We start from the raw sequence: 72,089 nt of genomic DNA on the forward strand, positions 1-72,089 counted from the left end.
ATGAAATTGGTGCTATTAATGCTTATTATAATGGTGTATTTTACTTTGAAGCATTACCTTGCAATGGTATATATGAAACTGAAAGAACCCAACTTTCGTATTTCTGAAAGACCCCAACTTTCATACTATTCCAACATTATTCTTAAGTTACTTCCTCAAAACATGCTACATGCATATTTATAAAACAATATTTTATATTGATAAAGTGATTACAAAAGATTGGATACAAACCGACTAAGTTTTATTACATTACATATCTACCCAGGAATCTACTATTCATATACATACATGAACATTAAAATACAAAGAAATAGTATTAACTATTCTAAATCTTTCAGCAGTATAAAGCTATATTGGATACTCATCACCTGCAATTGTTAAACATTGAGAGGGATAAGCGATAACGCTTAGTGAATTCAATAAATAGATACAATATAATCTTATGCCTTATATATACCAATATGACAGAAGCAAAAGGGAACAAGAACAACAACAACATATGCGTATCATATGTCAGGCTTTCAATATCAACTCAAGTTTGATTCAAAGATTTATGATTAATGAGACATAACGATTTCTATACTTGATATGCATCAATAAAGCTTTGGCCCAAATGGCACAGAAGACATATAATTTATGATTAACAGTTTGGTAGATTTCAGGCTTATAGCCCTATCTAACCATTTGCCAATACCATAGAATAGAGGTCATTCTCCTACGGAGTCATGCTCTACATGGTCAGAGGCTACATACCAATCTTATCTAACATTCTGCCAATGCCATAGAATAGAAGTCATTCTCTTACGAGACATGTTCTACATGGCCAGAGGCTACATACCAGTACCACCGTGAATCTAAGTTCTTTCACTGATCACATGGTCAAAGGTATAACTTTGCTATTAAAAATAGCGAATAAAATAACACGGGAAAATAACTCAAAATAATAACACTGAAAAGCACATAGCACATATAACACATAACATATAATTGTTTCTATATATTGAACTCAACATAAAATAATCGGGGGTTAAAATAGTAATTTGAGTAGCAATTCTGCTCGATAAATAGCTTTCGTCGTTGAAAACCGGGAAATATTTTGAAAAATAGGCCTTGCGAGAGTAGAACTTCAAACCGAAAAGAATAATTTCTCGGGCTATCCGGGCACTTCGGGACGTATTCCGGGTTTTAAAAATAATACCGGGGCTTCAGGGGAAGTAGAAATAATTAAAATATGGAAAGAGAGGCCAAAAATGGCAATTTCGTGAAAATATCCGGGCTGGTTCGCATCCTTCTATATATAACATGCGAAGGTCAGACGAGAGGAAGTGAGTCAGCAGCAAAGCAGCTTGGTGGCAACAGCAGCGAAGGATACGTGCGAGGCCGTCATATGAGGCGTCTTAGACGTCGCCTAGGACGCCAAAAGGCTCGTCGGATGCGCAGAGGACCTCGCTTCGGACCAATCAGAGACGGACACGAGTGGACACGGGTCGAATTCGCGAGAAGAGTGGTGTGGCTAGTACTATTCATGCGAGTTTATCCGAAATTCTCGAATTTTGAGCCAAAATCTTCCGAAATTCATAACATCCGCATATGAACTCCATTTTTGACGTTCTTTATATGCACGCGTAGCTAAATTTATGCTCTACAACTTTTGTTTAGACTTCGTCGGCTAACTTTTACTTTAATTTTAATATTATTATTTTTAACAGACCGGGACAGGAAAATCCGTTAAAAATCCATAACTTCTTCACCCGACATCCGTTTTCGTCAGACTTCTTACCGTTGTACTACAAATGATGAGACCTTCAATTCTCATTTAGGTTTTTTTGGCTAAAAATCACTCGATCTAAAATTCGAGTTTTCAGTTGTCTACTGCTAAGCTGAAACTTAGAAAAATCATAATTTCCTCATTCGAAGTCAAATTTTGGCGTTCTTTTTATCGAACTTCTCGGTTTAACGACTACTACGACTTTCACTTAGATCACTAAGGCTAAAATGTAGTTTATCAAAAACTCACTATTTACGTCATTCGGCGTCGTGCCGGTTTTGTCGCGGATCTTCGATTGGTCATAACTTCTTCGTTATAACTCGGATTTTGTCGAGGTTTTTGCCTACAAGTTTCTAACCAAATTATCTACAAATTTATATAATAAAATTTTACTTTATTTATAGTAAAAACTATCTGTTAGAACTCAACACTCAATTTTATTCACTTTTAATAATAACATAACACTATTTCAGAATGTGTATGTTACAGAAAATGTGATGGTTGTAAATAACCTAGGAAAAAATATGTTGAATATTGATTTGTCTAATGATTTGGATAAGGCATGCTTGTGGCATTGTCGTCTTGTACATGTCAACAAGAAGTGCATAGCCCAACTCCAAAAGGATGGAGTCTTGCAGTCATTCGACTTGAAGTCAGATGACACTTGCGAATCTTGTTTACTTGGAAAGATGACCAAGTCACCCTTCACTGGTACTTGTGAAAGGGGTAAAGGTCTGTTGGATCTCATATACACTGATGTGTGTGGACCATTCAGAACCGCCACAAGCGATGCTAACCGCTTCTATGTGACTTTCACTCATGATTACAACAGATATGGATATATCTACTTAACCAAGCATAGGTTAGAAACCTTTGAAAAGTTCAAAGAGTTTAAGCGAGAAGTGGAGAATCAATTAGGCAGAAAAATAAAGACGTTGCAATCCTATCGAGGAGGAGAGTATCTTAGTATCGAGTTCCTAGAGACTGTCGCCCATACCCTTAATATAGTCCCTACCAAAAGGTTTCCAAAACACCTCACGAGATGTGGACAGGGAAGGAACCCTCATTAGACCACATCAAAGTTTGAGGTTGCAAGGCTTTCGTGAGATGCGAGACTCACAACAAGCTTCAACCTCAGAGTGAGCGATGTATTTTCATCAGCTATCCACAGAAGTCCTTTGGATATCTCTTCTATAGGCCAACTGACATTGTTGTCTTCGTCGTGAGGAGAGGAGTCTTTCATGAGAGAGAACTCATATGCCAAGGGGACAGTGGGAGGAAAATTGACCTTGAAGAGCTTCAAGAGTCAAGCAGTGAAGGAATATCAAACACTTGCAATCAACTTGAGGAGGAAACTCTGGCTAAACCAGTTGACGAGTCTGTACCTCTGAGGCGTTCCTGTAGAGTTAGTGTTCCACCTGTGTTATATGGTTTTCATATAACAGCTGAAGGTGATACATTTATCAGTGATAGCACACTGGTAAATCTGGATGAACCTAACAACTACAAGGAAGCGATGGCAGGCCCCGAGTCTGCAAAGTGGAAAGAGGCTATAGACAAAGAGATTTAGTCCATGTATGACAATCAAGTTTGGAACTTAGTTAACCAATTAATTAAATTAATCAAATCTTTTAAGAATTAAATAATTATCTTTAATTAGACTATTAATTAGTTAATCGATTTGATAATTATCCTTCCTAATTTTCAAAAATTAGGATTTTGGTTTTCTAGTTTTAGTTATTTAAATTTTAAGGAAATAAAAATAACAAATAAGGAATCTAGGAAACCCTAGTAATGTTCGAAAAAGGCTATTGGTAAGGGGATTTTTGATAACTCTAGAGGGCTAGGAATTTTTGATTTTCTAAGTGTTTTTAAAGGTTTCACAAATGTGTAAATTATAGAACAAGCCTAAAGCTCTGATACAACTGATGGGTTTTCTAGATTACTTCTATGTACTAGAGGGATTTCACATAACATTTATGGGCACATGCTATTGGATTTGGTGTCTAAGCCCATAACAATAACCGGGATGTACTTGAGCAGATTGTAGCATGGTCCTTTTGTGTTGCCTTCATCAGTGCAATTTGATAGGATGGACTTTTGAGAATAATGTTATTTATGATTTATTAATATATTATAAGTATAATATATTAATTGAGAAATCATATTATTTAATTAGTATTGGTCAATAATTAAGCTGGAATTAATTTTGTGGTCAAATTACACACATATAAGGCGCGACTGGTTGAAAAGGGCTTTACTCAAACTCATGGAGTTGACTATGATGATACCTTCTCACCAGTAGCGAAGATTAAATCTATAAGGCTTATGCTAGCTATAGATGCATTTCATGACTATGAAATATGACAAATGGATGTCAAAACTGCTTTCCTTAATGGGAAGTTGGTTGAAGATGTTTACATGAATCAACAAGAGGGTTTTGTCAATGCAAAGTACCCTAATAGAGTGTGTAAGCTTGAGAAATCCATTTATGGATTAAAAAAAGCATCTCTTAGATGGAATCTTTGTTTCGATGAGAAAATAAAAGAGTTTGTTTTTTGAGAAGCGAGGATGATTCATGTGTATATGTCAAAGCGAGTGGGAGTATAGTAAGCTTTCTAGTATTGTATGTAGATGACATACTACTCATAGGAAACGACATCCCAACCTTACAGGAGGTTAAGTCCTGGCTTGGGAAGTGTTTCGCTGTGAAGGACCTTGAGGAAGCTGCTTACATCCTAGGGATAAGGATATTGAGTGACATGAGTAAAAGACTAATAGTACTTAGTCAAAGTACCTACATGGACAAGATGTTGAAGCGTTTCAGCATGGAGAACTCCAAGAAAGGAGACTTACCTATCTAAGGCAATGTCAAACTGAGTAAGGCTCAGAGTCCGAGTACAGAGGCTGAGATAGCAGAGATGCGTCGAATACCATATGCTTCTGCAGTTGGCTCGATCATGTATGTTATGACTTGTACTTGCCCTGATATGGCCTTTGCTTTGAGCATGGTCAACAGATATCAAGGGAATCCTGGTAAAGCTCATTGGGCTGCGGTTAAGAACATTCTTAAGTACCCGCGGAGAACTAAGGATTGGATCCTTACCCTCGGTGGGAGTGATGAATTGAGAGTGACAGGGTATAGTGATGCTAGATTTCAAACCGATAGAGATAATTTCCGCTCTCAGTCGGGTTGGGTGTCTACCTTGAATGGAGGAGCAGTAACATGGAAAAGTTCCAAGCAGGAGATTGTAGCTGATTCAATGTGCGAATCATAGTACATTACATCAAGCAAAGCATCGAAGGAGGCGATATGGTTGAAAAACTTCATCGGAGACCTTGGAGTCATACCATCCATAAAGGAGCCTGTGGAGATTTTCTGCGATAATGCAGGGGCGGTTACCTTAACCAAGAATCGAGAGATCATGGTAGATCCAGGCATATCGACAGAATGTACCACTTCAAAAGACATCAAGTAGAAGAAGGACACCTCGTGGTAAAGGGGATATCGTCACAAGACAACCTAGCAGATCCCCTTACGAAGGGACTGAGTAGGGTTAAGCACTTGCAGCATGCAAGGGGCATTGGGCTAACGGACAATATTTGTTTTAGTGGTTAGATAAATAGAAACTTGTAATAGCTAAATTGTAATTGAATTTTGATGAATAAATAAAAGGAGTTTTTGATAAGTTATAAACTAACTTGAAGATCGATTAGATCTTTATAACAGGTAAAAAGATGAATGCGAAAACTGTAAATAACACAAGTATGGATCAAAGTGTGTCGAATGATTGAATCAACAATCCTCAGCAGAGCTCGACTAAGAACTTCCGCTGTAGAGGATTTAGGGTTACAAGAACGATAATAAAACTTCTGAAATAATGCTCTGATTAATCTGTTCTATCATTAACCTAAGATGCGTGCAAGCACCTATATTTATAATAAACCCTACTATACTCACGGTTGGACAGGCACATACCAGAGATACAAAATTGGACTAACTAGCGAGCCCAATAGACGCAACACTTCATAAAACACGACCCAACAGTTTTATTTATAAGTAAAGTTATTGTATTGTGTCAATTATTTACTATTGTTTCACTTTAAACGTTTTGACTTCTAGAATAATAAGATTATTCAAACCATCCACATTCTATCATACTTTGGAAGTAGGTAATTAGGTTAGACTGTCATGAGTTGTCTTGTATATTGTCTAAGGCGTTACACATAGCAAAAATATGCTACACCATTCATGAGTGCTCCTAAAATAAGATTTGAGTATTGGAATCAACCCGCACTCACCTGAATTACTTCATGGAATTTATCATGAGTAATTGTGAGACGATAATATCATATAGTCTTCAAGCGAAGATATATGAGTGGTTGACTACGAGTAGGTTGTGCATTGATGTCATGAAAACGCATCAGTAACTTCATGTCAAAGTTTATATGTTCCATTTATCCTAAGAGGATTAAAAGCGATATCTTAGTCCCCTCGATGATTTTGTTTTGACTATGTGTCGGGCCCGATCAGAACTAAATTGATGTGTTCAGTTTTGTTCTATGTTAGACAAATCTGAAATTAGGAAACAAATTGCAGGAAAATAAGTATGACTATGTTCCGTGTATTTGCCCGCATAGATATCTTGAGAACAGATGAATATATGATCCCTTATCTGAAGGACGCAACATTGACTGGGTTAGAGTAGACAGTGGCTTTTGAAAGCTACGATTGCTAAGACAGATCCTAAAGTAGCATTGGCAGCTATAGTTATTAGACTTATCCAAGTGGGAGACTGTTGGATTTGGTTTCTAAGCCCATAACTATAATTGGGATGTACTTGACCCGATTGTAGCATGGTCCTTTTGGGTGGCCTTCATCAGTGCAATTTGATAGGATGGACTTCTGAGAATAAGGTTATTTATGATTTATTAATATTTTATAAGTATAATATGTTAATTGAGAAATCATATTATTTAATTAGTATTGGTCAATAATTAATTTGGAATTAATTTTATGATCAAAAGAGACTAATTAAATATATGGTGATTGATTATGTAAATCAATGATTCTTGTAGTGTGGGCTAATGATCCATGGTATTTAGGACGGGCTAAACCAATGAGATAGTCCATGGATGTTTTAACCCATGGAGCCTAAGTAATATGAAAGGTCATTTGGATTTACAAGGTGTAACCCTAGCATTTGCTACACTATAAAATCACACCCCTAGAACCAAAATCGATTATACCATCATTCTAAGAAGTTTGAAATTGTTTTGTGCTAAGTAACTTTTTCTCTCAAGCCTCCTGTTGCATATTCGTGTTTGTAAACCATTAGAGGCATCACACTTGAGGAGATCAAGCTTTCAAAGGTCAAGAACTACAAGTCCTTCTAAGAGGTAAGTCATCTAACTAGTTGTATTGCTCAATTTTCAATTTGTATGCTAGTTAGGATGTATGATTTGGAATATTGAAAAATATGTAAGTATAATTAAAGGAAAACATAGATCCAAAGCATCTAGGGTTGCATGTGCACCATAGGAGTGTTATACTACTCAAAATCCAACACATGCAAGCAATAAAATTTATGGCTTTTCTCATAGTAGCAACATACTTTGAAAAACTAAATAACCTTAGCTAAAATCGAAATTCATAAAATTTGGTTACATGCCTTATTGTTCTTATCGAAAATAGCAATTTACTTTAAATAACCCTTCTTGGAATGCTATCCCTAATAGTGTGGAAGCCTCTAATGTGTCACACCCAAAACCTAGGAAACCCTAGGGTCGAAACTAGAAAGAGGGAGAGGGATTTTGAAAATTCCTTATGTTGTGTTGGGTTCTTAAGCATTCTAGATGTCTTCATTCATAATGTTAGGAAATCTTGATTTGAATTCAAAATAATAATACTATATTGCAATTCAAATTACTTTCCATAAACAAAAAGAGGCTTCCAGAAACCCAAAAAAAGGGGTTCCCAAAATCGTCCTTACTATTGAGGTTCTAGAATGTCTCCTTGTTCAACTTTTGAACTATTGCATTCTATACTTATACCCATTAATTAATTCTAATTAATCCATAACCATCACTTAAATTAATTATGATTTATTCTCAATTAATTATTTTTATTTCTAATTAATATATTATTCATATAATATACTAAAAATAACTATTTCTAATTATTTTAATATCAATTCAAGCTATTTCACGGTTATAGGGGCAACCCAATATACCAATTTAGTTAAGACAATAGACATCCTAATCCAACATATACCACTAATCTTCTTAGTCTCTCCTTCTAGTATTCCTCTAGCATTCACTCTCATACCACTAGAAGTCTCTGCTAATTGTTGGGTAATCAGGATATTTTGGCCACAAAGGCTCAAACACAGTGGAAGCAATATCAAATAAAATTCAGTGACTCGTAGTCCATGAGATGGATCTCTTGTATAGCATATCCATGCAATAAAATACAATCAAAGATAAAATAAAGAGAGTCATATATATTCATAGTCTTGATTTCTTCTTTCTCACCCGATAAACGAATGGAATAGAATCCAAAGGAGGATTCCTATTTTGTAATTTCACCCAAGAAGCAATTCAACAAAACTAGAAACCACCAAGTGAAACCCTAGACGATTAAGGTTTCTATGCTTGAGGTGTGACGCAAGGATACTGAGCGGCACGACGTGTCTTGCGAGAACTTCGAGGGTTTTCAAAAAATCAGAGGGTATATGAATTTCTGAGGGTTTTTCTCTCTTGAGTGATAAGGTAAATCCATTTTTAGGGTCATTTTTTATGGAGGAGGGGGGGGGGATTTAAACCCTAAGGGTAATTACGTGGTCACCAGGTAATTATCCATGACTTTGGTAATTATCTAATTTTAATATTCTTACACTTAAGCCCTTCTAGATCTACAAGTTTCATTTAGTTAATTATAGACTTAATTAATTAACAAAGAATATCCATATAATTCTTTTCTTAATAAATGTTGCTCACATTTTTCCTTGCGTGTAACACAAAAGGAAATTGCTATTAATAGTAATATTAACAACTTACTATGATTGTAGGAACTATATTCCAACACTAATGCCAATAATCGCCTCATGAATGCATGGTAAACCTAATCAAGGATTAGATAGATGGTCTAATAAGTGATTCTACCCTAAGTCCACAACCAAACAAGGGATATGAAGTAAGGCTAAATCAAGCTTTCTAAGGGTATACAATTCTAATTATGTACAACTCTAAATCATTCACTTAACAACTAATTAACATTATCATGAACTTCAAATAACACATAGAAAAAATATTCTCAAGCAACAATGCATCTTAAATATCAGGAAATTCTAACATACATCTTCGGGAAAGATCCTTAGCCTACATACTAGCATGCATTTTAAACTGTTCACATATCAACAAAGTGATTACTGGCTTGAAGCGCAGCGAAGTTCTCTATGTGTCCGATAGGTCGCTTGTTCGAATTGCATAGGGGTAGATGAAAGCAGGAGCAAAGGGGATTGAATGAGGGATGAATCTTCTAAACTGCTTGAGAGTTGGAAGATTGGGATATCCCGACTTCCCATTCTTATACCCGCTTTGAAAGGTAAGATATCGACCTTTGATGGGGGGGCTCTCACAGAAGGAAAGAGCAATAGGCCGGACCAGCCTACAAAAACGAAACGGTCCCTCCGTAACCAGTCATCCATAATATCAAACAAATCATTTTCGTCTTTGGTAACTTTACCAAGGGCTATAGTCATCGTAATCCTCCTATTCAACTACTTGGAATGATGTATAAGGAGGATCATATGTTATTTAACTTCCTTGAAAGCCAACCATGAGGTCGCTCACCTTACTTTGAGGAACCGGATCATGTGGCAAGCCTTTTTTGGCCTTGTGTAAATCAATTATTTTGCGCTTAATCCTGCCACGATCATGCTTAAACCTTGTTTTGAAGAGCCATGCATCATTCCATCTAGTAAACTTCTTTAATTGGTACTTGATATCATGTAACACTTTCATTTTTTATTTTTGGGAGCATGTGTCATCATGATTCTTGTTCTGTAACCTTCTTTTCAAGTGTTTACTTGTGCTATTATTTAATGGTTTTGACCTATTGCATGAGAAAATTTTCTTCAAATCGAGGGTGGTGTTGGAGAGCATATTTACGGTATGCTCATATAGATTATCATGAATAGTATTGATTACACACAAGTCACCATTGATTCGAGAATCATTAGTAGGTCCAAACAAAAGAAATCTTGCCTTATCATTTCCAAATATCATATCAGTCGCACCTTCCCAAAAACTAATATGAGAATAGATGGTTGCCAAAAAGGGACGGTCAATGATTATATTTGTTTGTTTGTATTTGGACAATCTTTTAGGATCCATTACATCAAGAAGTTGTGGTTCAAGTTTTTTCAAAGTTGTTGGGTAAGGGGTGGTATTATCCTCCACGGGCCCCTCCCCAACTTTGGATGTTTCCAACTCAAGAAAATATTCATTAGACTTTTCCAATTCAATTACATCTTCTTTGATGTCAAACATCCTTTCAGTATTATTATCATCTAAAGTTACATAATCCTCTACCACATCCTCAAGTTTGGGTGGTGTAATTGTATGCACTTTGTTATCAAATAATTTATCACTCCATAGAAAAGTTACCTCATTCACCTGAAGGTTGTTGATTTAGTTGCTCAGCTATATGTTCTAATTGTTTTTCAATACCTAAAATTGACTTGGAGTTGTCTTCCTCTTTGTTGAAGGTTTCATTCAACATATCCAACATTTGATCCAACTTCTTGCTGAATGAAGAGTCATTTGATTCTTGGTCCTCTGGAAAACAAGTTGATTCTTGGTGTTGGCTTTACAATATACCACCAAATCACTTGATATGTCACCAATTGATGTGATATGCCACAAAGTGACATGATATGCCACCAAGTTACTTGATATTCCACCAAGTGACATGATATGCCATCAGGTGACGAGATATGCCACCAAGTCACAGGATATGCTACTCATGAGGTGGATACACTATTATGGCACGGATATGCCAACTTAGATATGCCTACTTGGAAGAGGATGCGCCAAATATGGCGAGGATATGCCATCCCTTGATCAAGATGCGCCATCCACATATCTTTTGTTCGTTAGTGAGTAGTACAAATCTCAACTGGTTATACTTGTAATCTCTGTTTGAGAAGTCTATGAATAAAGAATCCTTCACTCCTGCCCACAGACATAGGTCACCTTGACCGAACCACGTAAATATTGTGTCTTTGTGTTCTTTTTGTTTAGTGTGTTATCCACATTACTTCCTAACAAGTGCCATCAGATTTGTTTTGAGTCATAAAAAGTATCATATGTTTTCCCTAACAAGTGGTATCAAAGTTGCGGTTGTGGTTCTATTGATTGAAGATGGTATCTCACAAGTTCAATTTGGAGATGTTCAATGGTTCTAAAAATTTCACTTTTTGGAAGTTGAAGATGAAAGCTCTCTGATTTAGTAAGGGTGTGCAACAACACGCGAAGGAGAAGCTCTTCTGGAAAGTGCGCATAGTGCAACTCGGCTGAATTTGACAGAGGAAGTACTTATAGAAGTCATGGATGAAACGAGTGTTGATGGGCTTTAGGAGAAATTGTTTGACAAGTATCTGAATAATTTCCTGACAAACAGGCTATACATAATAAACGTTAGCATAGTCTTAGGATTTCGGAAAGCAACCAAGTTAAGGATCATCTGAAAAACTTCAATAGGACCACCTTGGACTTACAAGGTGTGAATGTAAAGATTGAAGATGAAGATCAAGAACTTATCCTCTTATATTCACTACCAAATTCTTATAAGAATTTCGTTAATACCATGTTTTATAGTAGGACAACGATCACTGTGAATGATGTGAAGGATTCTTTAATGTCCAAGGAACTGAAAAGAAAATTTTCATTTGGAGAAGAAGTTTCTAGTTCTGGTTTGTTCGTAGGTTGAGGAATAACATATGATAGAGGTGGAGGTAGCAAAGGGAAGTCAAGTTCTGAACCTAATGCCAAGAACAACAATGATGTTATAACTACAACGAAAAGGGGCACTTTAGAATAGATTATCCATTGCAAAAGAACGGGAATAAAGGTACTGGATCAAGAAATAACAATGATGATGTGGTTCACGGAAATTATGATGAAGGGGGTGATGGTGAATTTTTGAAAATATGAACTTCTAGTTCTCCTAATGCTTGGGTCCTAGACTTTGGAGCATCCTATCATACGACACGCAATCATGACTGGTTTGACTCCTTCAAAGATTGGAATGGCATAGTAAATATGGGTGATGATTAAGTGAGCAGTATCAAGGGCGGTTGCATGGTGCATATCAAGATGCATGATGGTATAGTTAGGAAATTGGATTGTTGGTTCGTCTTGGAGCTTCGAAAGAATTTGATTTCTCTTGGAACATTGGTGGAGGATGGAATGAAGTATTTTGGACATGGTGATTGGATAAGAGTCTCCAAGGGTGTTCTTGTAGTTATGAAGGGAAAGATGAATCCTCACGAGATTTATATTCTAGATGGTTGTACAATTGGGGGAACGGTGACTATAGCCTAATCCTTGGATCAGTATGATGATGAAAAAAAGTTGTGGCATCATAATTTAGGACATAAGAGCGAAAATGGGTTGTTTGGAGGAGATCCAACTGGAAATGCTAAACCTGGTAAAGCTTATGTACAATAGATACAACGCAAGGTGAAGCTTTGTTCGGTTCAACACCCAAGAAAGGAGATCCTAGAATGTGTTCACTCAGATTTATGGGTTCCTCTCCTATGAAGTCTCATTGTGGATGTAAATAACTTGTGAATTTTATCGATGGTTACCTAAGGAAGACCTAGGTGTATTTTCTAAAGAAAAAGAATTAATATGAAGTGTTTAGGCAGTTCAAGGAATGGAAGACGATGGTTGAGAAATAAACCGGGAACCATGTTAGGTCACTCGGAACAGAAAATGGGTTGGAGTTCTGTAATCCTTCATTTGACAACTTATGCAAAACAAAAGGTACATTGAGGCATCGCAATGTACGCATAACACCATAACAAAGTAGAGTGGCAGAACAGATGAACCAAACACTGGTGGAGCATGCTTAGTGCATGCGATTATCTGCTGATTTCTCGAAGCAATTATGGGCGGAAGCAATCAACACTGCTTGCTATTTGGTGAATAGATTGCCATTATCTGCAATTGATTGTAAGAATCCTCAAGTGGTGTGGTCCGGAAAACCCTATGAGAATTCTGGTTTATGAATGTTTGGATTCCATGCTTACGTTCGTGTGAATGATGGTAAAATGGAGCTGAGGGCAATGAAGTGCATATTTATTGGATATGCATATGGAGGGAAAGCTCATCGTAAGTGTTGTACATAGGAAGTAAAGACTCCAAAATTCGTTGTTAGCAGAGATGTGACCTTTGAATATGCTATATGTAACTAGAGAGGAGGTGGTACAAGTTTTACGAGGAACGATCAGGGTGCTAGCCAGAAGGTGGAGTTTGAAACAAAAACCTGACATAGTTTTGTGATAAATGAGGAACAGCAGGGTGGCATGGAACAACATAGACGTGAGGAATCCCTTGAACAACCTAGGGAAGAAGTGTCTGGTGATGTTGGTGCTGGGAATGACAACTTGATGAAGCTTCTAGAGAATAAGCTTGTGATGAACAATCTAGGAGCTGAAAAAAAGATAACAAGGATGGAGATTCAAAGCGATAGAAGAGCAGGATGGTTATATATTTCTCACTACATTGAGAAAGTCTTGTGATCATACTATTGTGATCAGTCAAAATGGATTGGTATTTATTTAGCGGTTCGATGCAATCGTCGGAAAGCTCATTGGGAAGTGGTCAAGTGGATCTTGCGACACTTGAAGGGAACACTTGATGTTTGTCTGGTGTATGGTGTCAATACATGACATACAAATTTAGTTGGATTACGACACTTGGACAATGAAAGTGATCTGGTAACAAGTAGATCATTGGTGGTTGGTCTAGTCCAGAGTCTTCTTTTGAAGGTGGAGAAACCTATCACGTTCTATAACAGGTTATGCATTCAAAAATATGGTGCCAAGGAGAATTCGGAACACATCGTGACAAGGCCATTGCCCGAAGAGAAGTTCACGCTTTTCATAGATTTGGTAGATGTTCGCAGGAGGTAAGCCCCTTCGGGGCTTAATGGCAGGAATGGAGAGGAAGTTCTTGTTTAAGGTGGAATTCAAAGGTGTTCAAGTCAAGGTGGATATTATTAAATGTTACTTGAGATTTTATAGCATTCGTATGGAGCATTTGAGTTCAATAAAGCACTTAGAACTCAATGAAGCACTAAGGGTTCATGGAGCATGTGGCAAAGTAATGGGTCATCTCAGATATAGATAGATCTCTTGATAAAGGAATGGATCAAGTGACAAAGGAGCATATCTTCTAGAAAGGGGTATGGAGCACCAGGAAGTCGAATGGAGCATCATATGCTTGGATGCGCCACTTAGAAGACAAATTGCAACACTACTGAAACTTGATATTCCGCTAAGTGATATGATATGCCATGAAGTCACTTAATATGCCACAAAGTGACTTGATATGTCACCAAGTGACATGATATGCTAAGAATTGACTTGATATGCCACCAATGACTTGATATGCCATCAAGTGACAGGATATGCCACCAAGTGACAAGATATGCTATTCATGAGGTGGATGTGTGACTGTGGTGAGGATATGACCATTCGAAATCTATATATGCCATCTTGGAAGAGGATGTGCAAACACATGGAGAGGATGTGCCATCCCTTGACCAAGATGTGTCATCTTGATGTAAGGATGTGCTACTTGGTTCCATGATATGTCATGGTATCCATTGATGAGTAGTATGCTATAAAATACTATAACGACCCAAATTTTACAAAGAAAATTTTCATTTTTAATTAATAAAACACATGTTCATAAACCATGAATTCCCAACATATTTGTTTTCAAATCAACATTCATTACAACTTTTTATTAAACTCATCAGAGTGTCCCCAAACATATCAGTGAAAGAGAGATGGAGTGCACTCCGCGTCATCACGCCTTGCCCTTCCCTAGGGCTCAGATGTACCTGAAACAAATCAACAACATGTAAGCAAAATGCTTAGTGAGTTCCCAAGAACATACCACACAATACGCATACACATATCCTGTTAGCTAATTAAAGCTACACACATATCACATAAGTCATGCATACAACAAATAAGGATGTCGTGGGCTCGTCCCCAGAGTCTTACTCTAGGATGCCATGGGCTCCCCACATGGTCTTACACCTAGGTGCCATGGTCTCTCCCATGGTCTTTGATAGGAAAGCCATGGGCTCTCCTCATGGTCTTACATCCAAGTGTCATGGGCTCTCCCATGGTCTTCCATACAAACATACCACACATACTGCTAACATACTTCCTAGCTCGTACCAACTATCATGAAAAATACTACAATTTTAGCTAGGAAACTACATATCAAGAATGCGTCGGCCTTTATGCCTTAGACCTATTGGTATGGTGAGGAGACTCACCTCAGTTTGTTGAATGCAAAAGCTGCTCTCCTAACAGTCGGTAACCTCCCGTGTTGGACAAGTAATAATAATCAATATTGGGACCTTAGATTAATCAAAGGAAAACCCAAACCCCAAATCCTTCCATGAGGCCCAATTATCCTTCCCTTGCTAATGGGCCCAAAATCCAAGTCCAAAATCACTAATGGGCCTCTTGGCCCATTAAGACCCAATCATAACACTAATGGCCCAAACATATAAAATGGGCCACTACTCTCAAAATGGAACCAAGCCCAAAAACAAAATGAGGTCCAACAGTCCAAAATCCCAAAACAGAACCAAGCCTAACTGTGATGCGTACGCTTAGCTTACTATCTTGGTACGCGCAACGTACTGGGGTTCTGAAGATTACGCACAGCGTACACTGGGTTATGCTTAGCGTACTAACAGATTACGCACTTTTTCCATTAAGTGCTTAATACTCGATTCTTTTACGTCCAGAAGTCAGATCTAACCCTATTAAGACGACCTAAGGCATAAAGTTGGCAACTTTAAGCCTTTGCATGTACCATATGCTCCCAACACCCTAATTAAGACCTTTTTAAAGCTCTTAATCCATGCATGAGGTCAAAATGCCCACCAAGACTCCATTTTTATGCTGAAAAAGGACCAAGGGACCTCAGATCTGTCATTTCCATCCTTGGAGTTGCTTATCTCACAAGAGGAGGTCCAAAACATGTTGGGTTTTGAGCATTCTAACACTCCTATAATGTACATGCAACCCTAGAAACCTTGGATCTATGTTTTTCTCTAAAATACATGTAATTTTGTTTTCCAAGGTTTACAACCTAACTAGCATGTTATTGGGTACTTGTAATACAAAACTTTAAGTAGAATAACATACCTTTCTTTTGTAGTTGATAGCTTGGAGTTTTAGAGCCTAGCACCAATAGTGTGGATGCCTCAAGTGGTGTCACAAATCACCCAAAACAATTTGGAAGTACTTGAGTGATTATGATGCTTACTAAAATCGGCCCACTCTTGTTTCTCACACACACTAGTGCCAATTCTAGAACCAAGGACCTCTTTATATAGTATGGAGGACTAGGGTTAACCCAAATACCCATGACTCTTCATTTACCTAAGATCCATGGGTTAAAAGCTCCATGGACTATCCATGGACTTCCATATACTCTTAGCCCATCCTAAATAAATCTTATCCCAATCCATATATATTTAAGAGTCCATATTTAATTAGCCTGTTTTGATCACTAAATTAATTCCAAAATCAATTTTTGATCAACACTAATTAAATAATATGATTTCATATTAATATATTATAAATTATAAATATATTAATAGATCATAAACATCTTATTCTCAAAAGTATATCCATACAAATTGTTAGGTGAAGTGCAACGCAAATGGACCATGCGGGGTCGGGTCAAGTTCATACCAAATATAGTTATGGACTTAGACACCTTATCCAACAATCTCCCATTTGGATAAGTCTGATAACTATAGTTGCAAGTATAACTTCAGGAACCAACCAGCGATCATAGCTCTTTAAAACTCTGTTGAACTATGAAACGCCATTTTAGATAAGTGATCATATAATCCTCTGTTCTCAAGATATCAGCCGGAAAAATACATGCAACAATGTCGTACTTATTGTCCAGCAGTTGTTTATCTATCTCAGATTTGTTTGACATAGAACTAAATGAACACATCAATTAGGTTCTGACCGGGCCCGACACATAAGTCAAAACCAAATCATCGAGGGGCCTAGATATCGCTTCTATTGCTTAGAAGGAACAGATAAACTTTGACTCATATGCTTGTACTAACTACTTGTTGAGTTATGCACAAAAACACGTTTTATGACATCAAGTTACTGATGCGTTTTCGTACAATCAATGGATAATAAACTCATAGTCAACAACTCACATCTCTAGGTTTGAAGATATATATGATATTACCGTCTCATGATCACTTGAGATAAATTCCATGAAGTGATACAAGTGATCATGGGTTTAATCCAATACTCAGACCTTATGAGCACACATGAATGTTGCAACAACCATTGCAATGTCTAATGCACCTTAGACAAATCTTATAAGCCAAATTCAAGACAGTCTTAATTCAATACCTACTTCCAACGTATGACTAAATGTGGAGAGTTTTGAATAAAATAATTATTCTAGAAGTCAAAACATGCAAAATTGAAACAATAGTAAATGATTAACATAAGATAGTAACACCTCACTTATAAATAAACAACAACTTTTATTTAATCATCAAATGTCAATTACATTTTACAAGTTTCAAAAATAGCTATCTAATTATTAAAACTAATATCGTCTCTCAGCCCGATGTTCCTCGCATGTTGCAAATGCCTATCCCTAGTCAGTCCCTTCGTGAGGGGATTTGCAAGGTTTTCTTTTGACGACACCCTCTTTGCCACAAGGAGTCCTTCTTCTATCTTGTGTCTTATTAAGTGATATTTTCTATCAATATGTCTGGATCTACCATGATCTCTTAGTTCCTTGGATAAGGCAACCGCACTATTGTTGTCACAGAAAATTTCCATAGACTCCTACATAGCTGGTACAACTCCAAGGTCTCCAATGAAGTTCTTCAGCCATATCGCCTCCTTTGCCGCTTCACTTGCTACTATGTAATCTTATTCACAAGTAGAATCAGCTACTGTCTCCTGTTTGGAACTTTTCCAAGTAATTGTTCCTCCATTCAGGGTAAAGACCCAGCCTGACGGATAACATAAATTATCCCTATCAGTCTGAAACTAGCATCGCTATACCCTACTATTCTCAAGTCATCACTCCCACCGAGAGTAAGAACCCAGTCCTTAGTCCTTCGTAGGTACTTGAGAATATTCTATACCATAGTCTAATGAGCCTTGCCAGGGTTTCTCTGACATTTGCTGACCATGCTCAAAGCAAAGGCCACATTAGGGCGATTTCAAGTCATAGCATACATGATCGAGCCAACAGCGGAAGCATATGGTAATCGACTCATCTCAACTATCTCAACCTTTGTACTCGGACTCTGAGTTTTATTCAGTTTGGCATTATGCTGGTTCAATAACTCCCCATTCTTGGAATTCTCCATGTTGAACTTATTCAACATTTTATCTAAGTAGGTACTCTGACTAAGTCCAATTAATCTTTTACTCATGTCTCTCAGTATCCTTATCCCTAGCATATAGGCAGCTTCTCCAAGGTCCTTCATAGCGAAACACTTCCCAAGCCAGGACTTAACCTCCTACAAAGTTGGGATGTCATTTCCTATGAGTAGTTTTTCATCCACATACAGTACCAAAAAACTAACTATACTCCCACTAGCCCTAACATATACACATGACTCATCCTCGCTCCTTGAAAAACCAAACACTTTGACTTTCTCATCGAAGCAAAGATTCCATCTGCGAGATGCTTGTTTCAATCCATAAATAGATTTCTTAAGCTTACACACTCTATTAGGGTACGTTGCATCGACAAATGGATTTCTCATCATAGTCAACTCCCGGAGTTTGAGTAAAGCCCTTCGCCACCAGTCGTGGTTTGTAAATGTGCACCTTCCCATCCATGTCGGTCTTCTTCTTGAAGATCCATTTGCATCCAACTATCTTACGACCTGGTATATTTTCAACCAAGTCCTAAACTTGATTGTCATACATGGACTAAATCTCGTTGTCCATAGCCTCCTGCCATTTAGCATACTCGGGGCCTGCCATGGCTTCCATGTCATTATTAGGTTCATCCATCTATCAGTGTACTGTCACTGATAAATGTGTCACCTTCAGTAGTGATGTGATAACCATAATAAAAATCAGGTGTGTTCTTAACACTAGTGGAACACCTCAGAGGTACGGAATCATCTATCAGATCAACATGAGTTTCCTCCTCAAGATGCTTGCTAGTGTTTGAGGTTCCTTCACCACTTGACTCTTTAAGTTCTTCAAGGTCAATTTGCCTCCCACTGTCTCCTTGGCTTATAAATTTTCTATCACGAAAGACTCCTCTCCTTGCTACAAAGACCACATTCTCATTGGGTATGTAGAAGAGGTAACCAAAGGATTTATGTGGGTAGCTAATGAAAATACACATATCACTTCGAGGTTCGATCTTGTCATGAGACTCACGCCTCACGAAACCCTCGCGACCCCAAATATTGATGTGTACTAGATTAGGAACTTTCTCAGTCCACATCTCGTGAGGTGTTTTGGCAACCTTTTTGGTAGGGACTAGATTAAGGATATGGGCGGCAGTCTCTAAGGCATACCCCCAGAATGAGATTGGTAATGAAGCTTGACTCATCGTGGAACGAACCATGTCCAACAAGGTTCAACTACGCCTCTCAGCCACACCATTCAGTTGTGTTGTCCTAGGAGGTGTCAATTGTGAGACGATCCCACATTCCTTAAGATAGTCAAGGAACTCAATACTAAGATACTCTCCTCCCCGATCGGATCAGAGCATCTTGATGTTCCTGCCCAGTTGATTCTCCACTTCCTGCTTAAACTCTTTGAACTTTTCAAAGGTTTCCGACTTATGCTTGATTAAGTAGATATATCCATATCTACTGTAATCATCAGTAAAAGTCACATAGTAGTGATTAGCATCCCTTGTGGCGGTTTTGAAGGGTCCACACACATCTGTGTGTATGAGGTCCAACAAGCCTTCACCCCTCTCACAAGTACCAGTGAAGGGTAACTTTGTTATTTTTCCAAGTAAACAAGACTTGTAACTATCATCTAATTTTAGGTCAAATGATTCCAAAACTCTAGGCTTTTGGAGTTGGCATATGCGCTTCTCGTTGACAAGTCCAAGACGACAATGCAATAAGGATGCTTTATCCAAGGTAATCGAAGACTCAATATGAAATACATTATTTCCTAACTTGTCTACAACTGACACAGTTTCATATAAACCATCACAAGGTAATGCTTTAAAATAAAACACATCATTATAAAAAGCATCAATAGCACCAATTTTCTTATCAAATGAAAATGTGAATCCTTGCTTGTACAAACTATGAAGGGAAATAATATTTCTCGCCATTTCTGACGAGTAACAACATTTATTCAAATCTAAAGTTAACCCATTATTAAGCAATAAAGAATAAACTCCAATCTTGGTTACAAGTGATGCTTTCTTATTGCCCATGATTAAGTTTATCTTCACGTGCTCCACTTCTTCACTACTTCTTAAGCCCTGCAAATCAGTACAAATGTGAATACCACAACCTGTATCAAGCACCCAAGAGTTAGTATGCAATAAGTTATTAGACAATATGGTATAAATACCTATATGGGTGGGTTTCACTTTCCCATCCTTTACATCCTGCAAGTACTTAGGGCAACTTCGCTTCTAGTGCCCCATTTCATGGAAGTAGAAGCATTGTGCTTCCTTTAGGTTTAAAGAAGGAGGAATGGGACTTTTCTTTGTCCCACTTGAAGAGGAGCCATCAAGAGACTTTCCCTTGGTACCCTTCGAAGGGGTCTTCCTCTTCTTCCCCTTTCCCTGTCCAATTGCCAAAACAGGGACTGTTGTAGGAGTAGGAGTAGAAGTAACAACCAATTTACCTTTAAGGCCACTTTCAGTGGTCCTTAAAAGTCCTTGAAGTTTGCTAAGTGTGACTTCCTCCTTATTCATATGATAATTCATACGAAAATGATCATAACTTGGAGGTAAGGAATGGAGAATGATATCAATCGTCATGTCCTCAGGGAAGTCCACATTAAGCTTTAGCAACCGTCCCATGAACCTCTGCATTTTCTGCAAGTAACCGGTGATGGGTTCACCATCCTTCATCCTAGCTGTTATCATGGAGGAGATGATTTCATACCTCTCTTGATGCGTACTCTGATGGTACCTTTCCATCAGATCCTGGTGCATCTTATAGGGGTAAAAATCTTCATAGGATTTCTGGAGTTCGGGAGTCATAATAGCCAACATAATGCAGGACACTTTAGTAGCATCCCTCTCATGTGCAGTAAACCCCGCAATCTCCTTAGGAGTAGCAGTGGACTCATTGATAACCTTAAGCTCCTTGTCAAGGACATATTCCTTGTCCTCATAGCGGGTAATCATCCTGATGTTCCTAATCCATTCATTGAAATTAAAACCATCAAAAGTGACTTTCCCACACAAGTTCATGAGGGAAAAGGAGCCTATAGGGTTTGAGCCAGCAGTAGTGTTAGAAGACATCTGAAAGAAAATAAATTCAAGTTTTAATTAGATAAAGAGTCCTTAATAAGTCACCCAAATGAAATATTAAGGCTAGGAACCTACAAACTATTTCATAACTTGGAAGAGGGATGTCGTAATCTAAGCTATAAAATATTTGAAGGTAGGTAAATGATGATTTACCAATTTCCACCATTATAAACAAAATAAATTATTAAGTTTTAATTGGATTTGAACTTTCAATGGTATGTTTAAATCTCGATCGTTCCCTCTCAAGTTTGTGACTGAGATGCCGAGGATCACAAACAAGGTGTGAATAACCATGCAAATTGACTTGGTACCCTTAATTTTATCACTCATCGATGTGCCGGTTAACCATACACACTCCACCGATCTATGATAAAACTTAAGTCACCCTTTGCCACTCTTACTAGTCCTTGTTAGTGTGTCGGTTAACCATACACGCTTCACTAACGACTTGGTAAGGTACAAAGTGTAATTTCATGGGTTAACAACTATTTCACATTTTCCTAAAGTAACTAAGATTGGGAATTAATAAATGTTTACTTACTTTATAATTTCATTATACTTTTAATGAGGATTAAGTTCCTATCCTACCCATTTGGCTAATGACCCTCCACTAGTCAAGGAAGCGATGGGTGAGAGTGGACACCCATTAAACCGCTATTTTATAGGCAGTAACCTTATACCCCTTATAGACCGGCTTCGTGAATGAGGCCTACTAACGATAAGATTGGCTTATTCTTATACATACATATATATATATATATATATATATATATATATATATATATATATATATATATATATATAATAATAATAATTAAACTTTTAATATTATAGAAGTATAAGGGTTGAATTTTAAACTTTTAAAATTCTAAGGTTCAATTTGGAATTAAAGTATTAGTGTGTGAGACTTTAAAAATTCCAAAACATAAGGGCATGTTTTGAAACTATTCAAGACTTTTCAACTTCATAACTTATGAGTTAATGGTTTATTAAAATAAGAGATTTTTCATTTTATGTAACCTATGTGTTTATAATTGGACTTTAAAAGAGTGACTTTTGGTAATCCATAACTTGAGGACAAATTATGGATTCCATTAGAACATATCAAGATCAAGAATTAAACTAACAAGCAAGTTATAAATAATTCCTATGATCTTCTAAACTCATAAGTTCATAAACATTCATATCAACAATTTTAAGAATCATAAAAACACCATACAAAACTTGAAATTTCGATAATAGCCATTGAAAATGGATTAGCATAACCATTACATCATCTAAAAAAAGTTTTATAACATCAAAACAGTTTACGGTAATGTTTCTACTCCATTTCCAGCAGCAAAACTCGAAAAAATGCAAACTGGAAGCCAAACTCGTCGAGTTCATGTATTAACTCATGAACTCGGCGACTTTTTGGCCAGAATCGTCGAGTTTTACAGTCTGAGCAGTTTTTTGTTTTGTAAAACACAAGTTTGCATCAAGTATCAAGTAAACAAGCCTAGACTCTGATACCACTATTGGGTTTTGAGCATTCTAACACTCCTATAGTGTACATGCAACCCTAAAAACCTTGGATCTATGTTTTCTCTAAAATACATGCAAATGTGTTTTCCAAGGTTTACAACCTAACTAGCATGTTATTGGGTACTTGTAATACAAAACTTTAAGTAGAATAACATACCTTTCTTTTGTAGTTGATAGCTTGGAGTTTTAGAGCCTAGCACCAATAGCGTGGATGCCTCAAGTGGTGTCACAAATCACCCAAAACAATTTGGAAGTACTTGAGAGAATATGATGCTCACTAAAATCGGCCCACTCTTGTTTCTCACACACACTAGTGCCAGTTCTAGAACCAAGGACCTCTTTATATAGTATGGAGGACTAGGGTTAACCCTAATACCCATGACTCTTCATTTACCTAAGATCCATGGGTTAAAAGCTCCATGGACTAACCATGGACTTCCATATACTCTTAGACCATCCTAAATAAATCTTATCCTAATCGATATATATTTAAGAGTCCATGTTTAATTAGCCTCTTTTGATGACTAAATTAATTCCAAAATCAATTCTTGATCAACACTAATTAAATAATATGATTTCCTATTAATATATTATAATTTATAAATATATTAATAGATCATAAACATCTTATTCACAAAAGTATATCCATACAAATATTTAGGTGAAGTGCAACCCAAATGGACCATGCCGGGTCGGGTCAAGTTCATACCAAATATAGTTACGGACTTAGACACCTTATCCAACAAAACCAACCAAAGGAGCAAAACTAGAAAACCCTAGCTAGATCTAGTGATTTAAATGGAAAGGTGCAAGCTTTATACCTCCAGAACCTCCTCAAGGTCGACAATATGCAGGTTCTTAAAGCCAAATGACACTCCAAGCTTCTTTGACAACTTCTTCTTCTTCTTGAATGAACACTAATAGGACCAAAAATGCACTCTTGAAGCTCAAAATGCACTCATAAATGATATTAGGGTTTTCAGATGCGTTTGAAGGTGAAGGAGGTTGTTAAGGGTGAGGCTCAAAAGAGTTAAGGGTGTTTATATAGGTCTCAAGACCAGACTTTAGGGTTTGATACACCCAGCGCAGTCCTGGTATGCCCAGCATACGTGCTACCTCTTCGCGATCCTCCTTGCCAAGTACGCCCAACATACTTAAGGGTCTCTTATGATATAATAGAAATACTTCAATGGTTACAAGGTCATACCTGATTTGGAGTGTTACAAATACCCTATGATTCTCAAAATTGTTCAAGGAGCCTTAGAAGTTGAAGATGCTCAATGATTATTGCTTAATGCGCCACCATGATGGTTGATATGCCATGGTGATCTTGATGTGCTACTCTTACATCATCATGTGTTGTTATGGATCATGATGCTCAATCATGTGTGTTGTTGATGCTCATGCAAGGCTGAATGTTCCAAAAGCTGATGTATGGCAGATTATGATTGGTTGACACCATTCATGGGCCTACGAGCTAATGGGTTTGGCCCATTAGGGATTTAGGTCTAATTCCTCAAGTATAAATATGGATGCATGCTAAGTCATTTGTGTCGTGTCTTTTGTATCATTAATGAGTAGGACGGATATCTTTTAGTTGTACTTGTAATCTCTATTTGAGAACTCTGTGAATAGGGAATACTTCCTCCTTTCCGTAGACGTAGGTCACCTTGAACGAACCACATAAATATTGTGTCTTTGTGTGCTTTTAGTTTCATTTGGTATCCACATTACTTCCTAACAAGGGTCATCCGAACTTGGCAATTGGCATTAGATTTGTTCGGAGTTGTGAGAAGTATCGCATGTTTTCCTTAACATTTGACATAACTAGTATCATAATTAGAAGTTGAATACACAGAAAACTGGAATCACATAGATGAATAAGTTCCATCCATATCCAAATTTCATACTTTCAGTGATTGATTTGTGCTAGGTGACCATGAATTTAATTATCAACGCAGTTAGTTTTGTAAACGAATATGATACATGAGTGCAAGTCGGGAACCATGTAAATTTTGAAAACTGGTTTGACAATGGTTAAACTAATTGACCTTGTTCATTTAAAAAACCTGATTTTAAAACATTGTATATAGGACTGTAAGAAAATGCAGAGGATCAGCTAGGTTTTCTTTAGTCTGATAATATATAATATTGTAATCTCATCGCTATTATTGATTTCCCAATGGGCGCTTTATATAATCAAGACTGCCTATAAACATGATGAATCCAAAACAAAATCCATTTTGGGTCCAATCTAAATTTTGATTAGATTCATGTTATTTTTATGATGTTCCAAATGATAAACTCAAATATGTTTCATGTAGAGTTTGGAAAGTATCATAGTCAAGTAGGGCACACACCCACTTTGGGGTAGTGTGGATCCTCCACTATATATAAGGTACGTAATCTATCTACAAGGAAAATACATATAATATACAGAGTGAATAATAATATATATCTATCTATATTTAATAGAAGTAGATAGAGAGCATTCATTGGGACATTTGTAAACAATATTTCCTCTTCATATGATAAGACCAACACAAAATGCTCAGAATTTATTACAACTTTTTTTATTGATTTGATAATATTAAATACGAGAGCTTTTGACCCATAATGGCTATATTACATCACATACACTAAAAGGATATATGCGGTGAGTGTTTCTCACACTCTATGCTCATACCGTTGACCTTTTAGTTGCTGTGTTAACAACTCGTTTTCATTCCTTTTAGTTTCCGCGTCAAACACCAAAATATCTAATTCACATGTTGTGGGCAATCCAACATTACAAAGTAGTTGTGTAATCCTTTGTGCATAAAGAAAATATATGCTACTTTTAGGTAAAAATGGAAAGATTGGCATCAAAACTCGAAAGGGTAAAAGTTACGTGAAATAAGTGAAGGTGATGTGATGAATAATATAGAAGAATTTTTTTTTCAGAGTATTGATTGTTTTGTACGTTCCCACAAAAATCAACAACAATTGATTTATTTAATTTTGAAAAGGTCATTGCAGATAGAGAAATATGACAAAGTTAGGGATAGGACAAAGTTCATTGATTGATGCTGTGAAATAAAAAAATAAAGCATTAAATTTCAATCGGGAAAGTAAGGAGATATTTGCGAATACATCAAATTGTGTTTGAAAAAAGAAAAGTGATATATTATATCGGTGATTATTTAGTTTTTGGTATGAAACACTTCATTTAATGTTAAGTTGATCCAGGTTCAAAGTTCATCAGGAATTTTTTTTTATATATTTAGATTATATGCTTAAATAATATTACATTTCAGCTAGAAACAATGTTTGTTACAAGAATTTGTTACTCGTTTCTTAAATCTATTTAGTTAAATAACAAAAAGAAGAACATTACTAGAACCATTACTGGACATAGCATAAACTTTAAATTTGCAATAATCAGATGCACAAAACAGAAACTAAAAGGAAAAAAAAAAAAAAAAAAAAAAAAAAAAAAAGATATACATTGTTGATGTTTTTTGTGAATATTAGACAATTTGTTAGGCCTCCACTAGATGTACATAGGTCGTATCATCCAATCAATCCAATTTTTATCGGGTCTCTTTTCCTATTAGAAACCCATGTAAAGGAGTGAAAGTACAAAAGAATATTATTTTTCAAAAATCAGACAAAACAAAGTGGTTCGATCGGTTAATCAGAAACCAGCCAAAACTTGGGTCCGATTTAGTTTAAAAAAGTGGTTATCAAACCCGTTAAGGTTGTCTGGATGTAGTGAAAACATGTAAAAATTGGTCTAGTTTACCCCAAAATTAGGTTTTGAGAAAAACATTTACTTTGAATATTTTTCAATAAATGGGCCTTTCTTTTATATTATAAACTCACTTACTAATCTCATTGTTGTTGTTGAGGTATGTAAATACTCCACAAATAATGAGGGATAATTATGTAATATTTTCTCTTTATTGTATTTATGGTGTAAATACTTTCTTTCCTATATAAATGGAGAGTTTGTTATCTCTTAAAAAGTAAGCTAGCTCATTTTTTATTTTCTTAGAAGAGTTACAATTCTTAAAATGTAATTCTAGAGAGAGAAAGTGGTGGGTTCTTCCCATCTTGGGAGAGTTTCTCTCCCACCATGTTTTTCATGAAATACATAAATATTCTCTCTTGTTCTTACCTTTTTCTTATGAACTCATATTATGTTATTCGTGTTCATACTTCCAAAAACACGACTAATCTCAAGATATCTTTCTTCCGCATTCACCGTTCGTTATAAAAATTGGTCTCTACAATTGGTATCAGAGCCGTACCTTGAAGATCTCACGATTAGTTCAAGGGAACGACTCCCGTTCAGTGATTATCTTGTGATTTTTTAGTGTTTCTGCAAGAAAAAAAATTTCGGGTTGCAAACCGGAATTTTTTTTATGAAGTTCTTTCTTAGTTCTATCTCTTGGGTGATTCTATCTTAATAAAATAAATTGTTGTTGCTGCTGCTCGTTCTATTATTGCTGGAAAAATGATGTTCTTCATGTTCTTATTATTTTTCTGTTGAAGAAATGAAGCAAATGGGAAGAGAAATTATTTTTGTGGTCTCCAAAATGTTGAAGAAATTGTTCCGGGAGGTATCCGTTCTTGGAAATGAGAAGACACGAATTTAATGGGCTTATTATTCTTGAAGAAAATGGAGAAAAGCTTTTTTTTTTTTTTTGGAGATTTTATCTTCCAGCAACTTTATCATTGTAAGGTATGAAACTCTTGATTCTCATATTTTTAGTTGCTGTAGATCTTCAATTTGAATTGTTTGGACATAATGTATTGTTTACATAAAGCATATTGTTCTTGTTACTCTTTTGGGTAACGAGTACTCCACTATTTACTCCCTTAAAAAGACAAAAACCATGTGACATTGTCCAATCCCATCACCTTTTGTCCCCTAAAAACCCCCTGAACACTCTTCCTTTTGCCTTCCCAAGACCCATTTGTTGACTTAAATGCTTTATAAAAAGATTCTCTTATTAAAATATGAATAAATGGCCTTTGCGGTACCATTTTTCATGAAAAAAGAGCATTTTTCGTCACCTGTTCAGCCCTTTCCAGACCCCCGAGTCGCAGCCAAAAACTGCCTACCGGAGTCCCCTTAGAAGCCTCCCCGCAACCCCTTCTTAGCCTTGATCTGAGGTCCTCTCAGGTCTCAACCGCAGCCCTGGTCAGCAGCCATAGATCGTAGCCAAAAAGACTATGCTGCCCTCGGTTCGGACTCTTCATTGCTCGGACCGCAGTCTCGCATCTACCGCAGACTCGAATCAGCAGCTTCGGACCGCAGGCGTCTTACTCCATCTCGGACCGCGACTCGCATCCGAAGTCATTGTATCACCTCGCCCATCCGCAGTCAACTTGACCCGTCCGCACCCAAAACCTCCACCGCACCCACCCTCTCGTCTGCACCCAACTCCCCTGATCCGCGATCACCCTAGACCCGCAACTAGTCTCCAACTTTGGATCATCTCCTTCTCCATCAGCAGCCTCCGCCCAGCTCCTCCTTTCTCCTCCTCCCCCCTCCTTCCTTCTCCTTTCTTCTTCCTCCTTCCCCACCTTTTTCCTCCCCTCCTTTTTTTTTTAAAAAAACCCTTTTTTATCTAAACTTTTTTTTAATTCAGTTTTTTTTTCTACATTATTTTTTTAATTAATTTATTTTTTTCAGCCAATTTTTTTTAATAAGCAAATTATTTTTTTTAACACCAATTTTTTTTATTTAACCATTTTTTTATTATAACCATTTTTTTATTAAAACCAATTATTTTATTTAACACCAATTTTTGCCGCAACCTACCCATGGATTGTCACATTGGTTATACATTTCATGCTGATTATTATTATTGGAAGAATACTCCTACCGCAGTCGGACTTCATATTATCTTTTTGTGATGCTTACACCGCAACGGCGATTGATCAACAAAGTTGTTTCGCATTCTTCACTATATGGGATATTATGACTTGGCGCTCTTGATTTTTGGTTGACGAATCATGTATCTTGAGCATGTGGACTTTATTCTCTATTGAAGACCACTTCAAGTGTTCCGGCACCGCAGTTTGGATATTTGGATATATTTTTGGCACAACAAATTTTCTCAGCACAGTTTCAGCAACTATGTCACCCGCTTTCTCATGACCGCAAGAGTATTTATTTTACATTTTCTCGTTTCTTATCGAGACGCTTCATACATCTAGGGAGAGCTTATCTTAGCTCTTGGTATCTGACACTCTCCATCCGATGATTTGTTGATTTTTGATATCCGGTCATTGGTTATCAAAAATAGGGAGAGAATATCATCCGGATTTGGTTATTATTGTTTGAGTTTGGATTCTTGAAGACTTCTGAAGAAGATTATTTATTTAGTGATGTGATGTGACACTTATTTTTGGACTTTACGGATCAAATTTTTGGCATTAATCGATGTCTTCCGATTCAGATTATTTATTATTCGGACTCTACCACAGGATGATTTTGTGTTCACATCTAGTTCAGATTTTATGGTTTCACGAGTTTGGATTTATGGTATGTTGAAGACGAATATTATTTTAGCGATGTGATGTGGCACTTATTTTTTATCATTGGATCAAATTTTTGGCATCGCTGGACCATGTTTTTGGACTCACATTATTTTTATCCGGACTACATTTTATGGATGCTTCACTTGTTTAGCAGGTTTTTCTTTGAAGAATTTCGGTGTATTATGATTCAAGAACTCGAGATGTTTTTCAGACTTTTGAAGACGAAGTGTTTCTTTTATTGGATCTTCCACTTGCTCATGGTGACCTCCTTCTTCGGGTGATTATGATTGGTTTGAAGATTTGGATCTTATTTTTTCTGCTTCATTGATTGTGCTTTGAAGCCGAAGACCTTCATTTCAGAGATTCATGGCCAGTTTCAGACTTCACAGACACTTTCGAGTTTCAGAGACATCAGCACTTGATTTCATTTTATTACCACACTTGCTAGTCGGATTACTGTATTATAGCCTTGTATCACTTATTGTATCTCTCATAATTTGTAAGCATTTAGGGAGAGAATGTTGGGGCATGTAAATGCTCCACAAATAATGAGTGATAGTTAGGTTATATTTTCCCTTTATTGTATTTATGGTGTAAATACTCTCCCTCCTATATAAAAGGAGAGTTGATCATCTCTTAAAAAGTAAGCTAGCTCATTTCTCATTTTCTTAGAAGAGTTACAATTCTCAAAATGTAATTCTAGAGGGAGAAAGTGGTGGGTTCTCCCCACCTAGGGAGAGTTTCTCTCCCACCATGTTCTTCATGAAATACATTAATATTCTCTCTTGTTCTTACCTTTTTCTTATGAACTCATATTATGTTATTCGTGTTCATACTTCCAAAAACATGACTAATCTCAAGATATCTTTCTTCCGCATTCACCGTTCTTTATAAAAATGGGTCTCTACAGTTGTAAGATGATTCAAGAAATGAGAGAGAAAGTAATGAAAGCTTATATTTTTCTCATTAATTTAGAAACAAAGAAGCTTATATATATATATATATATATATATATATATATATATATATATATATATATATATATATATATATAGGGGTGTTCAAAAATATCCGCATCCGAAATATCCGATCCGAAAATCCGAAAATCCGATCCGAAATTATCCGAAATTTCGGATATCCGGATTTTCGGATATCCGGATTTCGGATATCCGATTTTTCGGATTCGGATACGGATAGTGAATTTATAAAGTTTCGGATATTTCGGATATCCGATATCCGAAAAAAATAATTTTTCTTTATTTTTTTAATATTTTAAAATGAGAAATTAGAAACATTGACATGCTTAATGGACTAATGTTCCCCACCATTTTCAACTTTTTCGTGACCATTCTTTCCAAACTTTTATTGCAAACATTTTCATTTACAATCGTTATATATTTGTTTGTTATAATCCTGGTTCGTTGGCTTATAATCAAAAACTATTAAGTAAATGCTACATATATTTATTTGTTGCTATCGATATTCATCTATGTCGCAAGATTTAACATAGTTGCTATTATCAATTTTAAGAGTTGCGGTGATTTTACGGGTCGGATGTTCAGATTTGGATATTTATTTAAAACTAATGAAATTCGGATATCCGGTTTAATATCCGAATCCGTATCCGAAATTTCGGATATCCGAAATTTCGGATACGGATTCGGATATCAAAAATCAAGTATCCGAATTTTCGGATATCCGGTTTTGAACACCCCTATATATATATATATATATATATATATATATATATATATATATATATATATATAGAGAGAGAGAGAGAGAGAAAGAGAGAGAGAGAGAGAGAGAGAGAGAGAGAGAGAATTAACATGAGTTAAGAATATTAAACTGTAACACCGGGGTTTCAGGGCTAAGCATATTTGTCAATGTAATAGTCTAGGTCAACTATTGTAACTCTTTTTGAAGTAATAAAGATGAAATATTTGAGTATTATGTGAATTATTTGTGTTTATGTGTTTATTATTTAATTATAAATGTATAATTAATAAAGAATAAAAATAAGCGTAAAAATTAAAGTGTGAGATAAGCCCGATATCTTTATATAAAGTTGTAGTGGTCGAAACAAGGATTCCTGGGTTAAAGAACACCGAAATCCGAGTTATAACGAAGAAGTTATGACCCGTCGAAGTTTCGCGACAGAACCGGCACGATACCGGGAAGCGTAAATAGTGAATTTACGATAGAGCAAGATTTAGCCTTAGCACTCTAAACGAAAGTCGTAGAATATGTTAAACTAAGAACATCGATAAAAAGAACCCCCAAATCTGACTTCATATGAAGAAGTTATGATTTTTCGAAGTTTCGGATTAGCAGTGTACAGCCCAAAATTTTAAATCGAGTCAAAACTAGCCAACAGAGTCTAAACGAAAGTTGTAGAGTACGTTCTCACCTTCGCGTGGATATAAAGAACGTCAAAAACGGAGGTCGTACGCGAAAGTTACGAGTTTTTGAAGTTGTAACTCGAATTTGCGAAGCTGGTGCAATGGGTGATGATGTGGCTCGATCAGGGCCGTAGCTTGCGGATCACGGTCTGGTCTTTGGATTCGGACACCTGGCCTCGCTATCCCTCGCGTACAATAGGAACGCTCTGTGTCCGAGTACACCCCGCGTCGAAAGAAGGCTACGCCCAGCGGACATCGGATTGAGCGGTTCGGAGGAGTGCCACGATGACCCAGCAGCGAAGCGACGCGTGTAGTACGACCGAGCCATTACGCCCAGCGTAGGTCTGAGGTACGCCCAGCGTACCGAGGCCTCGCAGGCTATAAAAAGGCAGCGAAGGCAGCTTCATTTTTCACACCAAATCTCTTTCTCTCTCTAAGACCCCAAACCACCCCTAAACCCTAGATAAACCCCCTAGCACCCTAAAGAAGCCCCGAGGCTCCCGGAGTCTCGAGAAAAAGGAGTCTTTCGGTTTCGAAACGCTGCTCCAATTAAGTTCCGGTTTTCGATAAAATTCGCTGTAAGTGAGCTACTCTTACGCAATTTTTAATATAGCTTTCAAATAATTATAGGAATGTTATTAGGTCCTTAAAATAATTATTTGGGCTATTATTATGAGTTATATTGAGTGTTATTAACACTTATATAATAATAACAATAGTCAGACTAATTAAATTGTCGCGATTATCGTTAGACTAAACCCTAGTGGTATTGGTACTAGGTTTTATCGAAGGAAAATCATTTTGAGAGTATCGAAGTGCCGTCCGAGTGCTGAGTCACCACCTTTCAGGTGAGTGCATAGTTACTTTCAGCTTACACATAGATATGAAGTATTTTATATAAATTACGTGCTATGTGTGCATATTATCTGAATACTTGTTATCTATGTTGGATGAACATTGTTATACATGTTTTCAATGATTTAAACTGTATATGTATTTTATATCTACGAAAATGTTGGGGTAAAACATGGGTAGATGTAATAAGGTGATGTGTGATAAAATGATGAGAGGCCTCAATGTTGATGTTGTTGATTCTGTCATCTAGCGGAGTATGGATGACGACCACAGACTCTTCTAGACAGTCCAGTGGAACACTAGTAGGCTCGCAACCTGTAGGTGTTGTGAACGATGTGTTTACCGGTGTACTCCATCCCCCACATGGTTGCCTTTAGGACATTTATTGCTAAGGAATCCCCTTAGCAGTAGTGTCCATCCCGATGATGATCCTTAGACTAGGTCCCTTATGATAGGTGTTTAGGGACGTAAAGTGAGGATAACGGGAACGGGTAATCGGGTTATTGTTGATTGATGAAATTAATAAACTTATTTATCGTGGGTTGAAAACCTTATGTGCTCACCAAGCTCCCCAGCCTGACCCACTCAGTTTCTTGTATTACAGGTAGTGGCACATGAGCATAGATGTAATGTTTTGGGATGAGGGATTACGGATATAGGCCTGTAGATACGAAGTAATGTAGTAAGGCTTATATTGTACTATTTATGGTTTTGATCTGTATCAAACATGACATCCCAAGTCTTTTAATGAAATACATTTCCTTGGAAATGATTTTGATAAATCTTTATCATATTTTGTTTTGGGACAAATTCCGCAACACTTTTATTTAAAATGTTACTCTGATTTTCAAACAAAGCATAAACAAAATCGGTCTTTTCTGGCCGTGAAAATGAGGATGTCACATAAACCTTCTTGAAGATTTTCTCGAACAGAATGAAAATCAAGTTCAATATGTTTAGTTTGTTCGTGGAAAACTAGATTTCTTGCAATATATATAGTTTCCAAATCATCAAATTTGTGTGGAATTGGTGTGACTTGAATGACATCAAGTTCTGCAATCAGTCTACTCATCCATGACAACTATTCACATACTCTTTGTATTGAACGATATTTAGCCTCTGTTGAAGAAAGAGAAATTGTTATCTACTTCTTTGACTTCTATTAAACATGTTTACCACCAAAAGTAATAAAGAGCCCACTAATTGATCTCACTATCATTGGGCAAGTAGCCCAATTAGAATCACAATAAGAAGATACCTTTAGTACAAGCAGCCCAATCCATATAAACAAGAATTATAAAGAAGAGACCTTTAGTAGATGTTCCTTTTAAGTATTGCAAAACATGAAAATCAACATCATAATTGGCTTCACATGGAGTTTGATTAAATTAGATTAAATATTGCACAACATAGGAAATATCATACCATATGTGCAATAAAAAATTGAGCTTGCTAATTAATTGCCTATAGACAGTGGGATCTGATAATGGATAAGACATTTTAGGCAATAATTATGGTTTAGATGGTAATGGCATGATGACCAGATTTGATAAAGTCCTAGAATATAAATCAAGGAGCTCTATAATAAACTTTGTTGATGAATAATCACGTCATTATCAGTATTTTGGAACTCTAAACCAAGGAAGAAATGTAAGTAGCCTAGATCCTTGATGTGAAATTATGCATTTAGAAAAGGCTTTAAGGTATTAAATCTCTTTAATGTCATTTCTTGTCACTTGGATATCATCAACGTATATAACAATAATAACCATAGAATCATTAGACATTAGGAAAAGAGAATGGTCATTTTTTGAATGAATATATCCTTTGGTATGCAAAGTTGTTGACAGTTTGATATATCATTACGTGTAGGCCCACTTTAGTCCATATATAGATCTCTTTAATTTGTCTACTAAGGAAGAATTCGAGACTGAATTACCTTGATATAACTTCATATAAACATCCTCATGAAATTTGCCATGAAGGAAAACACTATTGACATAAAAATTGATGAATTTTCCATTTTTTTCTTTAAGGATAAAGTGATAATGCATATGATGGTATTGAATTTGCCAACATGAGAGAGTGTCTCATGATAACTTATTCCTTCCTTTTGTGTGAAGCCCTTGGCTACCAACCTTGAATCGTATCTTTCTATAGTACCATTAGCCTTGTATTTAACTTTTTAAACACATATGCATGAGATAGGTTTCTTTCCTTTTAGAAGTCTGACAATATCCCAAGTATGATGGCCTCCAATGCACTGAATTCTTCATTTATAGATTCTTCCCATTTAGGATTCCTTTTAGCCTCACAATAAAGTTTTAGTTATTAAATATCACTGACCAAATAAAAGCATATATATTCAAATCAACCGCAACAATTGGGATATCATAACTAATGCAAAGATTAGTAAGAGTATGACGAAAATTTTTAGAGTATGTAGAAGAGGTGATATGATTATGTAATCATTTAGATGAACAAGTTTTCTAGGAACTCTTGAAAACATTCTTAAAGGAATGTAAAGAGGCATAGTGGAATAATTTGTGGGATTAAAAATATGAGTATCTGTATAAGAATGTTGATGATCATAATAGATGGGAAGAAAAAGGTTGGGATTCATGTTTGAATTTCTAAAATTATGAAGAGGGAAAATGCTTTCAAAGAATTTGATGTCTCTGCATATATTAATGAGTTTGATGTTTAAATACAAAGCATTGTATGCCTTTTTACTAGTGGATAACATAAAAATTGTAAGAATGAGATATTGTCCTAAACTTATCTCTTCTAGGCAATTTGGGTAGCAAAAAAGCATTAAGAGTTGTATTTATGCATTCACTGCAATATGCAACCCTCAATCCAGATTTAAAATATAATGCTCTTGCTGTCTCAAGAACATGTCGATGCTTCTTCTCTACCAAACCATATTGTTGAGGTGTATAAGTTATGGATGTTTGACGGATTATGCCTTTTTTTAATAAAAAAATCCTGAGCTTCATTACTTGACCTCAATTCTTATGCCTTATCAGATCTTATCACTTTTATGCTTTTAGAATATTGAGTCTGTATTAAAACAAACAAAGCCTTTATAATTGAGAAGGAATAACTTTTGTGTTTTAATAAATGGACCCCAAGTATATCTAGTATGATCATCCACAATAGTAATGCAATATTTGTGTCCATCCTAAGAGGTATGTTTCTATGGTCCCCAAGTGTCAATACGGATAAGAGAAAATATAGAAACGAAAACGGTGTTGTTTAGCCTTTGCACAAACAATACAATAATATAGTTTCAAATTAAGATGTTGAGTGGATAAAATTGAAAGTTATTAAAGTTTATATAATGAGATATGACCAAAAAGTCTATGCCACAACAATACATCAAATTCTAAGAATATTATAGAATTATTGAACATAAATGGAAAGGAAAAACTGAGTCTGATACCATGTTGTAAGATGTATCAAGAAATGAGAGAGAGAAAGTGATGAAAGCTCATATTTTTCTCATTAATTTAGATATGAAGATGCTTGCATGAATATATATATATATATATATATATATATATATATATATATATATATATATATATATATATATATATATATATATATATATATAAATAAGACCTCAACTAACTCATCTACAACCTCTAATTAACTTTACATAAAAATTTTGACTTCTTTCAAACCATTTTTAATAAGAGAGATTTTTTGTTATAAAAAATACAACAAAACAAACCTTCATACATACTTATAAAGCTACCATTTTTTCTTGAATCTCATGCATTTGAAACCCCCATAAAAATTTGCCAACACCTCATGCATTTTAAACTCTCACACTCTTTCACCTTCAAAGTAATTAACCACACATAATCTCATTTCAAGAAAATCACCCACTCTATAAGTTCAACACCTCATACATTTGAAACCCCAACACCCTTTCACCTTCATTATATATGTAGTTATATTAGTATATTTTTCTAACAAAAAGTCGTCATTTTGTTGAAGATATTATGATTCAAAAGTTTTCATATAGTTGAAGCATTCACGATCCAAATATGATGATTTGAAGAAATGGGTTATGTCGCATCAATGGTAATTGTAATATGATTTTTTCTTTCAACCAAAACAAATGAAGCTTTTCTATTCTTTCTTTATATTCAATTTCTCATTTGATCTTTATATGTGCTTTGTATGTATTACTCAATCTTGAATGTGACTCTCCAAACATCAATGTTTTGCTTGGAATATCTTTCTCATTCTTCTTTTCCAAGAAAAACATTTTGATTGCAGGTTAGTGAAGAATTGTCATCAAGTTTCTATGATTGAATGGTGTTAAATAAAGAAAAAAGATTCAAAAAACGGATATAGGTTTTTTTTTGTTTGAGCAAAGTAGACGAATGTTAGTTTTTTCTTTTGATTTAAACGTATATTTATGTAACATTTTTATTTATATATTCAACCACCCAATGTTCTTATTTATTTGATTGTAGTTTTTCTATTTTGATTATGTTTATTTTCTATTATTTTTTTGTTGGGTTATCCTACACAACATATTTACAAAACAATACTTAAAAGATAACATAATTTTTAACATTTGATATGTAACTATGATGACTTATCATGATATGTTTTTCATATGAAAGTAATTTATCCATATTACTACGACAAGAATTACATATGATATGTACGAAAATTTATATGTGATTTGTTTAACATATATATATATATATATATATATATATATATATATATATATATATATATATACATATATATATATATATATGCACATATGTATGTTATAAATTTATAATTAGATATCTTTATGTTTAATAATTGAAGGGATTAAAATGTAATTATGATGACTTTTCAAGAGTTTTTAACTTATGATTATTAATTAGTAATCATTAATAACTTTTTATTTTCCTTTCTTTTATAAGGTTGTAAAGTTTTGCTCATTAAAAACATTAATGTATTTGAAGAGATTTGTGATTTAAAAATGAAAAGTTAATATAAATGTTATAATAAATGTTTTAGTGCTTTTATGTTACTAAAAGTTGTAGTGTTTATTTCTCATATTTTTTATAATTTGTTGTATATATATCTTTTTTAATACAAATATTATAATAGATGTTTTTGTATTTTTATATTACTAAAAGTTGTAGTTCATATTTTTGTTCATACATTTTATTACCCTTTATATATAGATTATAATACGTTTGATATATAATTTACACAATTTTAAACGGTTTATAAAATTATCAAATAATTGTATATATCATAATGACTTAAAAATTAAAGCTATAATCATCATATCATATCATACTATATTATAAAGGAAGCATTTTTTTTCTTTCACCACATTAATTTGAAACTCCAAACTTTTCATATTTCCTTACAATTTGCTTAATTTATTAACTTAAATATGTTTTTAGTTGTAAACATTATCATAAATGGAAGAATTTGTGACTTATCAATATGATATACTTAATTTGTTAACTTCAATATATAGTTAAATAAATAACCTATATTAATATATCAAATAAGCTAAAAAATTTAGTGTAAAATTTAAAACCTAAAGTAAAATATTAAATAATGTTTAAAAAAAATTCAATATATATTTTTTAACATAGTTAAAAGAAAAACATTAAATATGATAATAATAAAAGAACCTAAATTGATGAATCGAATTAAAAGGTGTCTGAAAACTATATTTTAACAATATATTTTTAACCTGCGTCGCCCAACACGCGGTAATTCGTCTAGTTATGTTATATAATCAATGCATCATTTATCTAATAGTCGTCAGTCATAGGAGAGTTTTCATTTACTTTTTCAAGTGACTCATCAAATATATTTATATTATTCTCAAATTTTTTGTATATATTGGTAAATTATAACTGATTGAATATATTTGAGGGTACACCACCTTGATTTAAAAAGATTTATATATAATTTGATATATAAAAAACTCTTTTGAAAAAACCGTTAGCGAAAAAACTTTCACAATAACAAGAAAGTTTTTTGATAGTTTTTTTTATGTAAAATATCTTGAAAAAAACTCATATTTAGTGACAGGGAAGGTATACCCTTTTCATTTGTCTTCCTTTACTTCATTTTTCCCTCATTCTACGCTCATTTTTCGAACCCATGTGAACAGTACACCTTTCACTTCCTTTATTTTTATTTTTATTCTTAAAATATATTTTATACCAATATTATATTTTTTGTTAAAAATTAAAACCATACATTTTAATATATTGTATATATATATATATATATATATATATATATATATATATATATATATATAATTTAATTAAATATTATAAAAAGTGTAAAGGAAAAAAAAGGAAAAATGTTGTTGGACAATCAGTGAATGAGAGAGATTAAGGGAAGTCTACCATGCATGAGAAAACCCTTCAAATAAACTGCACCCTAGATGTGGTATTCCTAGGTCCGATTTCTTGTCGAGTCACCTTCTCGCACTATGCAGTTTGAGGTATACAATTTGACCTAAATATTCTTGTAACCTCAACTAATATACTCTGTTTTTTTTATGTATCCTTCGATGTTAGATTGATGCATAATCGATTTCATAGACAAAAACATGTTGGGCCTCATGGAACCAAAAATCTTTGTTAAATTATTTTTCTATATATATATATATATATATATATATATATATATATATATATATATATATATATATATATATATATGGAGAGAGAGAGAGAGAGAGAGAGCTAGGTTCATATGTTTTTAGCATTTATTGTGTGCTCATAGGAACCAATAGGAATTTAGAAATAAATAAATAAATAAATAATCAAAATAAGGATAGATATGTAATTTTGCATATAAAATAAATAATAACCAAAATTAAATTCCTTGATTCATGGATCAATCCCCTTAAATCAAGTCATTCGTAAACCTATGCCTCCAAGAAGTCATCATCTTCTTCACCTAACAACCAACGTCAAAACTCAACGAGATCATCATCTTCTCTAATACAACCCACCGGATAACCCTATTAATCCCCTCTGATTACATCAAGACTGATGCAGCTACTTTATACCAAGAAGAAAGGGTATAATACTTTGAACAATTGGAGATTGGAGAAGAACAGGAGGTCGATTTAGCTTTATTGATTCAATATAACAACTACAAATGTTCGATTATCATTAAGTTTTTGCTCATCAGGTCTAATTTCGTTATCTATTTTCTATTTTGCGTGGCTCTAATTGACTTTTGTTTCCTTTGTCCCAAACATGATCTCTTGCAAATCATTATTAGTCGTTTTCATCGATGTCCAATTAGGTCCTATTTGTACTTAGTTTGTATTTGGGATCGTTAATTTTTACATCAACATTGACAGATGATTCAAGATAAACTCCAAGTTAAACATCCCTGTCAGGTGTTTGTTGAAATGTCAGATGTGTTGAAATGGTAGTTGATTTAAGATATGCTCTTGCAGTAACACCATTAGGAAAATGGGTTGTTCTTGAACACCACCCTCACTTTATTAGAATGTATTGGAGTGTTGTAAGCACTGTTTTCTGTGTAGAAATTATTGAATCGACTGATGCTTATGTGTTTGCTAAAACTATATTCAAGGATTACAACTCCTTAAGTTACTTTAACAGTTTAATTTTGTGCTTTTCTTAGCCTCTTTACAGGGAAGGTAACTTACCTCACACCGTTGAAAATCACTTCAAGAAATCCTTAGTTGTTGCCCAAGCAACTCCTCGAGCTATCAATACCAAATATCACCCAATTAGCAATTGGGTCCCAACCCATGATCCATAATCCATACTTGGGGTAAAATGACCGCTTTACCCCTAGCCTCACAAGATTCATAACTAAGGCCCAAGCTGAAAAACAAACAAGCCCAAAACTCCAAAATCCATAAAAGCCCATTAATGTCCCAGTTTTCCAAATTGGGCATAAACCCTTACATGGGCCTTACCCTAAAGCCCATAAACCTTTGTCAAATAAGAATTCTCTGATGGCCCAAAGGTCCAAGCCCATTAGACCCACTAAATCCCAAAACCATTAGGCCCACCAAGGCCCAATACAAACCTAGGTCAAGTTCCAGAGGCCTTACTCTACAGTGGGTCATGAGGCCCAACATCCTAAGGCCCAAAAACACCATTGACCATTCTGCATGCATACGCACGGCGTACATGGCATGTACGCCCAACGTACACTGGCCTTGACCAACTTCGGGGAGGTTGACCCAGTATGCACAACGTACTAGGGGTACGCCCAGCATACTGACCAGCCTCCTAAGAAACTCCTTTGTGACTTAATCCATTAAGACCTAACGTCAAAAACATAGATCCAAACCATTTAAGACGTCTTATACCATAAAGTTACAAACTTTATGTCTTTGCATGCATAGATGGGGGTTAAGATATGATTTAAGTCCTTAATCACACTTTGTGACCATCTAATACTTGCATGGTTGTGGCTTAACCATCAAGGCCCGATTTTTATGGTTCTAAATGCTTCCCAGGGCTCAAAAGGACTCTTATGGGCTGGAACTACCAGAACACAAGAAGTCTCAACTATGGAGCCAAAATGCCACAAATAACACCCCAAAACTACAACTAAGCATGCAATGGTCAAGTTTGATGCTTAATACCTCAAATGAGTCAAAAAAAAAAGATGCTAAACTCCTAGATCTACAAGCCCCTCTCACGTTCTTGCTCCTTCTTCTAACTTCCTCTTCTTTAAGACCACCAATAATCACCCAAAAGTGCACCAAATTAACTCACAAAGCATGCAAGAGGTTTAAGGTTCGATTTTTGCTCTCTAGGGACAGTGGAGGCTGAAAGGTTGAAGGTTGGGGCGAACATAAGGACTTTATATATGGTGCAAACCCTAACAATTAGGGTTTTGGGGATCCTGAGCATACGTTGGGCATATGTCTCCCAAACCCGCGTCCACTTTTCCATCTTTACGCTGGGCGTACCCCAGCTTACGCTAAGCGTACCCAGCTAAACACGCACATGCATCCTTGCATGTGTGGGACTGATTTGCAAGCTTTTCCATCCAAGGGCCAATTCTATCAATAACTTCAAAATGCCATAATTCACGCATCCTAAGTCCGTTTCCAACGAACCTTATATCCATGAAAAGGTGGCGAGAAGCCCTATGCTCCTAACAACACACCCAAGCCGTAAAACCTTTTGAATAAAAACCAAAACCCATAAAAGACTGAGTTATCAAATTACAGTCATACCCTTGGCTTCCGAAGACACAATCGAGTACATGGATCACTTAAACCATGGCAACTACATCCGAAATGGGCTAAATTCTTCCTTTCCTGAAGCCTGAAACCCCATGAAAACTGATGATTGGGCCACGGCCCCAAGCAACAAGGTAAATCTGAAACCGAGTGTTACAACATCTTACTCTTACATCTCCTTTCATCTGTCTTCAAGAGATAATCTCAACCTTGGAAAACCACAGTGAGACCTCTCTCTCCTCTCCCTGTTATGAATGTTCAAAAATATATGTATCCGAAAATCAAAAAATCTAATTCTAGATTATTTGAATATTCAGATATCCAACAATCGTATATCCTATTTTTCAAATTCGGATAGGGATTGTACTTTTTAAAATTTTCAGATATTTTTAGATATATGATATCCAAAAAAATATATTTTATTTCAAAATACAATAGATCAAGAAAGTTAGGGGCTTAGATGTAGTTTAGTAACTTTACTTATGCCTTTTAATTTAGTTTTTGAATTTCTTGTTTTAAATATTTCTTATTTATAAATATTTTTAAGATAACTTACTATATTTCACATAATTGGTAAATTAGTAAAATGAAAAAAAAATTGTTTGGAATTTTTGGATATCTTATTTAATATCCGTATCCGTAAGCGAAATTTAGGATATATCAAATTTTAGATACATAATCGGATATCAATAGCCATTATCTGAAATTTTTGGATATCCAAGATTTAGTTATCAGATTTTGAACACCCCTATCTCTTATTACCACCTCGCCTCCGTGCATACAGGGTTGTTAACACGTTGTTGCAGGCGTATTAAACAAATAATTTTTTCCACAGTTAGTCGCACTAATAATATAGCATAGGGAAGCAGGGTTGAATCCTTATGGGACACAACCTAACGGTCAATTCCTTTTTGCATCAGACACATTCTAATCAATAAAACATAAAATATAAAAAGAGGTTTTTTGAATTAAACTATCACACTTCATCTTAATAGAGCTATCGAATGTAATGAGACTATTATTTTTGGTACATATCACACCTCATCTTAACAGAGCTACAAATGTAAATAATATCCTCATCTTATTTAAAATTTTCAAAATATTTTGATTTTTATTTTCTGAAAATTTTAAGCATAAAATAAAAAACTAAAATAACGAGAAATGAATTTTTTATGAATGCAGAAAAATAAAATGGAAACTACTTTTTGGATTTTTCAAAATTTTTTATATGCAAATGCAATGTGGAAGATAAAATGCAAAAAGGAAAATAAAATTTGAAAAATTTAGCCTAAAAACTGAAAATTTAAAATTTTTAAACCCCCTCCCCAAGCTTAAAATGATGCATTGTCCTGATAAGTTTGCAGAACTTTTGATTTTAGAGATGAATGAACAGCTCAATAAAACATATAAAAGCAAAAAGCTGCAGCTGAGAATGAATGTACCTGATAAGTTTGCAGAACTTTTGATTTTGACGATGATTTTAACGAAAAATGTGAATTTCAGCAACTCTGTTGATCCTCTGTTTTCCCCAAGCTTACTTGGAACCGCGACCATTTATTTATTGAAAGCGTAAAAATCTAAAAACTACTCATCGTGTTGCCTCCCAGAAAGCCGCCCATTTTTAAAGTCGTTGGCTCAACTTTTCCCAACCAGATTTAGTAACCAGTGTCTGGGACTTCTCTGAAGCTCAAATCTTTTCCTTGTCACTCCAGATCGCTTAAAATATGGAAAGATTGGTGGATCTGGGACTTCTTCAACAAACTGGAAAGACGCCAGATTGTCTTCAGATAAGTTTTTCTCCTGATTTTCATATTTCTTTCGTTTTCTGATCTTCCTTTTCTTTCCATAAACCTTCTCTTTGAATTCTTTAGATTCTTTTCTTTTCAGATTTGTATCAGAAATCAACTCTCCCACCTTTTCTTTTTCCAAAACTTTTTTTCTTTTCAGATTCGTCTCTGATTTTTCCTTAGCAGAAATCAGCTTCTTCTTCACCTCCCCAAGCTTATTTCTTGTCAGCTCATTTTCTGATGTTTCAGATAACTTGTTTTAAACAATTAATTTTACTTCTTTTTCCCAAAGATTTCCTTTTGCAACTCTTTTTATGTGTCTAATAAATTCATATCTACAAATATTCCTTACACAGAGAGATTAGAAAACTCACAGTAAGCCAAAGATAAAGGATTGTTGTTACCAAGATAATTAACATAAATATTATCAAAATGAAAATTATCATCGTTAATTTAAAAATTAACCACTTCCTCATCAAAATCCAATGAAATCATGTTATTAAAAACATTTATTTTTGTTTTTGCAGCTTTCATAAATGGTATTACTAAAATGATAGAGTTTGTATCTAATATGTCCAAATGACCCGTGTATAGAATATAAAAACCAGCAGGAAAGATCAGATTATTCACTTGGACAAGAACATCCTCCAGTACACCTTTTGGGTGTACTGTCAAGTAATCATCCAACTGGATAATTTTCCCAGTCTTTATTTAAATTTCCTAATTTTAATTTTTCAAAAAGCAGAAAATGGAATGACATTGACTAAAGCTCATAAGTCAAGCATGGGATTTGAAAATTTTAGGTCACTTAATTTACAAAGAATCAAAAAAATCCCCGGATCCTGGCACTTTGGATGTAAACCCTTTTGCAAAATGACAGAAATATTTTCATCATCTTTGATAATTTCCTTAAATTTCATTTTTTTTCTTTGAATTGCATAAATCTTTCAAAAAATTTGCATATCAAGGGATGTGTTTGATAACATATAAAAGTGGAAGATTTACCTCAACCTTACGAAAAAAATTCCATAATGTCTTCATCCTCTCTTTTGCACTTTATATTTCTCAATCTTGATGGAAATGGTGGTTGGGCTTGTACTCCTTCAGATTCTGCCTCACTGGTTGTGGAGTTTCTGTTCTTTTATCTTCTTTAGCTTCTTCTTCAATCAACACCTCTTCATATTCTTCATCAAAAATTTCTGTTTCTTTTACATGTTCTTCTTTAGCTAAAATTTCTTCATATTCCTCATCAGCTTCTTTTTCTGGTTCAGATGCACTTGGGCCTCCATAACTTTTCCCAATTCTTAAGGAAATAGCACTCACATTGTGTTTTGGATTGTTTTCAGTATGCCCCAGTAACTTTCCTTGAGATTCCAAATGACCCACATAAGTGACAAGTTAAGACACTTGTTGTTCTAGATTCTTGATACTAGCTCTGGTTTCATTCCGAAGTGATTGGGTGCTCATGGCAAGACTCTTCCCAATATCTTCTAAGGCCACACTGGAACTGTTGGCTTGCATATACGAGTGCTGATTTTGTAAATATTGATTCTGATAATTGTACTGATTCGGATTCTGAAAGTTGTGTTGATTTTGAGAATTTTGTTGGAAACTTAGCAGTGGCTGAAAGTTTTGTCATTGTTGATAATTCTTTTGATAAAAATTTGGAGGTTGATTAAAGTTTTTATGTTGCTGCTATCCTCCGACAACTTTGACTTGAGCAACATCCTCTTGTAATATTGGACACATTTGTTGGATGTTCAGTCTTCAGGCATATACCACATAGTTTATGCACAACTGCTTTTTCCTTCGTCAAGTGCAGAACAACTTTGTCAGTTCAAAAATATAAGACTCCAGATGGTCATTGCTGACTTCTATGATAGTCCTCAGTTGATTTGGATACCATCCATCTTTGCTTTCAGAATGCTTTGACTCTATTGCCAACTTCCTGTTCAACTCACAGATTTCAGTTGGTGTCTTATCACCTAAGGAACCATCACTGGAAGCATTTATCAGACATCGCTCCATGGGTGTCTGACCTTCATAGAAATAGTTGAAGAGATGGTAGTCACTGATCCCATGTTGTGGGCAGCGAACCAGAAGCTTTTTTAACCTCTCCCAGTAAGTATGTACAACTTCTCTTCTTCCTTGTTTCATACCAAGGATTTCTCTTCTGAGACTGGAAAGTCGTGTTTCTATAAAAAAATACTTTTCTAAAAATAGCTTCGTGAGTTGTGTCCAAGTATTGATCAAACCGGATGGGAGTTCATATAGCCATTCCCTTACTGAATCTTAAACTAAAAAGGGGAATGCCCTTAACTTTATCTGATCTTCAGTGACAGCATGCAACTTCATACCTGAACATACTACATGAAATTCCTTGAGGAATTTATGTGGTTCTTTGTTTTCTAGACCTCTGAATGTGGAAAGAAGATGTATCAGCCCAAATTTAAGTTCGAAGTTCTAGGCTTCTGTAAATGTGATGTGGAGGGGCTGCTGATTGACTTCTTGAGTTACCCACACTATGAGAGTATTTTCCGCTTCATCTCCACTCATGGCTGATTACTTTGATTTGCTTTCTGAAGAGTTCGTGGTTTCAGATTTAACTGAGCATGGTAGGGCGTGTGTTTTAAAAGGACTATTTGAAGGTGAAGTTAGGGGTACTTTTGGAAAAAAACTAAAGTTGGGCATAATTTTGCACTTGCATGTATTTACACCCAAGGAGCTGCACTCGATCTTTCTTTTTATATCACATACACTACAAACACAAAATGCACCGTAGGGTCCTTTTTCAGAGACCCTTGCTAGAACATGGCCGTTGCCAAACTTGGTTATAGACCAATGAAATCGAGGAAGCCCTAAAATCCTTCGGCGTCGATATTATGATTGTAGGCTCGAAATGATAGATTCACATGGATGGGAATGTATGCACCACAAAATCTAGGTGGCAAAGGTTTCGCTCTAATTCATGAGAATGATTACCGAGGAAAAACTTTTGCTGATGGATTTTAAAGATCAGATAAAGATCAATATTATAGGTTGGAAATGATAGATTCACATGGATGGGAATGTATGATGTTATGTTACTGGGTTTATATGTTTTTCGGTTATGTATATGTCAACATGTTATGTTTGGTTGGGTTGAGGTGGACTAGAGTAGACTAAAGGCCAAGAGAGCAGGGTGTCACGGATAGACTACAGGCCTGAGAGGTGTACCAGTCAAGCCGAAGGCCTGGAGAACGTTCCAGATAGGCTGAAGACCCGGTGAGGCGTTCCAGTCATGCTGAAGGTTCTGTGAGCATTCCAGATAGTTTGTAGGCCGGTGAGGCGTTCCAGTCATGTTGAAGGCTCTGTGAGTATTCCAAATAGTCTATCGGTCGGTGCGACATTCCATTCAGGCTAAAGGCTCTGTACGCATGTTGTTTGTTATTATGTTTATGTGTTGGTACTCTTGGGGAACTCACTAAGCTCCGTGCTTACATTTTTTAGTCTATGGTTTCAGGTACCTCAGAGGACCTTGGCAATACCAAGGCTTGACTGTACATAACTGTAAAGAACATTCTAAGGTTATACCAAAAGATTGGTTGCTTGTGGACAGTTAGAAGTATGATATTAATTTAGATGGACCATTGTGACATAATTTTGTATTAAGATGGTTCTTGATCCAAAATTGATGGTCATATAGAAATATGGAAATGTTTCCATAGTGGGAGATACTTGAAAAATCTACATGTGAGTTGAAAACTTTAATGCAAAGAGAATTGTTTAATGAGTATACCTTGAACTATAAATTACCATGAAATTGTTTCTAGTAAGAAAATTCCAATAGGATATTCTGTATTATCAAAGGATCAGTCTTTAAGACTTTGGAATCTTGATATCATAAGAGATTAATGTTTGTTAAGTTGGATTCCATCACATCTCGGATAGTGATAAGAATTTGGAATTGTGATATGAGCATCATTGCAATAATTTCCAGTTGATCTGTTCGAAGTTCCATATGACCATCCAATTATGGTAGAATTTGTGCTTGAATTTTTGGAAATTACATGGGAATTGTGAAATTAGGATCAATAATTGGGATTGTGAAATGATGATCAATAATTGGGATTGAAACACAGAGAATTTGTGGTAGAATTTTTAGAAATTACATGGGAATCAAATTGTGGTTGAAAAATTCTAATAAATTAGCATAAATTAACAGGAAATGTTTATAAGAAAAATCAAAATTGGAAAAATTGTATAGATATCGAGATTGGAAAATTTTTATAGGTTAACTGGTAATAAATTGATATATATATATATATATATATATATATATATATATATATATATATATATATATATATATATATATATATATATATATATATATATATATATATATATCAAAATTAGAAAAGTTTTATAGGTTAACCGGTAATAATGGTAATATGACAACATGAAAACAATAGCCACATGACACTAACTAGGCATGCAATGTAGCACTTCAATCATTAGCACGTCCATTTGACTTCTATTCTCTCTCTCTCTCTCTCTCTCTCTCTCTCTCCCTCTCTCTCTCTCTCTATATATATATATATATATATATATATATATATATATATATATATACACGGTTGTAGAACTCGTTACTCGGTACCTATTCGGCCGACTACCGAGTAGCGAGTACTCGGAGTACTCGGGAGTACTCAGGGAGTACTCGGATTTGGAAATTTATGTAGAAATATTTTTAGTGAAATTATATATGTCAAAATCATAAGATAAAATCATAAGTTGATTGAAATATATAACAAAATTGGATACATGTGAAGACACAAAAAATAAAAAACACATAATGGTCTCACTTTGTGAATAATTACTGAAAATATAAGATATATATATGTAGCAATAATCACATATGTGTGTGTTAAATAATAAATCATTAAGTATATTATACATATTAATCACCGAGTTGACCGAATTTGACAACACTACTCAGTTCGTAAGGGTCGATCGGGCAGTACTCGGGATTATGTAATTCGCCTCGGCAAGGAGGAAAGTAGCGAGTACTCGGAAGAGTAATCGGCCAACTCGGCGATAGATCTTATATATATATATATATATATATATATATATATATATATATATATATATATATATATATATATATATATATATATATATATATATATATATATATATATATATATATCAATTGCTCATCCCCACAAGCCGGGAATCTATTTATATTCTTTTTGCACGAGACATAATCTATAAATTTTCTATTAGATATAATTTTTTTTTTTTTTAATTTTTTTTAAATAGATTGACCAAAGAGTATACAATTTAGATACATGGACCATTTCAATAAAAATAATTATAAGGACTTTCTCTGTATATTAGAGGAAAGTTTTTATAATTTATTTTTTTATATATGGACCAAACTTGTCAATATATGAAAGTATTGTTGTCGAATTCTAAAAATCAAATGTATAAAATATACAGAGTTACTTTTTTTTCTAAATTAATATAACAAGTTTTGTAATTTTATTTTTAATACGGAGATCAAAATTGTTAATATAAAAAACTACCATGGCAAAAGCCTAAAACCAAAAAAATTTACTATTAATAGGGTAGTTTCTTTTTGGTTATATATAATAAAATAATTGGTAATCAATTGCATGAAGCCGTGAACTTAAAAACGTAAACCAATTTTAAGATCATGATTTGTACATTGTAAATTAAATATTATTTACAATATGTGTTCGTGTTTTATTGGAGAGACTTCGTCAATGGGCAAGATTATGTTGGGCCCAAAACCAACCATATATTTCGCACGGGGAGACCAACAATGTATATAGTCTACTTTTGTATTCACATTTTCTTCTAAATAATATAAACAACATTAAACGTGATTGATGCATGAACTTCGTTAAGCACTCAATTCGACATGATCCGGAAGGGATTGATTCTCTTTTTGAACTTTATGATATTCATATGCAAGATCTTGACACATGCCCAATGTAGCAAAAGCATTTGAGTTCACGCTAAGAAGACAAATGAATCCCCATAATCAAGATGTAAAGCTCATGACACTCGGAATTACTTTTAATTTTTATTATTTCTCCAATATATAGTTGGTCAATGAGAGATTTGTTTTCTTAAACTAAAATTGTTGTGATAAAATGTTGAAGTTACCCAGCAAAATGAATTGATATTTGGGTTTATTTTATAAAATAACTTGACTTTTTTTTTCATTGTAGACAAAAAAAATCTCCTTTCAAAAAGAATACTTATTCTTTGTTATTCCAGTCTTGTAACCAATTACAATAGGTAAATTGAGTTTATTCCATAAAAGACATTATATTTCGCATTTAACTGTTTTAAACATTAAAAAAAAAAACCTAAATTTAACTCATTCTTTGTTATTTCATTAAAGGAGTCGGTTAACAATAGGAAACCATATATCCCTCTAACTCACATGTGTCCTACATATTGATCACCTAAAAGAATAAACGTTTCTAAAACCATAGGCATCGTTTCCACTTCTTCTTTTTTTACACCATATTAAGAAATGCTTAAACAAAATTATGTTATTGCGAGAATAAAGCTACTTTATTTTATCTTATATCTCAAGCGTGTTTTCACAAGATTGAGTCTGTTTTTAAAAAAGATATATCAATGATATTTTGACAAGGTCTAATGGTATAATTATTTGAACACTGTACTGCGATAATTTTGTAAATAAATGGTTATTTTTTTGACACTTTAAGCCCATTTTGTCTCAAGTTTTTATTAACGTTTCACAAAATGGATAGATAATTTTTTTTTTCATGTTTTTTGTTACTTGTCAATGTTTTATAATGAGTATTAAATTTAACTAGGGTTACCATGAAGACTAAGGGTGTGTTTGATATGGGTTCTAATAGGGTCCAAATGGGATCAAGTCCAAAAAGACCAATTTGGCATGTTTGATATTGCATCTAAACTATTGGACACGGCCTGTGAGAAAGTTCAACTTCGGTCCCCTCTCCAACAATGAAGAACCGAGACTTTGCCATATTCTCCCTTCGTCTACACTCGATTTCTTCATTCCCCTTCGTCATGTTCTTGATCGATCTAGCAAAACACTTAACCATCCTCTCATATTCTTTGTGTCTCCTTCTATCAATTGCATGTACCAAAAATTGCACCTCCCTTCTCTTTTTCACAATCAGATAAAGCCACACCTTTTTCTTTTCTTCGACAATAGATTATCAGGTCAATCCCACCCTTTCCTCATGTTCTCGATCAATCACAACCTCCCTCTTCTCTATTTTCTTTATGGTTGTGTATAATCCAATAACAAGGAGAATTCATGGCTTTCCTTCCTTAAAAATCTCGATCATGTGTATGTGCATGGTGATGAGATTATGTCTGAGCGAGGAAGAAGATGAAGGCTAATCGAGAAGGTTATGGTGATGGTGGCCTAGTAAATTGATGAACTTTGCCTTAACAATGGTGGAATATACATCAAGCTTGGTCAACATATAAGCCAACTGGTATTTTGTAGTTCTCCTCTTTGTAAGATTTTAAGATCGATTTTCTGTAATATGTTTCAATCATTTGAATTTTGGGTTAATTCTTGTAAAGCAAAGTTGTTTTGCAAAAAGATTTATGGTTTAAAAACTCAAATGGATTAATCATCCTTTATGAACAAAACATGGAAATTGTTGTGATGAAGTCATCTAATCCATTGTAAAATTTCATGTGTATATCAAGCCAATAGTCCACAAAAATTTGTAATTCTTTAATTATAAAAAACTTTGTTTGAGGGTAATATAGTAATTTTTCATAGTCAGTTAGATGCAAAATCAAACAACAAGTTTGAATTTGAAGTTAACTCGATCATAACATCTAACCCGGTTAGCAACTATCAAATGACCCCTAAGTGACCACAAAAAGCACTATTAGTGTCGAACAAAAAATCAGATAGATTGGTTGTTCCTTGTGCTTTAATGAAGATGTTTAGGAGAATATGTTTTATGTCATGATTGAACATTACAATCACTGCTAAAGAACGCCTTATGATTTGTGCGAAGATAATATCCGAGATCCTCCATACATATAATACCGAAGAGATGGAATTTCATGTTGGAGGTTAGTAGGTTATAAAGGTAAAAATAGCTAATGTATGAGATCATCCATCTGTATAGTATTGTAAATTTAGTACTCAATGTAAAAAATTAATAAATACTTGAGACAATATGGGCTTTAAGGTAAAATGTAACAACTTAATTAAAAAACTTTCCCAATACACTCCTAAAATAAACATACCATCAGGCCTTGTGAAAATAGCCTTGGGATTGCCTTTGAAAATGGACTCGGTCGTTTGAAAACAACATTGGTGTTGGATTAGGTGTCTAAGGCCATAACTATAATTGGTATAAACTTGAATTGATAGTAGCACATTCCTTTTGGGTTTCCCTCAAAGCTAGCAATTGAATAAGATTATTTTGGGGGGGGGGGGGGAGAGAGAGAGAGAGAGAGAGAGAGAGAGAGAGAGAATGATTTATTATCTGATTAATATATATATATATATATATATATATATATAATTTGTTAATATATTATGAGAATAATATATAAATTAGAAATTATGATATTTGATTAATAATAAATCATAAATTGATTGGAATTAATTTTGGGGTTAATTAGATTAATCTATAGTGCAGGGGCTGTCTGACAATTTATTGATAGTTGAGGAAAAAGCCCTAGACCCTCCTTGAAAAGAGGTTGGACGGAATCTTCTTGGAAGGACCTAGAAATTTCGTCCAAATGCTCTTGGATGGAGGCTTGTGGGATGCTTGGTCACCAAGCAAAGGGATTAGGGTTTCCACTCTTAAACCCTAGCTTTGGCTCTAAGCTACCTCGCCTATATAAAGAACCTTAGCCTTCAAATTTTTGGCACTCCTACACCTAAGAGACTTTTGGCCAGAATTCTCCTCCTCCTTCTCCAAATTCCTTAGTTGCTAACCTTGGATGTGAACCGTCAGAGGCACGACACTTGTGGTGTTATCTACTAAAGTTTTGAAGAAAAAGGATTCAAGATTGTTTACAATGACAATCTAAAGGTTACTTTTCTTATCTTATGAATTAGTTTATTCATAGGAAAGTTTTGTATGCTAGAGATTCATAGTATGTTGCTATATGTGAAAGACATAGATCAAACTAGGTTGCATGTGCCCTAATCAATTGAATTGTTTTGATTGTTTTCCGCTTATGGCATTGTAATTGTAACCTAGATTACCCATCAGTGGTATCAGAGCCTAGGGTTTTCTTTTATGTATTTGCACATTGGTGAATCGAAAAAGAAAGCTGGTTTTGGTTTCTTAGATAATTATTTGCGATATTTACTTGCCAAATTCGATTTTACTAAATATATCAATGATAATTTAAATGCTTAGAAGTTAAGAGATTTATATTTGACTTGATTGATTTTTTGGTGATTAATATGAATGATTTTTGAAGTGTTTAAATAATTTATTTGAAGATTAATTATACTTAATAATTAATGTCAAATATTATAGAGTCTATTTTAAATTTAAATTAAAAGTTAATTTTTGAAAATTAAAATGTAAACTAGTATTTTTGAAAAGTTTTAAAAATACACCCTTATAATATATGAAACATTAAAAGTCTAATATTTCTATATGTATAAGACGAGTCGGTCGAACCACTAGTACGCCTCATTCACAAAGCCAGTCTATAAAGAGGTATAAGGAAGTGGTTCCTCCTCTTCCAACAACAACAACAACTTCTCTCTGTTGAACATTTGTTCAAAGGTGAAATTGGATGGCACCAACTATAACAATTGGATGCGCAACATCAAAATAGCCATTCGTTTTGAGGATAAGGAATATGTCCTCAAGAAACCGTTGGATGAAATTCATGAACAGACGGCCACTGCTGAAGAAATGGTCGCTTACAAGAAACACTATAATGATGCCACAAAAGTTGTGTGCATCATGGTGGCCACAAGGACTCCAAAATTGCAAAGGCACTATGAGGATTACTGGTTGTACGAGATGAACAACGACCTTATGGAGAAATACCATAAGCGAGCTCGTCAGGAAAAGTATGAGGTGGTAAAGTCCCTCATTGCTAGCAAGGTGAATGAGGGTGGGTCTATTAGTAGCCATGTTCAGAGAATGCAACGATAAGTGGACAAGATAATCAAGCTCAACGTGAATTTTGATGAAGAGTTGGCAATCGACATAGTGTTGAACTCTTTGCCTAGTTGTTATCAGCAGTTCATATTGACCTATCAGTTGAACAACAATGAAGCTACTTTGTCACAATTGCACAACCTCCTACGAACAACGAAAGCAAGAATGAAGGGAAAAGGTATTGCCTGCACTCCTACCAATGCTCCTGTTTTAGCAATAGGTCAAAGGAAAGGGAAGAAGATGAAAGGTCCTCCTAAACAAAACTGGAATGGAAATTCCCAAGATGGGTCGTCAAGTACAGGACCCAAAGAAAAATCCAGTTCTGATGCACCCTCTATCTCTGACCCAAAAGAGGTCACTTGTTTCTATTGCAATGATAAGGGGCAATGGAAACAAAGTTGCCTGAAATACTTGCAGGATATCAATGATGGAAAGGTGAAGCCAACCTCGGCAACTATTTACACTATCTTATCTAATAACTCATCATATTCTCGTTCTTGGATCCTTGATACAAGATTTGGGTTTCACATTTGTTCTGATCTACATGGGCTAAAAAGAAGTGAAGATATAGAGCATGGAAGCATGAAGTTAATCATGGGGAATAGGCGATCTTCATATGTCACCAAGATTGGAGTTTATGTCTTAGTGCTTAGTAGTGGGTTAGGGTTGGATTTACTAAATTGTTGCTACTCATCATAGATGACACAAAACATTATTTCAGTTCATGCTTTATTTAAATAAGGTTTTAGATAATCTTTTAATGATGATAATGGTTCTCTTTCTGCTTATAAAGATGGTGTTTTTATTTTGAAGCTTTACCTTGTGATGGTGTGTATGAAACTATGATGATTGTAGACAATTTAGGAAATGGTGTTTTTGAAATTGATTCTTCTAATGGTTTAGACAAAGCATGTTTTTGGCATTGTCGTCTTGGACATGTCAACAAGAAATGCCTGGTCCAAGTCCAAAAGGATGGAGTGTTGGAATCACCTTTCACTGGTTCTTGTGAAAGAGGTGAAGGATTGTTGGATCTCATACACAAATATGTGTGTGGGCCATTCAAATCTACCACAATGGATGCAAATCGATTCTATGTGATTTTTACTGATGATTATAGAAGATATGGATATATCTACTTAATCAAACATAAGTCAGAAACCTTTGAAAACTTCAAAGAGTTTAAACATGAAGTTGAGAACCAATTCTACAGGAAGATAAAGATGCTTAGATCCGATAGAGGCGGTGAGTATCTTAGTATCAAGTTCCACAACTAACTCAAGGAATGTGGAATAGTTTCACAACTGATACCTCCTAGGACACCACAATTTAATGATGTGGCTGAGAGGCATAATAGAACTTTGTTAGACATGGCTCGTTCCATGATACGCCGAGATTATCTTCCAATCTCATTTTGGGGGTATGCCTTAGAGACCACCGCTTACATTCTTAATCTTGTCCCAACTAAGGAGGTTCCCAAAACACCTCATGAGATGTGGACAGGGAAGGTTCCCTCGTTATCACATATCAAGGTTTGGGGTTGTGAAGCTTTCATTAGATGAGAGACTCATGACAAGATTGAACCTCAAGATGAGAGATGTATTTTCGCCGGATATCCAAGGAAGTCCTTTGGATATTTGTTCTATAGACCTAGTGAGAATGTGGTCTTTGTAGCATGAAAGGGAGCCTTTCACGAGAGAGAGAGCTCATATGCAAAGAGGACAGTGGGAGTACAATTCATCTTGAAGAAATTCAAGAATCAAATGATGAAGGAACCTATGAAAATGTTAGGGATCAACTTGAGGAAGAAATTCCAGTTGAACCAATTGACAAATCATTACCTCTTGGTCGTTCCCCTAGAATTAGAATGCAACCTGAGTTATATGGTTTCCATATCACTACAAATGGTGATACATTTATTAGTGATAATACACTGGTAAATTTGGATGAACCAGCTAACTACAAGGAAGAAATGGCAGGCCCTGAGTCAACCAGGTGGAAAGTGGCAATTAACAGCGAGATCAAGTTCATGTATGACAACCAAGTTTGGAATTTGGTTGACAATGACCCAGATCGTAAGACAGTTGGGTGCAAATGGATCTTCAAGAAGAAGACTGATATGGATGGAAAGGTACACACTTTTAAGTATCAACTGGTCGCTAAGGGATTTACTTAATCCCCAAGGGTTGCCTATGATGATAACTTTTCATCAGTAGTTAAGATAAAATCTATTAGGGTAATGTTATCCATAACTACGTTTCATGAGTATGAAATTTGGCATATGGATGTCAAAACCACTTTCCTGAATGGGATGTTGGTTGAGTATGTTTATATGAGTCGTCCAAAGGGTTTTTTGGATGCAAAGTATCCAAGTAGAGTGTGTAAGCTTGAGAAATCAATCTAAGGATTGAAACAAGCTTCTCACAGATAGAATCTTTGCTTTGACATGAAGGTCAAAGAGTTTGCTTCTACATAAGTGAAGATGAATCTTGTGTATATGTCAAAGCTAGTGGGAGTATATTAACCTTCATGGTATTGTATGTTGATGACATAATTCTTATAGGAAACGACATTCCAACCTTGCAAGAGGTTAAGTCTTGGCTTGGAAAGTGTTTCGCTATGAAGGATCTGGGAGAAGCTGCTTATATTTTGGGGATAAGGATTTTGAGAGACAGGAGTAAAAGGATAATTGGACTTAGTTAAAGTACATACTTGAAGAGGTGCTAAAGCGTTTTAGTATGGAGAATTCCAAGATATGAGAACTACATATACAGAGTAATCCCAAACTGAGTAAGACTCAGAGCTCGAGTACTGATGCAGAGATAGTAGAAATGAGTAGAGTTTCATATGCTTATGGAGTTGGATATATCATGTATGCCATGACATGTACTCGCCACGATGTGGCCTTTTCTTTGAGACCGGTCAGTCGTTATCAGGGAAATCCAGGTAGAGCTCATTGGATAGTAGTTAAGAATATTATCAAGTATTTGCGAAGAATTAAGGACTGGGTCCTTGTGCTTAGTGGCAATGATACGTTGAGAGTAACTGGGTATATTGACACTAGCTTTAAAATAGACAGAGACAACTTCCGTTCTCAATCTGGCTGGGTGTTTACCCAAAATGGAGGAGCAGTAACCTAGAAAAGTTCCAAACAGGAGCAGTGGCTGATTTTACCTGTGAATCAGAGTACATAGCGGCGAGCGAAGCATCAATGGAGGTTATATGGTTGAAGAACTTCATTGGAGACCTTGGAATTTCTCCATCCATCAAGGAACCAATGGAAATTTTGTGTGATAATGAAGGGAGGTTGCCTTAACAAAGCAACCAAGATATCAGGGCATATCAAGACATGTCGACATAAAATAGCATTGCATTAGATATATAGTAAAAAAAGTCAGCTAGTCGTGAATAGGGTATAATCAGAAGAGAACCCTGCAGATCCCCTCACAAAGGGTCGGAGTAAGGTCAATCATTTTCAACATGCTAGGAGCATTGGTGTGAGAGATGATATTAGTTTTAGTAGTTAGATAATTATTTTGAAACTTGTAACAAAATAAATGTAATTGACTTTGGTGATTAAATAATGGAGATTTATTTATGATTTGGATTACTACCTTCTGTCTATTGTTTATTTTGTGTTTCATTTTTGCATGTTTTTCTTCCCAAATAATTGGATTATTCAAACATCGACAGTCGATCGTACTTTTGGAAGTAAGCATCGAATCAAGACTGTCATGAATTGGATTGTAGATTGTCTAAAGAGTATTAGACATGGCAATGGTATTGCTGCAATATTCATGAGTACTTTGAAATGGAGATTTAAGTATTAAATTAACCCACGCTCAGAGAATTACTTCATGGAATTTATCACGAGAATTTCTGAGATGATAATATCTTATAATCTTTAAACGGAGAAATATGAGTTGTAGTTTACAAGTTGGTTATGCATTGATGATACGTAAAAGCAACAGTAACTTGATGTTATAAAACGTATTGTTGTGCATGATTTGATGAGTAAATAGTGCAATCATATAAGTCAAATTTTATATGTTTATTTTTCCTTATCAGGAAAAGTGATATCTTTAGGCCCCTTAGTGATTTGGTGTTGACTTATAGTGTTGCACCTGACCAGGACTTGATTGATGTGTTCGATTTGAAGTTTTATGTCATTACAAAATAGAAATCGGGAAACAAAGTATTGTAAAATGAGATTGATTATGTTCCATGTCTCATATCCGAATGACATCTTGTAGAATATAGGATTATATGATCACTTATCTTAGGCCACATTACTGACTAGGTCAGAGTTCAACAATGGCTTTTAGTGGCTACAATTCGCTGAAAATTTGGAAGATTATACTAGAAGTTATAGTTATTAGACTTATCCAAGTGGGAGACTATTGGATTAGGTGTCTAAGCCCATCACAATAATCGATGTAAACTTGAATTGATAGTATCACAGTCCTTTTGGGTTGCCCTCAAAGCTAGTAATTGGATATGATTATTTTGGAGAGAGAGAGAGAGAGAGAGAGAGAGAGAGAGAGAGAATGATTTATTATTTGATTAATAAACTGAAATATACAATTTGTTAATATATTATGAGAATAATATATTAATTATAAATTATGATATTTGGTTAATAATTAATCAGAAATTAATTGGAATTAATTTTAGGGTTAACTAGATTAATCAATAGTGTAGGGGCTGTTTGACAATTTATTGATAGTTGAGGAAAAAGCCCTAGAACCTCCCTGAAAAGAGGTTGGAGGAAATCTTCTAGGAAGGACCTATAAATTTATTCGAAAGGCTCTAGTATGGAGGCTTATGGGCTGCTTGGTCACCAAGCAAACATATTAGGGTTTCCATCCTTAAACCCTAGCTTTGGCTCTTAGCTGCATAACCTATATAACGAACCTTACCCTTCACATTTCAACACTCCTAACCCTAAGAGATTTCTGGATGGAATTCTCCTCCCCCCTCTCCATATTACTTAGTTTTTAGCCTTAGGTGTGAACCATCAGAGGCACGACGCTTGTGGTGCTAGTTACCAAAGTTTGAAGAAGAAGGATTTAAGATTGTTTACAATAACAATCTAAAGGTTAGTTTTCTTATCTTATGAATTAGTTTATTCATAGGAAAGTTTTCTATGCTAGTGACTCATAATATGTTTCTATATGTGAAAGACATAGATCAAACTAGTTTGCATGTGCCCTAATCAATTGAATTGTTTTGATTGTTTTCTGCTTATGGCATTGTAGTTGTAACCTAGATTACCTATCAATTGGGACATGAGCTAAATAGAGGATCTTTATCCTTACAATAGCATAATTTATATTCAATATTCCTTGGTAAGTTTTTTTTCCTGATGCTTGAAGAAGAAGCCATTTCAAGGGACCCAATATGGTGTACAAGAAGAAGAATAATAAGAAGAAACATGACTTAGGATTTTAAGAACTGATTATTATTTTAGGTGATCGATTCTTAGAATGTGTGCAAGTTAGTTATCGGGATATATGGTTACATATTGGCTATTTGTAGTCGACTTAATTAGTGAAATAAAAAGGAATGCCATATTTGGTAGCCTCTTAATGGCTCTAATAAGAGTAATGCTTTGAAGTGGTCGAACTCATAGTGTTTGGTAGCCAATTAATTTAGCATTTGAATGGAGAATTAACCATGTATACGCTCATATATGAGTAGGTATCTGAACAAAAAAAATATGTTTCCTTTTTTCCCTAGCCATGTCTTCCCTCTACTCGTTCTTGCCTCTATAAAACAAATCTACTGCCCTTGCCTCCTTTACCCATACTCCATATCCCTACCCTCTCAGACCTCACACAATCTTGATGCCACCCTCACACAACATTGTTGTTGTCACTACGCACCTTTGTGACACCACTTCCCTACGATGCCTCACCTTCACTGCTCCCCACCTCTGCACTCCATATAGATTTAGACGCCTCCACCATCTCTATCTCTTAATCAATATAGAAAACATCTAAAATTTCATTTATATATATATATATATATATATATATATATGAGTGTGTGTGTGTGTTTGTGTGTGTGTGTGGTTTATGTATCCTTGTATCATCTCCATTAGTTTTTAACTTTTTATCTTTCATAATTCTAGCCAATATGCTTTCAACGACATTTAATCAACATGAATTCTTTTCTCTTTTAGCTCTCTATGCAACAGAGATAATCATGTTTGAGAATAATGTTCTAGTGTATAAGTTCATTCAAGGCTTGCATTTATGTCACTGGATGTGATGATGAAAATGAATTGGCTTTGGTTATTATTTTGAATACTTTCTTTGAAGCAGTTACCATTCTCCTCAGGTGTTCACCTTGTTACATATATTTAAATGTTTGATATTTCCTACTCTAACCACCTCAAGTTCTTGTTGCATGGGGTAACATTGACGAAAGGGAGGCATTTTAAAAACTTTAATATTTTCTTTTTATGCCTTGACGATAATGTTGGGATGTGTCAAGAATGTACACCACTTGTTTGATAAAACTATAGATGACCAATTCAAAAGACATACCTCTTAAATTGTTTTTCTACCATATGATGTAAATGTATATTAAAAGGATCATAGAGATTTGATCTACACTTCTATCCAAAGAGAGAAATTCATATATATTAGGGGAACATAATATCATCAGATACATTGTATACTTTGGCTTCATTTAGGTCTTGCATATGCTTGTTGATAGAGAAAGAATTCTATGTAAAAGTAGTATTATGTTGTAACAAAAAAACGTACTTATAGATGTTTATTGAATGTAACATATAATTTTGTCACATACATCAATTATTTCCATGCGTCACAATTTGTAGGGTTTTATTTGGATCTTGGTATGTTGTTTTGGATTTGAAAAGATTTTTGGTCAATTTGGATTTATGTTTAGTTTGGATTTTGAAACTATTTATGTTTAATTTGGACGTTGTGTGATGTTATATATATATATATATATATATATATATATATATATATATATATATATATATATATATATATATATATAGCAAACTAGCTAAGATATTTATAAAAGACAAACATTTAACTTAATAAAAAATAGCTTAGAAAGGTTAAATGGTTATTTTCATCATTCAGATTGTGAGAACAAATGATCTGGTGTGCAAGGACAAGGTTTGAAAACTTAAGGCTTAAGATTAATGTCTACTTGCTAAGGAATGTTCCAGTCAAGTTTGAGTTAATGCAATCAATAAAGTATTCAAGATATTAATGAAGAGTGAAGATAATGATCAAGGTAAAGACAATAAATAAAGAACAAGAAGAATGTTTGAGAGAATAAGTGAAGTAAATTGAAATATTGCTAGATATGTATGAATGATCCGTTATTGATTTAACATTGAAAGCTCTTATCAATAGGAGAACATATTACATTATACAAACCACTTAACATGCATAGGACAGGACAAAAGAGGTGCTTCTGAGACTCTGATCTATTTGAATTGACAATAAGATTAAGTCCTATTAGATATTAAATCAAGCTAAAGTCAAATACAATAAATGTACATGGATAAAACATTGATTCAGACAAGTTAACATTTCGGACATAACATCCATTCCGAAATTCCTTCATATGGTTCAGAACATAAACATCAATCTTCTTTTCCGGATATCTTCACTTCCAGAGAAAGGCTTCAAGTACGAACACCAACTTATTCATTTCGGAACTATGACTAACTTCGGATCTTCAAAGGTGATTGAGATTGCTAGAGTTTCACTTTCAGGTTCCAACAATCTCCCCCTAAGTGAACTTAGCAATCAAGTCAAATCAATTTGATTCTTCCTTAATGAAAGTGTAGGCTCTGAACAACCAATCCCTGACTTCAACATACAACTGCAACTGATTTACAAACTTTGCCTTGACATGTTCAGGAGCTTCGTACCTGGATGCTCGACTGATAAACTTCTTGAGGGCTCTTGTGGGAACTAGGTGTTTGTTAATGACTCTGAAAAAGTCCTTTTTGTTTGTCTTCTTTGTCTTGCACACAAACCCTAGAACTGGATCATCAATAGGTCCTTCAGCTAGCAGTTCAACTTCAGGAAGCACATAATCAATCTTGGCAACAAAATCTTCAGTTCCGAACAAGTGAGATAGCTCATAGTCGCATCGACAAAATTCTGCAACATAGTCCTTGAGAAAGCTTAAGGTTGTGTGGTAAGCACCCATGCAGATATCATGTTTTTGAAGACTTCGGAGATGAGCAATGGTCAGAATATCGTTAGGACTGATCGCAGGAAAGTCAGCATCAGTGATGATGCGGTATGTTGGTTTGATCTGGATGATGTCATATCGGAACACTGGGCAGTTGAGTTCATATTTCACCATGATCTTCCTTCCGAACCCAAAGATCTTTGTTATCTTTTCCTTGTCCACACATCCTTTTGAGGCTGTGCGTTCTTGGAATAGAATGTTTTCAATCTTTCACGCTCTGTCCGGATGATCATCTTCGGATCGTCATTTGGGTGAAGAGGAGCAAACTTGATATAGAACTTGCTGTATGGAGATATATATATATATATATATATATATATATATATATATATATATAGAGAGAGAGAGAGAGAGAGAGAGATAGAGAGGCAGATCAAGCTGTTCCAAATCAGTTGTTGGAACATCGTAGTACATGAAAGGTACTATGTATGAATCACGAAGAATGTCTTTACGTCGTAGAAGAGAGATATCGCGCATCGGATCAGGATTGTCTTTGAGAGCTTGGATCTGGATGCTATCCACTAGGACTTTGTTAATTTCCTCCTGAGACCATCCAAATTTTTGCTTTGGTGGAGGTCCGAAGTGTAGAGCTTGATGTTCTTCCGTTATGGGCTTCTTGCCTTTGTCTTTGTTGAGAACCGAGATAACATGCATAATGTTCTCGTCAATAGTGAACTTTGGAGGAGTAGATTGAATAGGTTCTTCCGGAATTCCATCTGGAGTCCGAAGGGGAGAACCATCATCAATCAGAGTAATTTTTAGATCCGGAATTGGTGGCAGCATGGATGGAGTGGCCCGGAAAGCATCAACCGTTAACTTGGTTTTGGCTTTGGCCATTTGAACACTTCTTTGAAATACATCCGAAAGAGTGGATGGCCATGAGACTATGGACCAGATTCTCTGCTCTTCCTCCGTAAGCACCTTGGCAGGAAATCTATTTGGTATTGGGATTCCAATGACAACATTGGTGACATACTCAACTTCCTCTTCATTACTTCTGTCATCATCATTATCATCATTTCCTAGAAGTCCGAAAAGAACTTGGACTTCATCATCGGAATTTCCATCTTCATCTCGGAGCTGATATTTCGAGGCAGTCTTCCAAGGTTGACTTGGGGCTTCTCCCCCTCTTGCAACGGTGGGCTTGACAACCGGTGCAAGCAAAAGTGACTCCTTTATATCTGAAAATTTCTCAAACACCTTTTGGAAGCTGGTGTTGAGCTGAAGGGTGAGAGCATCGTAGGCTTCAATAGTTGGAGCTTGGTCTTTATGATGGTTGAACAGGCTGGAAAGAATAGAGATCATCTCATCGAACTTTTGGTTCAGAACATCCACAATATTCCAGCAAGAATGAAGAAGCTTGAGGAGGACTTGTTGTATAATGATATTCATCTCATCCTTCTTCCGTATTTCCTTGTCCATGTGCTGGATCTGCTTCTCATGACGAATATGTGTTTGCTTTATAAGTTCATTGGAAGCATTCAACATATTGTCATGGACCTTCAACATCTTTGTGATCGTGTCAAGGTTGTGATCGACACTTTCTTCATACTTCTTTTAAAATTCCTCAATTGTATGCTTGAGCTGTAAGGAGATGAGTTGATTCAACTGGGCTTCACGTTCAGCTATAGTAGGTCCAAAATTATTGGCTTCGGACATATATTTAAGGATGACATCTAGCTTTGAATCCAGTCCGGAGACTTCCTCATCAACCTTGGAGTTAAGCCCTGCTACGGAATTTTCAAGAGATTCGACCTTCTTCATGGTGTTTGACACATTTGTTTGGATTTCAAGAAGAGCAAACGGATCAATGTAGTCTCCTGCGGAGGATCCGGTGTCAGAATTGGAGTGTTGAGGCTTGTGCTTGTGAGATTCAAGATTGAGCGGAGTAACCGAAGGACAAAGTTTGTTAGTGGTTGCATCATCATGAAGTTTCTGAGTGGATTCAGATTCATTGTCAGGAGTGGATGAGGAGGATCCGAAATCAAATGCAGACTTGGATGAGGCTGGCTTGGAGAGAAAACGAACAGAAGAAAGCACATTTATATCAGCAACATTTGCACCATCTTCAGTCAGCAGCACTTCTTCGAAAGGTTCATCATCCTAAGTGGAATGAACTGAAGCATGGGGTGGAGTCTTGGGAGTTTCTTCGGAGGTAAACGCAAGATCAACAATCTCGTCTGATGGAGCAATATAATGTAGATTGCTCTCTTCTTCATTACAATCAAAGTGGACTCCACTTGTGATCTAGTCAGCTCCGGATGCCAAGAATGAGCCATGTTCACAAAATCTTCCCATAAAGGATCATTAACACTTGGTCGTCCTATACCCTTACTGGGTATCAGACCAGTTGAGGCACCTGAGGTTGGAGGGCAACTCCATCCTCAAAATGTTTGGGGTCCGGAACAGGGGTTCTGGAGTGTGTGTGTGTGTGTGTGTGGAAGAAGATGGGATAGTAAATGTGACTCGTGGGTTTGTTCCAGAGGCAAGGAACTTTGTTCAACACCGGCATCACCTTTTTGAGAAGGTGAGGGTGGATTATCTACAGACTCCTCGTGAGTGTGTGCTTGTGTTTTTGAAAAATCGAGGGGTACCTCGGATGAGTGGGTTGGTGGGGTGTTCGGATGTCCAGAGTCAACATGAATGTCATGAGCTCCCTGCTATTGAGAGGAAGAGCTGACTTTGGATCTCTTTTTAGGATTTGACTTGGTGGGAGAAGTCTTACTTTTGGGATACTTTTTGATCTTTCCTCCAGACATAGAGGGATTGGCCTCTTCCGGTGTGGTCTTAACAAAGACAGTGGCAGGTTGTGTTGGGTCAAACACAACTGAATTCTCTAGGTGATGTTTCAAGTGAATTGATCCAGAAGGAATTAAGGCCACCATGTGGGCTGAAAGACGTCTAACGGGACCAAAGGAAGATTGGTCCGGAATTCTATAGTGCTTAACAGTTTTAAAGGTTAGATATACCTCTTTCGGAATGGTGCAAATCAAAATAGGTTCGAATCTCTCCTTGTAGAGATATTGGATTGTGAGGGACCAAAACCTGGGGCTTGAGATTTCATTGCTCTTCCTTTTGATTGCGAACTTTCGGAAATACTGCCATAATACTTCTGGAATATCGACTGCGTTGCTGCCTCCGGAGTAGATGTTGTATACCACATACAACCAGTCCATGCTCAGGGTGTCCATACCATCAACACTGTCCAAAGACCTAAAACTGCCGACTTCTTGAATCCTTGGCTTTGTAGTCTTGATTGTACCCAATGTGATTTAGGAATTGTTGGAATTCTTCAGTGGTTGGTCCCTGAACCTTGAATCCTTTAGGGTTTCAATCGACGCCGATAGCCCTAAGGAATGTAGATTTGTGAATGGGCATAATTCTATCACCTATGATCTTTGTTTCGAGAATGCCATTGTCAATCTTGATTCTCATAGTGCAAAAGATTGAGTGGTAGAGGAGGTTCTGGGTTTTTGGTGAGTGGGATGGATAGGGGATGACGAGCAATGAACTCAATCATCACTCTAATGGGTTCATCAAAATCCATGGGATTCATCGAGAAAAGTTGGGTTGTGTCTCTAAGAAAAGGTTCAGATGAGTGTGAGGATGAAGATTCCTTGGAAGATTTCTTCTTGGTGACAGATTTCTTGGGTGTTGAATCAGTTGCGGCAAGTTTTTGAGAAGAAGACTGGGACGCCATTGATGGAGGATTATGATAGCTTGAAGAACACAATGAAGACAGAGGATTTGGGAATTTTTTTGAGAATTTGAGCACGTAAAGAGGTGAATGAGGCTTTTGAGGTGTTTATATAGGTGAGTGAAACGGGTCGAGTCAGAAATAGTAATGATGAGGATCCAAAGCAAAAATGTGTTGCATTTAATGTTTATCTGTTTTAAGGGATGAGTTGACCTAGGATAGGAAAGGTTGGGATGGATGATAACTTAAAATGGAAACCCTAAATGGCGATGTGATGGTTGCTTTTGGAACGTGCAATCGTGGTGCAAGTTTCAAGGAAGACACGATAAGGATCCTCAAAAGTTACCGTTATAAACAAACATTTCATCTTAAAAACCCTTGGACTTATGGAAGATTGATTCCGGATAGTTTGAGAACCGGAGGGTAATGAGGTTCATTCTGGATCATGGTGATTTGAAGAAAAGGTCCAGAATTTGAACAATCCGAAGTGAAACTTAGAGGTTCCGGAGCCATAAACATTTGATTTTCAGAGTAGAATATTTTAAAACAATTCAAGAGAAAACATTTTTCATGGATTCTGAAGAAGATTTTTTGACAACATTCCGGACTCAAAACTTTGAAGAAGTAAGTTACGGAACAAAGGAAATGTGTATTTTGAAAAGTCCGGTGTCAAAAAATTTTAAAATTCCCAAATGGTTATTTTGATGTTCTGGAGTGTATTTGAAATAATTTTCGGATCAAGATTTGAAAAGCTTCCGGAGTAAGATTTCAGCAAATTCTGAAGTATGGAATACAATACCCTTCCGGATTTGAATTCCGGGATGACCTTATGAAGTAAATTCCCAGGAGAAAATTTGATCAATGTGACTATGTGGACTATGGATATCAAATGATAAGATGAACTGCACAACTTACAACTCAAGTGGTGGTTAGATATAAAGACAAGTAAAATGATCCTATGTATTCCGAGAGACAATAGTTCCGAGACAAAAAAACTTTTGAGTTCAGAACCAATTTTCTAACTGATGCTACCATTAGAGAGAGCAAGTCTCTTGAAAGAACTGAGGATCAGGCATCATCATACCCATCTTGTTTAGAAAACCATTGAATTTGGTTTCGTCTAATGCCTTAGTAAAGACATCAACAATTTCATCGTCATATGGAACAAAAATAAGTTCAATGTTTCCATTTAAGACATGATCTTTTATGAAATGGTACCGTATGTCAATGCGCTTCATCATGGATTGCTGAATTAGATTGTGCGATATCGCAATGGCACTTTGAGAGTCACAATAGATAGGAATACGTTGAAAATGATAACCAAAATCCAAGAGTTGAGTTTTCATCCATAGGACTTGAGAGGTATAGCTGGCAGCAGCAATGTATTTTGCTTCAGCTATAGATAGTGCAATGCAGTTCTGCTTCTTGGATGACCAACTAACCAATCGACCACCTAAAAATTGACAACCACCTGATGTGCTTTTGCTATCCAATTGTAGGCCACCATAGTTTGAATTTGAATCTGCTTGAAGTAGGAAGCTCTCATTTGCTAGATACCATATTTTGAGATTCTTTATACCTTTAAGGTATCAGAAAATTTGCTTAACAGCCAAAAGATGAGACATCTTTGGGTTGACTTGAAATCTGGCACACAAACATGTAGAAAACATGATGTCTGGACGACTTGCTATGAGATAAAGTAGGGATCCAATCATTCCTTTGGACTTCTTTTCATCAACTGAAACAACTGAGGGGTCGGAAAAGATTTTGTGTCTGAAACCCATTGGTACCTTAGCTGAGGCACATGTGTCCATTGATTACTTTTTGAGGAGTTCTGAAATGTACTTCTCTTGGTGAATGAAGATTCATCTATTGGTTTGTTTGACTTGGAGACCAAGAAAGAAGCTTAATTCCCGTTTCATACTCATTTGAAACCTACTGACCATTAACTTAGCAAAGTAATCAACCATTAAAGAATCGGTGGATCTGAAAATGATATCGTCGACATAAATTTGGACCAACATGAGATGTTTTCCATTTGACCTTTGGAACAGAGTGGGATCTAGAATTCCTCTTTGAAAACCTGAACGCTTGAGAAAATCAGTGAGGGTCTCATACCATGCGCGAGGAGCTTGCTTAAGGCCATAGACAGCTTTCCGGAGTTTGTAGCAGTAGTTCGGATATGAAAGATTAACAAAATTAGGAGGTTGTTGAAGATATACTTCAGTATCAAGTTCACCATTTAGAAAAGCACTTTTGACATCCATTTGGTAAACCTTGAGCCTTTGGGAGCAGCATAAGCATGAAAGATTCTGATAGCTTCAAGACATGCAACAGGAGCAAAGGTCTCATCATAATCAAGGCCTTCAATCTGTGCAAATCCTTTAGCCACCAACCTTGATTTGTTTCGAATGATAATTCCTGCATCATCTAACTTGTTGCAAAACACCCATCTCGTACCAACAACGGGATGATTCTGAGGAGGAGGGAGAAGAGTCCAAACTTCATTTCTATCAAATTCTGCTAATTCTTCTTGCATGGTTGTAATCCAATAAGCATGTTCAAGTGCTTCTTTGATGGATTTGGGTTCAACCATTGATATAAATGCCGAAAAATGACATTCATTTTGAATACTTGTAGCAGAGCACGTTTGTACACTAACATTTGGGTTTCCGATCACTTGGTTTGGAGGATGATCCTTGGTCCAAACATGTAACCTTGGAAGTTCTTGTGCAGCAGATGATCCAATATCAACAACGCGGTTATATTGCTCCACCTGAATGGTCTGTACGTTTGGATGATGATCCCCTTGAATTTCTTAACCGGATAGGTTAACATCATCTTCAGGTGGGAATTCAAAGAAGTTTGCGTCATCATCGATGTTGATAGGATTGAAATCATCAAAATCAGCAGCTGCATCTTGAAATCCATCCACATTTTATTCAATGGAAGATTGACCATTCTCCACCTCAACCTGAGAAGGTTGAAACGGTTCGGAATCAAATGGAGGAAGACTTGATGTTGGACCGGACATGTTGTGAGTGACCGGAGCTTCGGACATGGTTGATCTTGTTCGAGATTCCGAATCAAGAGCCGTTTTTTAGGGTCCGAACAAGGTCTCAAATTCAACTTCAAGGATTGTTTGCTGGTTCGGACATCCTGGTGCTGGAGCATCAGACTCCATAATGTGAGTTGTAGCATGGGTTGGGCCAGAATTCCGAACGAAATTGTCATCAAAGGTAACATCAAAGTTGTCTTCCAGAAAACGAGTTCTCCAATTAAGAAATATGTAAGCCTTTTATTTAGAAGAGTATCAAAGGTAACATCGAAGCTGATCACGTTTGTTTTTTATGAAGCATCGACATCCAAAGACGTGAAGAAAAGAGATGTTAGGCTTTCGACCATTCATGGATTCATATGGTGTCATGTTGAGGCACCGATTGATGATGCTTCTATTCTGAGTAAAACATGTCGTAGAGATAGATTCAGTCCAAAGATAGAGTGGAAGTTTGGCAAAATTGAGCATAGATCGAGCAGCTTCAACAAGCGTTCTGTTGCGTCTTTCGACAACACCGTTCAGTTGTAGAGTGTAAGGAGCAAAGAAGATGTGATCAATTCCGTTCTCAGTGAGGAATTTCTTAATGATTCTATTAGTGAATTCTGAACCATTATCACTTCGAATTCTTCTAACTAGAAGCTTGATGAGGACTTCTATTCCTTTGATGAAATTGACGAGTTTAGAGGCTGTTTCAGACTTTAGCCTAAGGAAAAGACCCAAATGAACCGTGTAAAGTCATCAACCATCACAAGGATGTATTTCTTGTGACGAAGACTCTCTACAAATGAGGGTCCACATAAATCAATGTGAAGAAGTTTCAATGGTTCTGAGATTGATTTTTCAATGATGATAGGATGAACCTTCTTCGACTGCTTACCACACTCACATGCAACACACAAATGATCATTTTCGAACTTGAGGAGCGGTAGTCCTCTCACCATTTCACAGGCATAAAATCATTCATGTAGCTAAAGTTTAGATGAGTAAGTCTTTGGTGCCATAACCAGTTGACATCAGGAATAGCTTTTGAAAGAAGGCACAATTGAGGTTTGACGATGATCATGTTGATGTTGAGTGGGTACATGTTCTTGATGCGGTTTGGATTAGTCAAACATTGTTTTATGTCTTTGTTCATTACATATCTATATTTCTTGCGAAATTCAACACGTTGATTTGAGTCACTAAGTTGAGCTACACTTATCAGATTGTGCTTCAGATCAGCTACGTAGGCTACATTTGAAATCGAGAAGTTTCCATTAGTGAGGTTTCCATAACCATAAATTTTAGAGATGGAATTGTTGCCATAAGTCACGTAACCAACATTTGGAGAAAGTTTGAGATCTCGCAGAAAGTCTTTCTGCTTCGTCATGTGCATGAAGCAAGCACTATCAATATACCATATTGTCGATTGCTCCGAAGCACAAAGTGCCTACAAAAACTAGTGAGATGTGGAGTTTGTAGGCTCCAAGTTAGGTTTTGAGAAACAAATGGTTTGGAAGATTTTTTCCTAGATTCCTTAGGAAACAAGCAAAAGCCATGGTCCTTTCATATATCCAGTAGTAATACTCAATGGCATTAGAGTTCGGAACAACTTTCTTTGGACAATGAACTTCTGGAGTAGTAGTGACTATTACATCTTTTGGAAGTATCACATCTGTGGGTGTTTTGATTTTCCAAAAAAGGTTTTGTTTTGATGATTTTAGAAAAATTGTTTTCTTAATACTTTTAGCTTTGATTGATGGAACACTTTGGTTTGTAGATTGAGGTTTCAAAATTATACCATCAGTTTTAGCAATGAAGACAGATGAAGCAGTCTGAGATGAGTTGTTCTGGACAGATTTGGTGGTTACACTAGACCTAATTGGAATGGGACTGACTACTTTATTTTGTTCTACAAGACTGGGAGGATTTGGAGGCCGTTTGAGAATCTTAGTGGGAGTAAAAGAGTTTTTATTGGGAGTTGAAGAATAACAATTTCGAGATACACTCTTTTTGGAGCTCTCTAGGAATCTGAAATTTTGTCTCGACTTAACTTCCTTTTTTAGAGAATTTTTGGCTTCTTGTTTACGACTAATGATATCTTTTTGATTCAAGGAGGGTTTCTTTTTTTGGTCAGAAGTTGAGTTGGAGGTTTGACCATTTGAAGGATTGCCAAACTTGGGCTTGATGGGTACGAGGGTTGTTTTAGAGGTTACTAAGGAGTTTGATTCACAAGAATCAGAGGAGACATGACTTGTAGTTTCAAAGTTATCATCTAAGGATGCCCATGCAAAATCAGAGATAACAGGTTCAACTGTCACTGGAGGAATTTCCTCAACTACATAGTTGTTAGGAGGATTGTGTTTTGGAACATGATCTATACAATTTGAAAAACTATGGTGGAATTCCGTGGTCCGATTTAGGTCCAGGTTTGTCAGAGGCGGAAGTAGCGTGGAGTCAAGACACTTGACAACTATGGCCTTAAACTCAGGAATCAAAGATGAAAACTGTTCGGAAGTCTCAGGAAAGGGTGATAAAGGAGAAACAGGAGTATCCGAATGTTTACGGTTCGGATCATCTCCCATTAAAGTCAGGTTTTTTAACTCCTTCAAGGGACTAACTATTGGTTTTGGAAACTCACTTCCGAGACCAGGAGCTTTAGACCAAGGATGACGAAAGTTAGGTGTCATCCTTTGATTTGCTTCGAGAAAGTCAATAGAATTATGCAAAACATCAATTTTGGCATTAAGACGTTTTTATCCAAAATCAAAACATTTCTTTCTGAGTAAGTGGTTTCACATTTGTCTTTGAGAATGATACATTCATCTTGTGACATTACAAGTTCACGCTCTAAAGACTCTATTTTTAATTTCTGATCCTCGAAACGTAACCTAAGACGACTCAATTTACAGTCCTTCTTCTCACTGGCTTCTATGGCAGACTCATAGGCTATAAAGATGGTGTTCATACCTGTTTGGATCTGGGT

This window comes from Lactuca sativa, chromosome 7, assembly GCF_002870075.4.
Source record: "Lactuca sativa cultivar Salinas chromosome 7, Lsat_Salinas_v11, whole genome shotgun sequence".
In the NCBI taxonomy this organism is placed as follows: domain Eukaryota; kingdom Viridiplantae; phylum Streptophyta; class Magnoliopsida; order Asterales; family Asteraceae; genus Lactuca; species Lactuca sativa.